Consider the following 72,089-nt stretch of genomic DNA (forward strand, 5'->3'; position numbering starts at 1 on the left):
TCTCACTTTTGTGAGGGGCTTCAGAATATAGCGTTCTGATATGAGAAAACCAGTTTTTGGATTTCTCTGGGTTTGTAAACTCAGAACAGGGTTTGGAGTCCGGAGGCTTCAAAGCGATTTGGGTGGGAGAAGCCTCTACCCCTGTCCCCATTCTTTCCCGACCGAGGCCCTAAGCTTCATGGTCCTGCCTGCTGCCTGGACCAATACTTTGGCTGTGCTGATCATATCCCTGCCTGCACTGACCCAGGACTTTTTATGGAACATGTGCCTGTTACCTGGACCAATAATTGGGCTGTACTGACCATATCTCTGCCTGCTGCCTGTACTAATTATGGACAGTATTCCTGCCTGCTGCATGGACAATCCTTTTTCTGCTGCTGACCTGCCTGCTACCTGGACCAATGCTTTGGCTGTGCTGACAATATCTGTGCCTGCTGCCTGTACTGACTATGGACACTATTCCTGCCTGCTGCCTGGACAATCCTTTCACTGTCGCTGTCTATGTTCCTGCCTGCTGCCTGAACCACTGCACTGCTAAAACCACAGGTAATTTTTTGTTTATCCTTTGCTCAGCAGAATGTATTTTGGTATGTATTATGCTATGTGTTAGGGGCCTTCAACAATGTGATAGGTTGTCAGGAAGTTATGTGTGTGATTTATGTCCCTAGCCACTTGCCAACCGGCCAATGTATATATACGTTCTCGGTTTAAACCTAAAAACCGGTGTTATGGCAGCAGATAGCTGCCATAACCCTGGTATTTTTTTAAACGGTGGACAGTTGGCTTTCCGATAAGGGTGGTCCCAGCAGCGGATTCGCCGCGGGATCACCCTTCCGGGATGGCGGAAGAGGTGAACCCCCCCCCCTCCCGCCGCGTCCCAGTCCTTTTCCCCGCTTACCAGACCCACCGGCAGCGGGGAAAACGATCCGGTCCCGGATCCTCATGGACAGGATGTTGAGTGAGGGCAAGCTTGCCCTCACTCGACTCTATGGTCTTGGAGGACCGGAGCTACGGCAAATGTTGTTGCCTAGCAACCAGTTTAAAGGTCCCTTTATGGGGATTTTTAAGTACCAAAGTTTGTCGCCATTCCGTGAGCGTGCGCAATTTTGAAGCATGACATGTTGGGTATCTATTTACTCGGCATAACATTATCTTTCACATTATGGAAAAAAATTGGGCTATTTTTACTGGTTTCTTATTTTTTAGTTAAAAAAAGTGAATTTTTTTAAAAAAAATTGCGTTTGGAAGACCGCTGCGCAAATACGGTGTGATAAAAAATATTGCAATAATCTCTATTTTATTCTCTAGGGTCTCTGCTAAAAAAAATATATAATATTTGGGGGTTCTAAGTAGTTTTCTAGTAAAAACAACTGATTTTAGCTTGTAAACACCAAATGTCAAAAATAGGCCTAGGCAAGTGGCTAGGATGCATGATAGTGCTCCTTGGATGCTGGGTCCCTCTATATGGCTAGGCTGTGAAAAAGTCTCACACATGTGGTATTGCCATACTCAGGAGGAGTGGCAGAATGTATTTTGGGTTGTCATTTTTGCTGTATACATGCTATGTGTTAGGAATATCCAATAAATCGACAACTTTGTGTAAAAAAAAAAAAAAAGGTTTTAATTTTTTTCCCACATTTTCCAAAAACTTGTGGAAAAAAATGACACATTCAAAAGACCCATAATGCCTCATAAAATATACGTTGGAGTGTTTGCTTTCCAAAATGGGGTCATTTTGTGGGTGTTTCCATTGTCTTGGTGCTCTAGGGCCTTTAGAAGTGTGATAGGTAGTCCGAAAATGTTGTGTGTAATTTATGCTCCTAGAACGCCTGAAGCTGCTTCTTGAATGTGGAGTCTCTTTATGTGGCCAGGCTGTGTAAAAGTCTCACACATGTGGTATCGCCATACTCAGGAGGAGTAGCAGAATGTATTTTGGGGTGTCATTTTTGCTATTTACATGCTATGTGTTAGAAATATCCTATAAATTGACAACTTTGTGTAAAAAAAAAAGGTTTTAATTTTTTTCCCACATTTTCCAAAAACTTGTGGAAAAAAATGACACGTTCAAAAGACCCATAATGCCTCATAGAATATACGTTGGAGTGTTTGCTTTCCAAAATGGGGTCATTTTGTGGGTGTTTCCATTGTCTTGGTGCTCTAGGGCCTTCAGAAGTGTGATAGGTAGTCCGAAAATGATATGTGTAATTTATGCTCCTAGAACGCCTGAAGGTGCTAGTTGAATGTGGAGTCTCTTTATGTGGCCAGGCTGTGTAAAAGTCTCACACATGTGGTATCGCCATACTCAGGAGGAGTAGCAGAATGTATTTTGGGGTGTAATTTTTGCTATTTACATGCTATGTGTTAGAAATATCCTATAAATTGACAACTTTGTGTAAAAAAAAAAGGTTTTAATTTTTTTCCCACATTTTCCAAAAACTTGTGGAAAAAAATGACGCGTTCAAAAGACCCATAATGCCTCATAGAATATACGTTGGAGTGTTTGCTTTCCAAAATGGGGTCATTTTGTGGATGTTTCCATTGTCTTGGTGCTCTAGGGCCTTCAGAAGTGTGATAGGTAGTCCGAAAATGATGTGTGTAATTTATGCTCCTAGAACCCCTGAAGGTGCTAGTTGAATGTGGAGTCTCTTTATGTGGCCAGGCTGTGTAAAAGTCTCACACATGCGGTATCGCCATACTCGGAAGGAGTAGCAGAATGTATTTTTGGGTGTAATTTTTGCTGCGTACATGCTATGTGTTAGAAATATCCTATAAATTGACAACTTTGTGTAAAAAAAAAAAGGTTTTAATTTTTTTCCCACATTTTCCAAAAACTTGTGGAAAAAAATGACGCGTTCAAAAGACCCATAATGCCTCATAGAATATACGTTGGAGTGTTTGCTTTCCAAAATGGGGTCATTTTGTGGGTGTTTCCATTGTCTTGGTGCTCTAGGGCCTTCAGAAGTGTGATAGGTAGTCCGAAAATGATGTGTGTAATTTATGCTCCTAGAACCCCTGAAGGTGCTAGTTGAATGTGGAGTCTCTTTATGTGGCCAGGCTGTGTAAAAGTCTCACACATGTGGTATCGCCATACTCGGAAGGAGTAGCAGAATGTATTTTTGGGTGTAATTTTTGCTGCGTACATGCTATGTGTTAGAAATAGCTTATAAACTGACAACTTTGTGGGAAAAAAAAGAAAAAAAAAATTTATTTTCATTTTCCCAAGAATTGTGGGAAAAAATTACAACTTCAAAAAACCCACCATGCCTCTTACTAAATACCTTGGACTGTCTACTTTACAAAAAGGGGTCATTTGGGTGGTATTTGTACTGTCCTGACATTTCAGGGCCTCAAGAAAGGAGATAGGCAGTCAGTACATCTGGTGTGATCAATTTTCAGTAATTGGTACCATAGCTTCTAGACTCAATAACTTTCACACAGACTAAATAATATACACTAATTTGGGTTAATTTTACCAGAGACATGTAGCAATATACATTTTGGCCCAAATGTATGAAGAAATTTTTATTTTTTGCAAAATTTGAAACTAAAAAAAAGTGTTTTTTTTTCAAAATTTTTGCTCTTTTTTTACATATATAACGAAAAAAAAAAAACCCCAGTTGTGATCAAATACCACCAAAAGAAAGCTCTATTTGTGTGAAAAAAATGATAAAAAAATGGATTTTTGTAAAATCTTACCGTAAAATCCTTTTCTCTTAGCTCATTCACAGACGTAGTCCTCTGTGATACAGCACCTTCGGGTTATGTTGCCTCCACAGGAGCAGGACTAGACAGGAAATTAAAAAGCTCTGGCCACACCCTAGGGGCAGTCCCAGAGGGTATATCCTCTCTCTCTGTGCCTCAGCAAATCAGTTATGTGAAAAAGCAGTCTTTAGAGATTTTAACCCAACCCAACTCAAAAAACAGAGGGGCGGGGACTACGTCTGTCAATGAGCTAAGAGAAAAGGATTTTACGGTAAGATTTTACAAAAATCCATTTTTCTCTAGCGCTCATTGACAGACGTAGTCCTCGGTGATACAGCACCTTCGGGACGTCCCAGAGCAGTATCACAAATGAGGGGTGGGAAAATGAAAATCAAATCCCAATCTAGAAGGCCCAACCGGTGCCAACTAGAAGTTTACAATGCTCATCCTTAATGATGAGACTCAACAAAGAAAGAGAAAAATTTTTTTTTTTTTTTTCAAACAGAAAAAACCCTCGAGGTAGACCACCGGTCTCCTCAAATTGCGGCCTGCAAAACCTTGCGGCCAAATGAGGCATCCGCCGATGCCGTCACATCAATTTTATAGAATTTTGTAAAGGTATGTACCGACGACCAGGTGGCCGCCTTACATACCTGGACCACTGACGCCTGATGGCGAAAGGCCCAGGAAGTACTGAGCGCTCGAGTGGAGTGCGCCCTAACAGGGAACGGAGGACTCTGACCCTTAATAGAATAAGCCTGTACCACCGTTTGTCTAATCCATTTGGCAATGGTCGCGGCAGATGCAGGCAAACCCTTTCTGGGGCCATCCGTGATCACAAAAAGTGAATCCGTCTTACGGAATGATTCCGTAGCTTTCAGGTATACCCTGATTGCCCGAACCACATCTAAGGAATGCAACGCATGTTCCCGATGATGCTTGGGCTGAGGACACAAGGAAGGTAGTACAATATCTTCATTCAGATGAAAATCTGAAACCACCTTAGGAAGAAAAGATGGCTTAGGATGAAGTACTACCTTATCCCTATGAATCACTAGGTATGGGGACTGGCATGATAATGCAGCCAGTTCTGACACCCTGCGAGCAGAAGTAATAGCCACCAAGAAGGCCACCTTCTGGGATAAAGTAAGCAAGGGAATCTCCCTGATGTTTTCAAAGGGAGGTTTCTGTAGAACCGACAAAACCAAATTAAGATCCCAGGGCGGTAAGGGCGCGCGGACTGGTGGAGCCAGGTGCCGCACCCCCTGGATGAAATTCCGCACCAAGGACTTGGTAGCTAAAGGCTTCTGAAAGAAGATTGCTAATGCTGAAACTTGACCCTTGATGGTGCTCAAGGCTAGCTTCTGCTCAACCCCTTGTTGCAAAAAGGCCAATATTCGAGTCACCGAATAGGTACGTGGAGGAAATCCTAAAGATTCGCACCACGCAATATAAGTCTTCCATGTGTGATAATAGACCTTGCTGGAAGTCGCTTTCCTTGCTTTAATAAGGGTAGGAATGACTGAAGTAGACAAACCTCTGTCCTTCAGTACTTGGGTCTCAATGGCCAGGCCATTAAAACCAGCGACTGTAAAGCATGATGGTAAATTGGTCCTTGAGACCACAGACACTCCCTGAGACGAAGTTCCCACGGAACATCTGCGACTAGCATGTCCAAGTCGGTCAGGCCGGCTTGAGGAGGCCAGCCTAGAATTTCTAGGACCACTGGCGCTGATAGAATCTGAACCAGGCGTCCCTAGAGGTATCTGGCCCCGACCATCTGAGAAAGTCTGGTCGTTTTCTGTTCCCACACATTTATCAGATACCTGATTGTTATCAGGAAGGGTGATCTTTTCTGGTTGAACCTCAGGGACCGAAGTCACCCGACTAGAGGCTACTTGGCCTATCTGGTCAACCAGATCTGATTCCTGTGAGGTATAGGGACTAATCTTAGGAAAAGGTAAAGGAAAAGATCTATTCAGGGAACGGTAACTACCGCTTCCTGTAGTACTTAAATGTTGGAAGGGAAGAATCGCACCGGTAGTAGTGGTTGATGCTCGATCTAATGTCCTGAATACCGGTGAAAACGTCCCCCCACCCTGAAACCGGGTGGGGGCGCACCTTCAGGCTGTGTACTCCTTTGCTTCGGGTTTGGCTGGGTTGGTCCTCTGCTTGTCCGACCAGCCCTTCTTGAACCCTCCTGGAGGAGTCTTGCCTTTCCCGCTTGTACCAGCCGGGCGCCCTTTATGGGCGGTAAAGAAAGGTCCTCGCTTGTTGCGAGGTCCCTTAGCTTTAGCAGCCTGTGGCAAAAAAGTGCTCTTGCCCCCAGTGGCATCCTTAATGATTTCATCTAGGTTGGCCCCAAATAGACGATTCCCCTGAAAAGGGAGATTTGTCAAGGTCTTTTTGGAACCTAGGTCAGCTGACCAGCATTTTAACCACAGCACACGTCTGAGGATGACCGCTGACATAGATGCATGCCCTAATAAGGGAGTAGTGTCCAAGGCTGCGTCACAGATAAACTGTAGCCCTTGTATAATCTGTTCCATCAAATCAGATGTCTCCTGGGGAATATCTTTTCCCCTAAGGTCTTGGCGTACCATTCTCGCCCATTCCGTAAGTGTCTGGGAAACTAGACCAATAACAATTACTGGTCTAAATGCTGACCCTATCAGAGAGAAGATGGTGCGGGACTCTGCTTCCATCTTTCGATCCACCGGATCCTTAAAGGACGAAGTGTCCTCCACTGGGATAACCTTGGCTTTATTCAGCCTGGAAATAGGTGGATCCACCACTGGTGGTACCGTCCATTTCTTAATGATGGATTCCTCAAACGGATAGCGTCTAGCAATACGCTTGGAAATAGTAAAGGTACGTTTAGAATGCTCCCATTCTCCTTTAATCTGATTACCGAAACACTTGGGTACAGGAAAAACCTTCACCGTTTTGATGGGCTTATTAGTACCAAAAGGAATCTCTGTTTCAGTTGCCTCTGCCGGTAAAGCCTCAAGTTTTAAGGTTTCCTGCACTGCCACAACTAGTGCGTCCACCAATGCTTCTTCCTGAATTATAGCGGGAGAAGAAACGTCCTCCTCACTGTCTGAGGGGGCTTTACCTGAGACAACAGCCCTTGCAGAGGAACCTGCAACTGCAGTGACCATCTCTGAATCTGAGTCAGAGGTGTCAGATAGTATAGGGGTAGGCGGGGGTCGCTTCCTTGACCCCCGTCCCTGACAGGCCGCCTCCACCCGAGCCACCATAGACTCCAAGATTGCTGTAAATGACTCTACACTCTGTGCACCGGCGGGTCCCGTGGCCCCCTCGAGGGAAACAGGTGGGGGAATATGTGTGGCAGGGTCCATGATAATTCCAGTCACTTCCTGGATAATATAATTCAAAAATAAAAAACTTTTTTTTTTTTTTTTTTTCAGACCCCCAGCGCCACAAAAAAACCCTTAGTGTTACCTGCTAGGGATCCCTATCGATCGAGAGAGAGAGAGAGATAGACCCCCAGGCTCACCACTTGATGCTCAGAGTTTAACTGCAACAGGTTACAGCGCTGTCTTGACAAACAGGAAGTCTTTTGGCTGGCTGCCCAGGAAGAAAGGAGGCGGCTCCGCCCCTCTGCACACCTTCCGGCGCCTCCCCTAGCTCCACGAGGTGTTTGGATCACCTCAAACATGGCCGCCCCCATGCTGGAGACACGAGGCTACGCCAAAATGGCGGCTCGTGCGATCCAGCAAAAAAAATGGCGGCGGCCTGTACTGAATAGCGGTGTGCTGCAGGGCACACAACACTCTCTCTGCATGGGGATTTGGCGTGGTTGGCGGTACCGGCCCTGGCGGACCGCATGGCCATTCGGGAGGCCTGCTAATAGCTGGAGATCTGATTAGGAAGGCAGTCTACATGTCCGTGGCTTCTGACTGGTAGGTAGCTTATTCTTATCACCGTAAGATTCCCAGAATGCCACTGATTACAATCTTTTTAACATGTATACAATTAGATTGTTAGCTCCCAAACCAAGCCTCCTGGCTTTTTGCACATAAAATCACACTCAAAGTAGGAGGATCTGTGTCATTTATAGGATAGAGAGGGACTCTATCTTACCATACAGAGAGGGGCCCGCGTTCACCACAAGACCCGTCAGGGGAAAAGGGGGAACATACTACTCACCATACCGGAACCAGGCGGGCACCAACTCCTGACAGTACCCCTCTCCACCGGGGCGGGAGGGCTGTCGACCGATATGGACACCGTGACTCATGGTCTTTGGCGTTTCAGCGAGACGTTTAACTCGCGGGGTCAGTCCTTTAATGGGACTTTGTCGCGGCCGACCCAGCGCGGAGCTATGGCCTGCACGCGCTCGTAGGCTGAACTGGGGTGACCACCGGATCTCAACATCCAGCCCGTCGCCCAGTTCAGCTTTCTTGCTTGAAGATCTCACAGGAACACTGGAGAAAAAAAGCTGTCTAAAAAAATCTTTTAAGAAAAAAATCTTGCCAGGACCTAAGATCCCAACAAGGTATCTAGGTCCTTACTCCTAACTAGACAGAAAATAACTGATTTGCTGAGGCAGAGAGAGAGAGGATATACCCTCTGGGACTGCCCCTAGGGTGTGGCCAGAGCTTTTTAATTTCCTGTCTAGTCCTGCTCCTGTGGAGGCAACATAACCCGAAGGTGCTGTATCACCGAGGACTACGTCTGTCAATGAGCGCTAGAGAAATTTTGTTTGGTTACAGTGTAGCATGACTGAGCAATTGTCATTCAAAGTGTGAGAGTGCTGAAAGCTGAAAATTGGTCTGGGCAGGAAGGGTGTTTAACTGCTCTGTATGGAAGTGGTTAAACCCGCAGCCAGAACTTAAAATCAGGCCAGTGAAACCATTCGGGCAGTGTGGGAACTGCTGATCTATGCACCATTTTTTCTAGGGGACATACAATTTCATAGAGATCGTGTTCTCTGACCTCCTGATTAATGCAGGATCCAGTGGAGATTGAAGCAGGGTATACATGTTCAATTATGAAAAACTGACAGCTAGTTGTTAGACCGGCTTTTGTTGAACAGTCAACGGTACATACGGACCGAAAGTCGGCCGGATCCTGCTGAACCTACCGATTTTCGGTCTGTGTATATCCAGCTTAAGGGGTATTCGTAGGCTTTCCTTGTGCGACAGGTCACATGATGCAGAGCAACATGGTAAGTACAGGAACACTTCTCATATTGATGCAGGTCACATGCAGGTGAAAGTAAGCATGTAGGCAGGAAAACATCTGACCACTGTCTGCTGGTGCCATAAGACAAAACAATGAGATCCAGATGCAATGGGTTGGGCACCATGGGTGTGATGCAGAAGCAGGCTCAAGTACACAGATCTCCATAACAATATTTACAAATCAGAACTAAGGCCTTCTTCACACAGGGAGTGTGCAACTGTGCCCCATGTGATGGCTGTGTTTACTCTCACAGTGATGCACAGGTGTTCAGTGGCGTCACTGGGGGGGGGGGGGGGCAGTGGGGGGCCATGCCACCTCCAACATTATACTGTGCCCCCCCCCAACAGGATCCCAGTGCCACCTCCTGCACTGGGATGGTGGGCAGGCCGGTAAGTCCAGAGTGCGGGTTCACGACCTGCCAACCACCAGGATCAGTGTGAAAAACAGAGCCTGTTATAGCGGAAGCAGAGCCAATGCTTGCTGTATAGCGTCGGCTCATGTCACAGACGGAGTGATACCAAATGTACTCCGCCTGTGATAAGAGCGATAAAGGAAGCATTGGCTATGCTCTCTACTGCAGTCGCATGCTTCCTCTAGCACCTTCTTCGTTCTTTACACTGATGCTCGGGGATGGTGGGCCGGGAACCAGCCAGCAGTACCCACCAGCAGAACCCACCAACAGTACCAATCAACAGTACCAATCAACAGTACCAATCAAGAGTACCAATCAAGAGTACCCTGTTACGCCAGCCGTACTCACCAGCACTACCAGCCACCAGTACCTGCCCGCAGTACCAGCCAGCAGTATCCACCAGCAGTACCCTCCAACAGTACCAGCCAGCAGAAACCACCAATGGTACCAGCCAGCAGAACCCACTAACAGTAACCACCAACAGTACCCGCGGGGTACTGCTGGCTCGTACTGCTGACTGGTACTGCTGGTGGGTACTGTTTGCAGGTTCTGCCCCACCAACAGTACCAACTATCAGTACCCGCCAGCAGTACCAGCCCTGCAGGACAGCCAATGGCAGCCACCAGCCATAGCTGCCTGGGGGACAACAGCAGTCAGCGATACCTGCAGGAATCCTAAAGAAAAAGTGAAGATTGAGGTCAGTTGAGGTGCAGGTAAACCGCAGTGCATCTGTGTGAAAGCAGCCCTAGGCCCCTTTCACACGATCGGTCTGATCGGGCCGGCTGTCTGTTTTTCAGGTGGACCCAATTGGACCCTCTATTCACCTCTATAGAGCAGCAGATGTAAATGGACTTGTGTGCATTTACACCTGCCTATCTCCAATCTGATCCACTTAAAAAAACAGAAGGGGATCTGTCCCCTTCTGTTTGGGCAGATCAGATTGGAGGGCCCATGGAGTAGAGCGGCTGTGTTTATGTCTGCTCTGCATATGCTGAGTGGACACAGACCTGTCGGCTCCGCTCATTGTGGCCCGCAACCAAGTCGCTAAAGTGGCCCTTGCTCCTCAAAAGGTTGGGCACCCCTGTACAGGCATGAGTCCCGGATGGAGAGGTGCGCTTTAGCAGCCTTCCCACTTAGTTTTGCCACGGTGTGTGGCGGAGAGAAGGAGTCCCTGATGGGGAGGTGCGCTGTACTGTAGCGCATCAGGAGACCTGCGGGAGAAATCATACAGATCTCCCATGAAGTTGATAAAAGTGTTAAGACCGGCACCACTGTCCCAGCTGGCTTTAACACTTTAATCACTGTGGTTGGCAGGTGTTGGAGGCGGCATGTGGTTTTACGTGTTCTAATATCAGATATTTCTGGATGGTTGAAACCTGATTACACGTGGCCTGGAATGGCAGCAGGGCAAGGTTACCCAGCAGGATATTCCTGACAAGGAGTCATAAATGGGAATTCATATCCTCACAGGATGTTCTCGCATGTGAGGTATGGGGGTAGAGGAGCCTCAGATAAGACCTCCTGAGGATGTTATACGAACATCAAGGGCCAGCTGTTACTGGAAGATGACCTGGGTCAAAAACAGTGATTTGTGGACGGATGGCGCCCCTAGTGGGAGAATATAACATGCTTCCTGGAAATATGAGATACTTCCTGTTGATTAGAAAGGGTGGAATCTTATGAATTGTCATTGGAAAAGCAGACAGTGGGTGTTTATGTGGGTGGTGTCTGAGTGCACTTTAAAAGCAATCGTCAGCTAGAATTCTTTCCCTTGTGCGCTTGACCCCAGCTTATCGATATCGAACCCCGAGGACGCCCATATGTAAAGTATTATCTGTGATTGTTTTGTGTTATATGCTCTGTAGTATCCTTTTAGTGTTATAGGTTAGCATTCCTACTTTCTTTATAATAAATTAGATCCTTGCTTATTTAAGCAGTGTGTTTATCTTTATAGCTAGCATTGTTATTATACCATCCAGTAACATTATCAGAGCCTTTGATAGAGTATTATAGGAATAGACAGGAGAATGCATGTTCATAATAAATAGGGGAGGTCCTAAACCACCCCACATTTATTTCAGCAGGTCTCACTATTCTTCCCTACATCCTCCGTGCTGAGACCATGGCATCAATACTATACTAGGCTTTATTACTGCATAACCTGGCACCAATTCTAGGGGTTATTACTGCGTAAACTGGCACCAATACTAGGGGCTATTACTGTGTAAACTGGCACCAATACTAGGGGCTAATACTGCATAAACTGGCACCAATACTAGAGGCTACTACTACATAAACTGGCACCAATACTAGGGGTTATTACTGCGTAAAATGTTTGCTAAAATTGCTTTAAACCATAAAGATAAAGCTTTTGAGAGTTTTCCTTTCTCAGGACTGAAGCAATACCTGAGGAAGATAGGTTAGTACAATAAAAAGGCATCATTGCATACTGCATTACTCTCGCATTTTGTAAACTTATTTATATATACTTTTTTAGTTTTTTAAGTGGTATGATTTAGTGGTAAAAATTGTGAGTGCCCCCCCAGTTTTGACTGTGGTATCGTATGTGCCCCCCCCCCCAATATACTGTTCCTAGAGTTGCCAATGCAGGTGTTCCTGTGCATGCCTGTACGGGTAGTTCCATTCAAGTCAATTGGGACTCCCAATGTGTATGTATGTATTAAATACAGGTGCATGTCCCTGAACACACCCTGGGTTACCTGCAGGTAAAAACAACCATCACAGGGGACACAGAAGCATGTGTCCTGTGTAAACGAGGCCCTGTAGCTAATAAGTACACAAGTGACATACATGACTCATTTATTGCATTGTGACATTCTTTTGCTTTAGTTCATTGTTTTCCAAATTGTAAAACATCCTATAAATAAATTATAATTTATGTACACTTTACATTTTAGAGTCATAATGTGGCAAAAATGACAGGTATTGTTATCTGTATAATTACATGGCTGTTTGGCATATTGTACATTTTATAAATCCTTTTGAACTGAGACAGAAAATGCATTTAGAAGCATTTGCGGTGAACAATGGATGGACCAGCTTCATCATATTCCTGTTTTGTGATCCACATTTGCTGAAAGGTGGACAGAGAAGCCAAAATAGAGCCCCCAATCCAAACAGAGTACTTTCGCTCAGGTGGAGCAATGATCTATGAGACAAAACAAAGATGTTTATCCATTTTGCTATTGAACAAACTATTACATTTTTCACCCACATGCTGAATGCATCTGAAGATAACACCCCATACATACTGTATATTTTCTAAAAGCAAAGAACCTGGATAAAAAAATTGTTGTTGCAGCATTTTATTATGTTATTTTCACAATATAAGAAAAAAAAAAAAGTACACAAAAACACACTATAATCCCTATTTTTTTAACCTATAAAAGTTAAGAATGTTTTGAGTAAACAGATATCAAATATTACAAGTCTGAAAACTGACTGCGCCTGCAAAAGGGCGGAAAAAAATATAAAATAACCTAGCTTATAACTGATCATAGGCAATATTTTAAAAGTCATTACAGTTTATCAGTTTGAACCTAATCTAACATTTTGTCCAGAATTATACTTACCTGTGACTTCGGCATGCACAGTGACTTAGTCCCCGTTCACACTAAGGCGACCTGTGACCTGCCGTAGGTCGCCTCCCATAGGGAAGCTGCGGACCCGTTCTAATAGGAGCGACACAAGTCGCTCCGACTTAGAAAAAGGGTCCGGAGCTTCTTTGGGGCGACCTGGAGGCGACCGCCATAGACTTCAATGTTATGAAGTCCGTGGCGGCCGCTCCGAGGTCGCGTCGCGCTGCTCGCACCGCGACCTCGGAGGTCGCGGTGCGAAGTAGCGTCGCTTGTATGTGAACGGGGCCTTAGTGTATATGTACTACAATTGGCATTTATGTACAAACACGCATCCTAGGTGTACATATGTTTGTGTGTGCATGTATGGGGGTGGGGCAATGTTGTCCTTTATTTTTTTCATTATATTTTATTATTTTGTAAACACATTTCTATATTCAAACGTAGATTTGTTACACGGGAGATGATAAGCCCTTTATGTGATAGTAAGTACACTGTGGCAAGTCCGTTTTATGGAAACATGTCCCTGTAGTGACGCCAAATAGATTTGCGACAAAAAGTCTCCAAGGGTTGGTGTTAACTGGTGTGGTAAAACATGATGTCACCCCCCTCCTCCAATAATCTTTTTCCCATATAACACAGTATATAATGGCAATAGTAGTCCTATTAACAAAAATCAAGGAGCTATCAACTTAGAATAAAAAATCATATGAAAATAATAAAATCCTGTACCTTCACACCTCAGATCAGCCCTAATTTCTGCAGCTTCACACCTCATATCAGACTCAATTCCTGCATCATTACGTCAGATCAGCCCAAATCCTGCACCTTCACACCACAGATTACCCAATTCCTACACCTTCATACCTTAACACTTTAGATCAGTCCCAATTCTGGCATCTGTAAAATTAGTACTTGCTAATAGCTGGTTAATTCTCAGTCCAAAATAAGGACAGGCAGCTCAAAGAGTCTAACTCAACACCAGGACCAAATCTAGCCTGTCTAATGTGTGTAAAAAATGTCAGCGGGTAGATGATAGGGACAGCAGTTTGTAGGGTATTGTTTAAAGGCCAGTAGGGCAGAGAATGGGAGGTAAGCATGTGAGTGTACAGGGGTCAGCAGGGTGGAGAACAGGGTTCAGTAGGGTGGTCAAGAGCAGCAAGCAGGGCACAGGTCAGTAGAGCAAAGGACAGTGTACAGGGGCTAGCAGGGCAAAGGATGGAGTCAGCAGGGCAGTGTACTGGGGTCAGCGGGCATAGGACAGCATCAGTAGGGCATAGGATGGGGTCAGTAGAGTAGAGGACAGGGGTCAGTTGGGCATAGGACGGTATCAGCAGGGCATAGGACAGGGGTCAGCGGACATTGGACTGCATCAGCAGGGAATAGGAAGGGGTCAGTAGGGAAGAGTACTGGGGGTCAGCGGGGCATAGGATGGCATCAGAGGGGCATAGGATGAGGTCAGCAGGGCATAGGATGGGGTCAGGGGGGCATAAGATGGGGTCAGGGGGGGCATAGGAAAGGGGTCAGCGAAGCACAGAATGGAGTTAGGATGGTCTAGGACAAGGTAGCAGGGCATGGAACAGGGGTCAGTAGGGCAGAGGATGGATTCTCAGCAGAGCTGCTGTTCCCTACACTGCACACAGCTTAGGTTGGATTCTTTTAGACACAGCCTTGATCTGCACAGTGTGTAGCTGCCTGTTGCAGCTCTGTTGCCTTTCCAGTTTGAGGATTTCATAGATCAGGACTGCAACAGCCAGCTACAGACTTTGCAGATTGTCTGTACAAGAATCCAACCTCAACGGTGTGCAGTGTGGGTAGGAGCAGCTCTGATGCATGTCCTGTGTAATTGCAGTCCGAGGATAGGGGGAGGAGCTTACCAACCCGGTCACAGCATGCATGGGGGGGAAGGTGCACCACCCCCTAGATCCAGCCATATTCAACACTTCAGCCGAGTGAGGTTAGTGGGACACTACTATGTTGCCAGCCGCAACCCCAGACCGGCTTTGTTGATGTCTGGCACGCTTGCCGGGGGTTAGAAACCCTTGTTGAGTAGAAGAAAATCCAAGTGACAGGAAGGCTGCACATGCTACCTGGAGAATAGGCAGGGTCACCATTGCGTCCCCTGACACTATGCCTATGGTGTCACCCAGGTGCGGTGCACACCCCCGACACCTCTAAAGCGATGCCACTGTTCCAATCTGCCTCTCCTTCTCCCACAGCTGGGCAGAAACTGACAGATGTGAACCAAGGAGTGCTCATAGAGGAGGACTTTTGGGTTCACTGCATAGATGGGAAATTGTGAGCATGGGAGCCTGAACTGTGGTTAGAAAGGGAGCATGTTAAAGGGGCAACAAATTGCTACTCTGTAAAGTGACCACCCTTATCATTCTACACTGTACCACAGTGTTCTACATAAAAATGCAATAATCAAGGTGATTTGAAATCAGTAAGCTTTTGCATTCATCTTATTTAAGGCTAAGTTCACCTTTGTTTGTTTACCTTTTTTTTTCCTCTAAATTTCAGCTCCCCTATGTACCAATATAGCATCAATGTACTTTTTACAGAAAAACTGCTTTCCATTAATTCTACACAGGCTTACCTCACTCTATTCATAGCTGTTTAAACACACTGCTCGATTACCTCTGCCTTACTTCCTGGTCAGACTTTAGGTCATGACACAGGAAGGAGTTGACCAGCTGAGGTTAGATGATGCAGGGTGTGTGCTAATGAGATGTAAAACTGTTTTATTTTTGCAAAATACGTACATTAATGCTATATTGTTACATAGGTAAGCTGGAATAAAAAAAAAAATAAAATAAAAAGGTGAACTTCGCCTTTAATGTATATTTTTTGCACTACATTAATAGAAGAAAAGGTTTTATGTAATGGGCCATAGTGGAGGAAAGATTGAAACATTTTAATGTTTTTGTGGCAAATACTTTTTAAGATCATTTACCTTGATCTTCATTGTGCTTGGAGCCAGTGCAGTAATTTCTTTCTGCATACGGTCAGCAATACCCGGGTACATGGTGGTTCCACCAGACATGACATTGTTAGCATACAAGTCCTTCCTAATATCAATGTCGCACTTCATGATGCTGTTGTAGGTTGTCTCATGAATGCCAGCAGACTCCATACCTAATAAATTTATACAAATATAGTGTTAGTTTTACTAAACTGTACCATTTTGGTTTTGAAATTGGTACCAGAAAACACACATTAATATTTACCAATAAAAGATGGCTGAAAGAGTGTCTCTGGGCAACGGAAACGCTCATTACCAATTGTGATAACTTGCCCATCAGGCAGCTCATAACTCTTCTCCAAGGAGGAAGAGGAGGCAGCAGTGGCCATCTCATTCTCAAAGTCTAGAGCCACATAGCACAGTTTTTCCTTTATATCACGGACAATTTCACGCTCAGCTGTAAAGTGATGAAAAAATCAAAGATTTCAATTACTTTTACAACTAAACATCACCAGATTGTAAGTTACACACCCTAAACATATCTGTCCTGGCATAAATGCAAGTGTTCAGGCTTTAGTTACTTTGAAAGCAGGTTGCTTATCGAGGGAACCCCAGAGCTCAGACTAGACAAGTCTAGCCCATGGACCCTGGGATCATGGACCAGAAGCCCCCACCCAAGACCTCCCTTTCCTTTTTTTGTGTATGCTTAATCATTTATGCCCTATGGATGTTTTGAAAGCATGCTACTTTGATTGTTTACTGTACTGATTAAGTTAGACTAAAGCAAAATTGTAGCTCCTGCATAGTCAAAAGCCCTTAGGTTTGGTGATGGAATGGACATACCCGACACACAATAAGTATGTTTTTAACCAATTTAGAGACTGCATTTAGTGGAAAAGGAGTAGTGTTTTTAGGATGACAATATGAAGTGATTCAAGGAGGTCTGAGACATGCTTTAAAGGTGACTGAAGCAACTCTTTTCTGCCATGCTTTGACTATCTGGGCTAAAGTACACAAATGGTTGAAATCAATCTTGATGCACAGGTAATGTTTTTGTAATGTCTTTGACCTGTGCTTGACATGTGTTTTCCAATGCATTTATAATGACTGTATATTAAAAAAAAACAAAAAAAAAACACCTTTTTAAAACATACTTTTAATTGGAACTTAACTGAACTGAAAAGAAAATGTATGCTAGCCCATGGCTATTCTCACTGTGGGATGTCTGATGTATAATTTTCCATTACAGATACAGCTAAACAGTTTTATTAGTTTATTATACTGGACTTGTAAGTTCGATATAAGACCATGTGATTTTAATATATTCTTCTTCTTCCGTCGTTTAGTCATGTCCGACTCTTTGAGACCTCATGAACCATAGCACGCCAGACTTTAGTGTCCTCCACTGCCTCCAGGAGCTTGCTTAACTTCATGTTCATTGTTAAGATGATGCTATTTATCCATCTTGTTTCCTGTCATCCTTTTCTCTATTTTCCTTCCATGTTTCCCAGCATCAGGGTCTTTTCAGAGTCCTCTCTTCGCATAAGGGGGCCAAGATGTTCGCGTTTCAGCTTTAGGGTCTGTCCTTACAGTGAATATTCAGGGTTGATTTCCCCCAGGATTTACTGGTTTGATCTTCTTGCAAGTCTCCAAGGGACTTTCAAGAGTCTTCAACACCATAGTTCAAAAGCATAATTCTTCGGTGTTTAGCCTTCCTTATGGTCCAACTTTCACAGCCATAGGTTACTACTGGGAATACCATAGCTTTGACTATACGGCACTTTGTCAGTAGGGTGATGTCTCTGCTTTTTATAATGTTGTGTAGGTTTACAATTGCTTTCCTCCCAAGAAGCAAGTGTCTCTTAATTTCATGGCTACAGTCACTGTCTGCCGTGATCTTGGAGCCTAGGAAGATATAATCTGTCACCGTTTCCATTTCTTCTCCTTCTATTTGCCAGAGCAGCGATGGGAACGGTTGCCATGATCTTAGTTTTCTTAATGTTCAATTTCAGGCCAGCTTTTGCGCTCTCTTCTTTCACCTTCATTAAGAGACTCTTTAGTTCTTCTTCACTTTTTGACATTAGTGTGGTATTGTCTGCATATCTCAGGTTGTTGATATTTCTCCCTGCAATTTAAATTCTGGCTTGTGATTCGTCGATTCTGGCATTTCGTATGATGTACTCTGCATAAAGTTTAAATAAGTAGGGTGACAATATACATCCTTGCTGCACTCCTTTCTCAATTTTGAACCAGCCTGTTGTTCCACGTCCCGTTCTAACTGTTGCTTCTTGACTTGCATACAGGTTTTTCAGAAGACAGGTGAGGTAGTCTGGTATTCCCATTTATTTCAGTATTTGCCACATCCTGTTGTGATCCAAACAAATAAAGGATTTACTGTAGTCAATAAAGCAGAATGTTGGCAATTTGATCTCTAGTTCCTCTGCCTCTTAGAAAATCCAGCTTGTACTTGTGGTAGCTCTCGGTTCACATGCTGCTGAAGCCTAGCTTGCAGAGTTTTCAACATAATCATGCTAGCGTGTGAGATTAGCGCGATCGCATGGCAGTTTGAGCTTTCTTTGACGCTACGCTACAGAATGTAAATAGACTTCTTCCAGTCCTGTGACCATTGTTGAGCTTTCCAAATTTGTTGGCATATTGAATGCAGCACTTTTAACAGCATTATCTTTTAGGCTTTTATATAACTCAGCTGAGATACCATCACTTCCACTAGCTTTGTTATTAGCAATGCTTTCTAAGGCCCACTCAACTTCACTCTCCAGGATATCCGGTTCAAGGTCATCATCGTGGTTATATGGGACATTCAGATCTTTCTTGTTTAGTTATTCTGTGTGTTCTTGCCATCACTTCTTTATCTCTTCTGCTTCTGTCAAGTCCTTGCCATTTTTGTCTATTATCGTGCCCATCGTTGCACAAAACATTCCCTTGATATCTCCAATTTTCTTGAAAAGCTCTCTAGTCTTTCTCATTCTGTTGTTTTCCTCTAATTCTTTGCATTGATTGTTTAATGTATTAGTATTGCAATTAAAGAGAATGTAAACCCAACATCTTATATTCCTGATTTGTTGTACTGCTGCACCATGTACTTGTATGAAAATGTTTTATGTTCCCTGTGTATTGCTTCTTTTGTGTAAAATATTTGCTGTTCCTGCCAGTCCCTCTGCTTTCCTATTAACAACTGACTACACTAGACATTAGAGCACAGCCTGGCCAGTTCCCTAGCTATGCTGGGAACTCAGCCTGCTCTCCTCCAATAATCAGGCTTGTCCTGACAGCCCCCCCCCCGCACAGCCATTCAATGGGATGATCAGTGTAGTGCTGTTTCTCCTCCCCCAGCTCTCTGTTCTCAGCTACAAAAGGAGCTTAGAGATGTGATCACATGTAAAATAGGGGAAAAAAGGTATTTATTTATAGAGTTTTTAAAATTTATACACAATTTAATTTTCAACTGAATGGATTATTTTACAAGGTGAGGCTTAGATACACTTTAAAGGAGTATATTGATGGTTCTAACAATATGAAGAAGAACCACTGTGCGATCCAATCCTGATGCGGCTGGAAAAAAGGGTCATGTGCGTGTTTGGTGCGGATACAGTGCGAATTCAGCCATACAAAGTGTATGGCTGAATTCGCATCCGCACCTCCGATCGCATGTAATGAAGGAGCAGTGCGCTCCGAATTACATGCGATCGGCGCACTCGCAGAAATGTGAACCGGCCCTAAATCTAATCCCATAGATAAAAATACAAGAGTATGCACTTGCCTTTTAAACTGACAACACCTAACCATGATGTAGCAGGGTCAAGATGTTGGCCTCTTAAACTATTGATATTGAAATTATTGAGTAGGTTATTTTCAGTAATGAGATATCCATAAGAAGATGTAAAACTAAAAAAAATATGTTTACCTTTTTACCTGCCAAACGATCTGAACTTTTTTTTGTTGCTTTGTTTGTACACGTCTGTCACACTGCATAGTAAGAAAGATCACTCTGATACTTCCTAGATGACACATATTTTAGACTCACAGATGTGACGATGCTGAGCAATGGCAATGTGTACGCTGAAATAGGATGATGTTCTATCTGCCTGGCCTGAAGCGGATTTATGTAAATCATGGTCTCTACAGAAATATAAATCTTTTGACACATAATCTAGCAAATGTGTTCTTTAACTGTATATTCACTATAGCTGTTTATCAGTAATTCTGCTTAAAGAATGTCCTTGGATTTTTTTAATTTAAAGATTAAAATGGCTAACACGGTTATTAGACATATTTATCCTAATACATTTAATTTGGTTATTTTATTAGTGGGCTAATACAATACAATTAAGTTATTTTTCTTATTGAATTCTTGACTTCATAGGCTGATATCTAACTGCATCAATATTATTTGCCTGCTATAGTATATAGATTAAGTAGTGGGGTTCTTTAGTGCTTGTTCCTTATAATACATCAGCTATTGATTTTGCACATTAGCAAAAATGCAAACAGCATACAATATTATACCTGTACCTCCTACCCCAAGCATTACCAGTGCTGCAAATATGGTTGACCATAAAAACTTGAAATTATATCCTAGTTTAAAGTGGTTGAAAACTCTTGTATTTAACCAGTGAACTGACTAGCATCAGGTGATACACAGAGATTAAACAAATCATCCTACATTCTGTAAGTTGTACCTCTCTATCTGCAGCACTTTCACCTCTACAGCCTTCCAAAGCCACATTTTACACATTGTCCCCCAGCTCTGAAAAGCAGGGGGTGGGGATCTGAAGTCTCACACTGCAGACATCAGTGAGGAGGTCTGTGAGCCCTGACTGGAGCGAAGGTACAGACCCCCCCCCCCACCCCTCATAGTACACGGAACATGAATAGCTATGGCTATCAATCACAGGCTGTGTGCTGGAGCTCTCCTCCCCATCACTAAATGTCTCTTGGAGTCAGAAAAATCTGTCAGAAATTGAAGATAACAGAGTAACAAGACAGCAGACAGAAATCACACTCAGTGCTTTGGATAGCGACAGGTACACAGTATAAAATGATTTGCTTTGTTCATATTTCATGCCTGAGGTTTACAATCACCAATTACATCTGGGTGGTAGTGCTTAAAACCTTTTTTTTTTATTTGTATAGAATATATTTATGTTTCTTGGGGTAAACATACTTGCTTATTACATACAAAGACTGCATCATTTTTTGTACTGCTACACATTGTTGTGCTTTGTTGCTACTTCTTCAAATGCAAATATCTGGGGTTAATTTACTAAAGAAGCAGCCAGGTAAATGTTCAGTTACCCTATTAGATAAGCCTGCATTCATACCTGAGTGTAAGCAGAGTGCATTCCTGGTGATTTTGAAGCTTTTTTACATCTGTACCAAGCTCCAGGCAATGGAAGCAGAGGGGTTCATTTAGGTGCAAAAACCTGCGAACCATGCATATTCACTTGACCGCCGGAAGATTTAACAATTTTTTGCTTTTCGGCAGTGTTTTTTTTTGTAACTGACAATCAAGAATGTTTGGAAATTTTTAGTTAATTGTTTTATCCATGATACAGCCTACACTTATTTTCCTGCACATCAAACTAAAGCCAAACTCTGGGAAAAATTATCCCTTGCAGTGGGGCTGCACAAAAGGTTACTTCTTGAGGTCTAGGGGTCGGGGACACATAAAAGAATATTTACTTACCCAATCCTCTGTGCTGCTAGACCGGTCCTTGCAGCGTCTTCTCCCCCATGCTCTAAAAATTGAAGGTCCTGATGTCATCAAGCCCAATGTAAGGTCCTCAGCCCTGCACTGGATGTGATGATGTCAAGGAATAGTCCACTGCTAGCGCACAGGGTAGCCCCATCTGCTGGGGGAGAGGAGGATTAGGTGTGTAAAAGCGCTTCTCTTTTCCCCTAGACAAAATGAGCAGTGGGGGTGCAACCCTACTGCAAGGGATAATTAAAAAAAAAAAAAAAAAAAATCAGATCAATGCATGTCATGGTCAAATCAGGCCTTGTATGGTTACCTTAAAATGTATCCATGGCCAAAATGTAAAGGTCATTAATTAATTTCCACAAATAAATTCAGTTATTTTTTCCTACTCTTAATAATCATAATGATCTTGAAAAAACATACCCGTTGTAACAAAATCTGGTGCAGCTGTGCACAGTAGCCAATCAGCTTATAACTTCCACTTGTTCAATTAACCACTTGACCTCCGGAAGATTTACCCCCCTTCCTCACCAGGCCATTTTTTTGCGATATGGCACTGTGTTAATTTACCTGACAATTGCACAGTTATGCAATGCTGTACCCAAATAAAATTGATGTCCCTTTTTCCAACAAATAGAGCTTTCTTTTGGTAGTATTTGATCACCACTAGGTTTTTTTTTTTTTTTTTGCGTTGGAAACAAAAAAGGCTGACAATTTTGAAAAAAAAAAAAAAAAAAAAAATATATATATATATATATATATATATTTTGCTTTCTGCTATAAAACATATTCCATAAAAAAAATTAAAATATCACATTTCTTCATAAATTTAGGCCAATGTATTCTGCTGAATATTTTTGGTAAAAAATCCCAATAAGCATATATTGATTGGCTTGCACGAACATTATAGCGTCTGTGAACTATGGTATATATAATGGAATTTTTATTTATTTTTTATACTAGTAATGGCGGCGATCAGTGACTTACAGCAGGACTGCGATATTGCGGTGGACAATCTGAAACTGACACTTTTGACACTTTTTGGGAGCCAGTGACACTAATACAGTAATGAGTGCCAAAAATATACACTGTCACTGTACTAATGACATTGGCTGGGAAGGGGTTAAACATCTAGGGCGATCAAAGGGTTAAATGTGTGCCTAACCAGTGTATCTGTGTTTACTATGTGGTGCTTTTACCAAGGGATGTGCTGGATTTTATTCCAGCACATCCCCGCTGACAGGACCGAACTCTGCCTTGTTTATATAGACAGAGCGCTGTTCTGTCATTCTGCTCGCCAATGGATGTCCGCCCACACCCACCGATTGTCTTGTGCTTTGACTTATCACAGCACAAGCGGCCAGGTACATGATCTGGCACAGGAGAGTCACTTTGCTGCCGCATTACGGCGTTAGTGGATATGCAAGTGCTTTCATTGAAGTCTAGGGGGCCTAAAAATGCTAAAATAATAGCTGACATAGTTTTCTGAGTGTAGGGTGACAGAGTAGAAGTGTGAACCGGGACAATTGGAAAGAATCTGATTATGCATGCGGAGCTTAGTTAGGCATAGGGAAACAAGCTGAAATAAGGGGAATAAGGCTCTTTTCCCCTCACGCATTGATTTTTAGCAATGAAAAATCCAATTTTTTTATAATTTCCCCTGGTTGGGTCATAAATTGAAGAAGCTAGGTGAAAAATTGTTGGCCAAACAGCAACTACATCCTATCAAATGCTGTCACTGTTCTGGGTATTCGCACAGGTGCTGTGGCTTTTTCAATCGAATAGCAGACATTCTTTTGTCCATGCTGTTTAGTGTGAACAGAGGAATCTATTTGATCTACCCTTGACAGAATGAGAGAAATTCAGGCATGTATGGCTAACATAAAAAAAACACTTTCCAAAGCAAACAGTTTCTATTCATAAAGTAAATCAACCACTACATAAGACAGTCTTATGTTTGGATGATCTCTCATCTCAGCAGTTAAGCGTTGCTGCATGTGCTATTTTACCCTTTCTCTAGTGGCAAATCCTATAAATATGTACATTCAATCATTTTATATTCTAGAAAAGAAAAACACAACAGAGCAAGCATCTAAACATGTATGCATATCCAAAATATTACATTTATATCTCAAAACATGTGCTCTCTTCAAACACACTTTACTTGACTGTTAACTTATAACTAAAGCAGATTTTTGTTGTACCATTATAGTTAAGTTAAAAAGCATACCAGTTGTAACAAAAGAATAACCACGCTCTGTAAGGATCTTCATCAGATAGTCAGTTAAGTCACGACCAGCCAAGTCAAGACGCATAATGGCATGTGGCAAAGCATAACCCTCATAAATGGGGACATTGTGGGTTACACCATCACCGGAGTCTAGCACAATACCTAGAGTAAAAAGTATTATAATTTTGCATTAAATAACAAAATGTTTACACAACTTTAAAATTATGCAAAGTATTTGACCATATGTATATACTTTGTACATATACATGTAGCTATCAGACAAAAAAGTAGATGGGGATTCAGCACAGAGAATTTTTTTAGAACTCATTCAAGCCTTGACAATACCATGTGTTTACTGTAAACTTCAGCCGACCCTGCTGACTGGCACCCTGAGCATCGAGGTGTCCGCCGGCAGGCTCTGTCTGCTTTGAAGTATATCACATTGGATGTATGCATAATACAACTTGTTCTGTACACAACTGTTCCCATACTATATGAAGGTCTAGTACCTCATGTAATATTATATCTCATACTGTCGACCGTTTTCCGGTCTTATGTTCAATGTAGATTTTTCTCATCTGCTTGTATCACTAGATGTTTTTAAAGTGTTTGTTTAATAAAAAGCAATTTTATGAAAATTTAGTGCCCGAAATCCTTGTCTCCCAACCTTTCCATATCCAAAGGGTAGGGGTGCCTGAAGCTTTTGCTTTGTTCAAAGGGATCACTTTTTTTAAGTTTGATAATTGAGAGTTTTACATGAACAGACAGACAATAAGGGTTACAACCGCAACCAAAACCAGACTATGCCTCCTAAGGGCTCATGCGCATTGCAGCTCAAAGAAGCTGCTCCTACAGGCTTTTGAGCTTCTAGAGCTCTTTTGAGCATAAGCATTTTTTTTTTCACAAACCCTTCCCTCGGCTCATTTTTCCAATTTTTTTCTGTGTGTTTTCAAGCTTCTTTGAGTATTTTAATGCGCTTTTGCCCTTGTTCACGCATTTTTGGGCTCTTAGGCGCCTTTTCTGCTCGAAAGCTTCTCTCAAAAAAGCGCGTTTGTGGGGGTTTTTTTCTGCCTGTAAGAGCAAATGCCTATAAACCCCTGAAAAAGCCATAGTGTGCATGGACACATTCTGGAGGGGAGTTTCCAGGTAGAAAAAATAAGAGCTCAAAACAGCTCAAAAGCCTGTAGGAGCAGCTTCTTTGAGCTGCAGTGTGCATAATCGGTTAGAGCGCGAAAATGCGTGGAAAGGAGCGAAAGAGCATGACAAAACTCAAAGAAGCTCGAAAACAAGCTAAAATGAGCTCAAATAAGCTTAATAAAAACGTGCAAAGAGCTCTAAGTCTCACAAGTAATATATACATATAAGGAAAATACAGCTTTAGCGTTTAAACACTACATACAGCAGGGAGATAACAACATACATTATTTCACTGAGACATGTGGGAAAGAAAATGTCAGCAGTATAGACTTATCTCATGAGCCTAAAGATGCCAGAGTTAGAGGGCTGGATATCCAGCTATTCCACAATTTATCAAAGAGGAGAGGTTGCTTTCGGAGCTTAAAAGTAAGCTTATACAGAGGTAAGCTATTATTAATCAGTTGAAGCCAGGTGGTTACAGTGGTTCGTGAGGTCCCCTTCCAGCTCAGGAGATTAGTATTTTTGGTGAAAAAATATAAGATGCGAAATAATCGTTTAGTGTGTGCAGAAACAGATACTTCACCAAAAATACCTACTGAAAAATTTTTAGGATGTAAAATATTAGGGACACCCAGGACAGTTGGATAAAAAGGAATCAACTTCCGATCAGAATGAAGAAACCGATGGACAGGACCAGAAGCAAGGAATGAAATCAGCCTCAGCTCCACAACCTGTAAAGCACTCCTGGGTGGAGCGCAGTCCCACCTTACACATTCGATAAGGGGTGAGAGGACTATGATGAAATATCTTTATCTGTATAACTCTATGCACAAATTCAGTCCAATCATCATTAGTGAACTGAATATTCAAAATCAGCCCAGCGGGCCTTTGCAGCTGCAAACCTTGGGTTAGAATCAGCCATTAATTACAAAGTAGTTTTGGGAGATCAATTTGGAATTATCTGAGTTTCTGAGTAGCTTCTCTATTGGGGTCATCTGCAGTGGAATCGAGAATGAGACAAATTGTGCTCCCAGAGCATTGCAAAGTTGAAAATAAAAAAAAAACTAAGAAAGGGGGGGAAGACTGAAGTCGTCTCTCAGTTGGGTAAAGAACTTAAGGCACCACTCAGTGTATAAATGACAGAGGTATTTAACACACTGACAATCCAGCACTGTGGGTGAGGGATCATGAGCAATTCATTCAATAGGGGGTTATTCCAAAGCGGATTGTTAGGAGACGGGGCCCATGTGTCTTTATAGAAATGGGTCACTATGGTAGTAAAGAGAGACAGTGTAGTTTGTAGCCTTGCTGTTCCCGGACTGGCTGGTACTTGTCTTTGGTATATGATATTGTGCAAAGTCTTGAGAGAGGAGACTATACCGGCTTCAGTGGTGCAAAGGGATCAGTTTGACGTAGGTGACAAGCTTGAACAAGTATTGTATAATTTGCTAAATAAGAATCCCTATTTGTTAGATAGAGTGCTGTGGGTAAGGTTTAGTAAGTGGTAACACCTCCTTAGTATGTCAAGTGTTGTATATATGAACCTATTTAGTAGCGAACTACTCATATCTCCATTTCTACTGCATGGTGCAAGTCAGTAACTAACAAAGGGCAGCAATGCTAGAGGTTGCTGTATTACCGGCTAAAAGGTTATGGTTACTGTGCTGTATATATGTATTACCTATATAGAGTATATATATATATATATATATATATATATATATATATATATATGTGTGTGTGTGTGTGTTATTATCATACAGGATTTATATAGTGCCAACAGTTTACGCAGCACTTTACAATGCAGAGGGGGTACAATTACAATACAGTTTAATACAGAAGGAATAGGAGGGCCCTGCTAATGGAGCTTACAATGTTATCAATGTTTACAATGGTATGTATTGAAACATATCCGTTTTAGCATCTATAAGAAAAAAGCATTATTCTTTGGCTAAAGCAGTTTATCTTTTTTACTCACCAGTGGTACGACCAGAAGCATAGAGAGAAAGCACTGCCTGGATTGCAACATACATAGCTGGGACGTTAAAGGTCTCAAACATGATTTGGGTCATCTTTTCCCGGTTGGCCTTGGGGTTCAGTGGAGCCTCAGTAAGTAAGGTAGGATGTTCTTCTGGGGCAACACGCAACTCATTGTAGAAGGTGTGATGCCATATCTTCTCCATATCATCCCAGTTTGTGATGATCCCATGCTCAATTGGATATTTCAGAGTCAGGATGCCCCTCTTGCTCTGGGCCTCATCACCTACATAGGAGTCTTTTTGACCCATACCAACCATGACACCCTGAAAAAGGACCAGGAAAAATAAGATCAGCACAGCTGAACAGATTTTATCCATGGCATACATGATGTCTAGATTGGCTACTATGCACTGTGTGGATATTTTACCTCCATAAGTCTGATTTTTATCATTTTAATATTTTCTGAATAATTACATAGCTAGTCTGGTTGGAATAAGATGGTTCAATCGTAACAAAAAAAAAAAAAAATCAGCTGAAGACATTGTCAGGGGGACTACTATGATTTTTTGCAGTGATATGTAAAAAAAAAAAAAACTGTGGTCAGCAGCATTTTACCTCATTAACTAAGCTAGGAAAGTGAACAGCCTATTTGCCTTAATCAACCCCAATTTGTCTGAACACATCCAATAATTTTAATGTGTAGCCACTGACCCTAGTGACTTGAAAGGGCAATAATCACCTCTTCTATTTTGATGCTTGATATGGTTCTTCCACTTAGAGTATACAGGTTGCCTGTTTGTAGTTCCTGCAGCTCTTGATTCTAGGCACACCCTCCTTATCCCCCTAGGTTCTTTCTAGGACATTCTATAATAATTGGCCTTCTTTGATTGGTCAATCAATTCCACTTCTGGAAGCTTCTATCCTCTCAATTATGAGCATTCTCAAGATTGAAAAGTTCTAGAAACTTTCAATGTCCCACCCCATGTATCTCAGATTAGGGCCATTTGTTTGAGAATGGGACCCAAGCAAATACTTTTGCTTTTGATCAACTAAATAACATTAACTTGAATTTAAGCCAGATTTAACTAGTTAAACCCAGACGTTTTGTTCTCTGGGTAGAAGTGTATGTTAATTTGTAAATAAAGTTAGTTTGAAGTCCACTGCTAGTTAAAATAGGCCCCATATATTTATGCACATAAAAATGTATTATATAATCTACTCTTTTTGTAAATCATATGAACATTATGAAAGTTTTACAATGATTGAAAGAAGAAAGGAAGCTATATACATTCCAGTTTTGTTTAACCACTTTACCACTGGTCACTGTGCTGGTACTGCGGCAAAGTGGCTCGTTAAGGTCTGGTGACGTAGACCTATGTCACCAGACTCTCCCCTCTCTCGGCGGCGCGCATGCGCCGCCGGAGGCTCGCTCCCGCTGTATTCAGACACAGCGAGATCGGGCCAGGGGAGGAGAGCCGGTGATCACCGCCTCTCTTCCCCGATCGTCGGGGATCGAGTGAGGAAATCCGCCCACTTGTGTAAACAAAGCGGCGGATGTCCTCTGTGACAGACAGTGACAGATTACAGGATTCAACATAGCTGAACCTGCGATCTGTGTCTCTGTCACACAACCCCTGCCCCCCACACACATCAGTAAGCGTGAGGCATACATTTAACCCCTTGATCACCAATAAAGTTAACCCCTTCCCTGCCAGTGTCATTTTTACAGTAACAGTGCATATTTATAGCACTGATTACTGTAGTAATGTCACTGGTACCCCCAAAAGGGTAAAAAAATGTCAGTTAGGGGTCCGATCTGTCCGCCGCAATCTCGCAGTCCCTCAAAAAAAATCGCAGATCGCCGCCATTACTAGTAAAAAAAAAATAATCAATAAAAATTACAAATCTTTCCCGTAGTTACTAAATGCAATAACTTTTGCGCAAACCAATCAAAATATGCTTATTGTGATTTTTTTTACTAAAAATATGTAGCAGAAAACAAAGTGGCCTAAAATGTTAAAAAATTTTGATTTATAAATTTTTTTGGGTAATGTTATATATCATAATGTAAAAAATATTGTTTTTTTTTTTTTCAAAATTGTCGCTCTTTTTTTCAAAAATTAAAAAATCGCACAGGTGATAAAATACCACCAAAAGAAAGCTCTATTTGTGGGGAAAAAGGGACATAAATTTAATTTGGGTACAGCGTTGCACGACCGCGCAATTGTCCATTAGAGTAACGCAGTGCCGAATCGCAAAATATAGCCTAGTCAGGAATAATGTAAATTCTTCCGGTCTTAAAGCGGTTAAAAATACGCTCATTGAGAATTTTATTGTCAAAGACATGTAGCTAAATACATTTGGCCTAAATAGATGACAAAAATTTAATATATTGGATATTTTTTAACTGTCAAATTAGAAAATGTCAATTTTTTCGCAAAATTTTCGCTCTTTTTTTATTAATATCGCAAAAAATGAAAAGCACAGAGGTGATGAAATACCACCAAAAGAAAGCTCTGTTTGTGGGAAAAAAAGGACGTAAATTTTGTTTGGGTACAGCGTCGCATGACAGCGCAATTGTCAGTTAAAGTTGCGCAGTGCCAAGTTGCAAAAAGTGGCCTGGACGTTAGGCAGGAAAATCCTCCGGGGCTAAAGTGGTTAACGAAAAAAAAATTGCAAGGACTTTAGCAAATGTATTTGGAGATTCGTGCTCTTTCTCAAACTGATTTCTAAATGGGAGGGTCTACCTTCTTAGTAACAAAAATTTCCAGGGGTCAAATCCCTTTTAGTAGGGAATGTGCATTAGCCAGAATCTTACCAAAAATGAAACTTGTAATAAGGAAGATGACTGAAATGTAATTCATATCTGAGTGTGGTCCTCTGAGAAAGACAATGAGACGATCAAAAAGCATAACATAAGATTTTTGTAGACATACCTTAGGTTTACCATATTGCAGGCAAGCAACAATCCAATTCTTTGTTTAAGAAAATGACAGGGCCTACAGATAGTTCATTTTAATAGCAATAAAATATGTAACAACTTTGTTTGGCAATTATATGTCATTTATTTTTTAAGCAAATGTAACGTTTTCTTTTAAGTATTCTATAAATTTCATAACACTACAATCTGATTGCACAATCCATCTTAAATGTGTTGCTACCTTATTGGAAATGAATTGAAAGCCCTTTCAATACTTCTCTACATACCTGGTGACGGGGGCGCCCAACAATAGATGGAAATACTGCTCTTGGGGCATCATCTCCAGCAAATCCAGCTTTTACAAGCCCGGAGCCATTGTCACAAACAAGTGCGGTAGTCTCTTCATCGTCACACATGATGGTAGCTTTCTTTAAGAGTAAAAGACAAACATTACCAACATTATAGATACATGCAATAGTGTATAACAAATAAGGGCTGTTAATCTAACGGTACCTCTGTTAGGTTACCAGTCCTTATTTGTTATACACTACTACAGACATTATACACTACATACACTAAGTATTTTGCCATCTTGGACTGATCTTGAAGCAATATCAATTGGCAGATTTGGATATTTTCAGTTGATTTTTATTGTTTTATCCAAGATACAGCCTACACTGAGGATATTTTCCTGCACATCAAACGAGAGCCCAACATCGGGAAAAAGTATCCCTTGCAGTGTTGCTGCGCAAAGGGTAATTACTTGTTGAGGTCTAGAGGACACATAAAAGAATATTTACTTACCCGATCCTCTGTGCTGCTAGACCGGTTCCTGCAGCATCTTCTCCCCCGTGCTCCAAAAGCCTAAGGTCCTGACACCATCAGGCCTAATGTAAGGTCCTCAGCCCTACACTGTATGGGATGATGTCAAGGAACAGTCCACTGGTGGAGCACAGGGTAGCGCCATCTGCTGGGGGAGAGGAGGATTGGTTTTCGCAAATGTTATAGCATCTACAAACTATGGGATATTTTTATTTATTTTTACTAGTAATGGCAGCGATCAGCGACTTATAGCGGGACTACGATATTACGGCAGGCAGGCAGTCAGACACTGACACTTTTTACCCACATAACGACCGCCCACCGCAGATATACTGTGGCAGGCAGCCACTGCTGGGCAAAGTGACGTAGGGGTACGTCACTCGCTCAGCCACCTGTGGGGAGCTAGCGCGAGTGACCGGTGGCTCCGATGGCCGCCGGACACTCACGATCTCCCGCTGCAGAGGGAGAAAGACAGACGGCTGATGTAAACACAGCTGTCTGTCCTTCTCCCTTAGATAATCCCAGAGGCTATGCGATCCAGCTATAAAGGATCGCATGTCTCTGTGATGATCTAACAAGCCACGCCCCCTGACAGTTAGAATCACACCCCTAGGGTAACACTTAACCCCTTGATCACCAATAAAGTTAACCCCTTCCCTGCCAGTGTCATTTTGACAGTAACAGTGCATATTTATAGCACTGATTACTGTAGTAATGTCACTGGTACTCCCAAAAGTATCAAAAATGTCAGTCAGGGGTCCGATCTGTCTGCCGCAATGTCGCAGTCCCGCAAAAAAAAATCGCAGATCGCTGCCATTACTAGTAAAAAAAAATAAACAATAAAAATGACAAATCTTTCCTGTAGTTAGTAAACGCAATAACTTTTGCGCAAACCAATCAAAATACGCTTATTGCAATTTTTTTACCAAAAATATGCAGCAGAAAACAAATTGGCCTACAATGTTAAAAAATTTTGATTTTTACATTTTTTTTTGAGAATTTCATCTAAAAAAAATGTGAAAAATATTGTTATTTTTTCAAAATTGACGCTCTTTTTTTGTTTATAGCGCAAAAAATAAAAAATCGCACAGGTGATCAAATACTACCAAAAGAAAGCTCTGATTGTGGGAAAAAAAGGACATCAATTTCGTTGGGTATGACCACGCAATTGCCCGTTAAAGTCACACAGTGCCGAATCGCAAAATAGTGCCTGGTCTTTGAGCAGCCAAATCTTCCGGGGCTAAAGTGGTTAAGGACCAGTGACACTAATAAAGTGATCATTGCTAAAAATATGCACTCGCACTGTACTAACGACACTGGATCAAAGGGTTAACAGTGTTCCTAGGCAGTGTTTTAGTGTCCTGTGGGTAGTGTAGTTTCAACTGTATATTTAACAAACCAAAGGGAACAAATAGGAGAGGTTAATTGTTCTTCTGGCCATACATTGTACAGTTTTTTTCTTTAGTTCAGCCAGGCAGCTGAACAAAAAAAAAAAAACTGTACCAATTTCCCATCCACACATTCGAGGTGGATGTGGGAATCGTCCCTGTTTTATTGTATTTTGATAGTGGGACTCCCGCACCATTTGAATACATTAGAATACACTGATCAGTGCCTCAGCCCATTTTCAAGCAAACATTTTTCAGCAGGACCATTCATGAGAAGTCTATCGATAGATTAATTACTCATGAAGTGAACGGACATGGAGCTAATACTGTAAAACAGTAGGCTGCTCTTAAGCCGGCCATACATTGTTTTAAATTTTGATGCATGAAGGCTTCCTGCTGGCAGAACACAATAGTGCGGGAGGACGGATTCTCCCCTCAACACTGACTGTGTTCATGGGGAGATTGAGCAATTTTCTTTCTCTCTAAAGAGAAGATTTTCAGGGATCGCCTAAAAGTGGATAGAGATAGCTGAACAGATTGGGGTAGGGAATTCTAAAGAATTGTAGAGGCTCGGGAGAAGTCCTAGAGGCAAGTATGAGAGGAGGCGATGAGGGAGCTAGAGAGAAGGAGGTCTTGGGAGGAATATCTTTGCAAGTTATTCTTAGAATTTAGAATTTTTCACATAGTGTGATACCTTTTAAACAACTTTTATCATTTTATTGATGCTGAATAAAGTTGTTTAAATGTTATTACGCTATGTGAGCTTTTTTTGGTATTTATATACTCATCCTGGGTTTACTGATTGGAAGGTGAAGGAGTACTACCCTAAACATGTGTGATTCCCATCTGTCTTTTCAGGATGTATATAGCACCAATGGTTTGTACAGCATTTTACAGCAACAATTCAATTCAAGAGGGTTAGGAGGGCCCAGCTCCTGAGAACCCACACATTAATAGGGAGGGGCAAATGCATCAAAAAGTAAGAACTGTGAGGGAAGAACTGATGGGAGACATAAAAGATTCAGTTGTTAGCCGAAGGCAGGATAGGTATCCCTGAAAAGATACTTTATCAAGGACCGGCTTAAAGTGGACAGAGTAAGAGATAGCTGGACAGATTGGGGTAGAGAGATTCAGAGGACAGAAGCGACTCTGGAGAAGTCCTGGAGCAGAGCATGGGAGGAGGAGTCAAGAGAGCTGAAGTGCAGGAGGTCTTGGGAAGAACGGAGAGGGCAATTTGGGTGATATACTGAGACAAAATTGGTGATGTAGCTGAGGGCAGATTTGTAAAAAGCTTTTTATGTTTATATTTTAAATTTTATTCTACATCTACGATAGGCATGCACTTCTGGTAAGATTCAAATAGTGGTGGAAACTTTAGAAACTACACCCCATTGGACTATAATATATATATTTTTTATGGAGTGTGTACATAAATTTGTAATTGTGATATTGCCACATTTTGTAGTACTGTCAGGTAACTTTTTGTTCACTTCTTTTTGGGAGTATTTTGATTCTTTATGCTTTCATTTATTTTAATATTCAGCTCTGTATAAATTTGTTTAAGGGTCTATTTAAAATAGCAGCTGTGACATCCACTTTATTCATTTATAATAGTTGAGTAAGAGCCGGTTCACACTGTCGGCTCTTACTCAAAAGGTGGTTCACAAAATACAAAAAAAATTGTATTTAGCCTGACTGAATTACAGTAATAATAAAGGAATCTCCGAGCTGGCCCACTCTTGCCAGCTCTGGCTGAGACTGAGTCAGCTCGTGCAATATTGAGCTGGCCCACTCTTTTCAGCTAAAACAGCTTCAACTCTGCTGGGAAGGCTGTCCGCAAGGTTTAGGAGTGTCTCTATGGGAATGTTTTACCGTCCTTCCAGGAGCGCATTTGTGAGGTCAGGCACTGATGTTGGACGAGAAGGCCTGGCTCGCTGTCTCTGCTTAAATTCAACCCTAAGGTGTTCTATCGGGTTAAAGTTAGAGTTGAGGTGCAGGCCAGTCAAGTTCCTCCACCCCAAACTCGCTCATCTATGTCTTTATTGACTTTGGTTTGTGCACTGGTCCAAATCAGTTGGTTGGGGGGGGGGGGGGAGATATGGTGTGGGGTTGTCTATCAGGGGTTGGGCTTGGCCCCTTAGTTCCACCGAAGGGAACTCTTTAGGCATCAGCATACCGAGACATTTTGGACAGTTTCATGCTCCCAACTTTGTGGGAACAGTTTGGGGTTGTCCCCTTCCTGTTCCAACATAATTGCGCACCAGTGCACAAAGCGAGGTCCATAAAGACATGGATGGGCATGTTTGGGGTGGAGAAACTTGACTTGCACAGAGTCCTGACCACAACTTGATAGATCATCTTTGGGATGAATTTGAGCAGAGACTGCGAGCCAGGCCTTCTCGTCCAACATCAGTGCCAGACCTCACAAATGTGCTACTGGAAGAATAGTAAAACATTCCCATACACACACTTCTAAACCTTGTGGACAGCCTTCCCAGAAAAGTTGAAGTTGTTATAGCTGCAAAGGGTGGGCCAACTCAATACTGAACCCTACGGACTAAGACTGGGATGCCTTGAGGTTCATGTGCGTGTAAAAGCAAATGTCCCAATACTTTTGACAATATAGTGTGTGTGTGTGTGTGTGTGTGTATGTATATATATATCCCCTTCCTAAGGTATTTGTTTGTTTTATTACATTAGGGATCTGAAAAAATTATGTCAGCTATCTTTTTAATTAATAATACAATTCTCACCTGATCTACCATTTAAAATATATATGTTACTATACTTCTTACAACCTAACATTTAACTCAATGTATGAATAAGAGTGAAAAAAAAGCAACATCAATTGATCCAACTGCTAGCAGCATGCTTTGGCTATCAGTACTGTTGACCAACATGTGGTCCTGCAGTGTCTATTAAGCCTCGTACACACACACCGATTGTTGGCCGACCAATCGGCCGTCTTTTGTCCAGTGTTGTTGTGTTGGTTGGAATGTGCCTAGACTGCACACGAATTTTCTCGGCCAACAAAAACCAACTTCAGAAGTGATGTCATGTTCTGGTTGACTTTCCGTGTGTTTTTACTTCTCTGAGCATGCCCAGTCTTGCTCATCTGATTTTTGTCTGCCGAAATCTGTACTGACTGAAGAACAATCGGCCGTTCTGGTGACGGCCAACAAAAATTTTATAGCATGCACACCAGATTTTGTTCGGCCGAAAAGTCCGAGTCGGTTGTCGGAAGCATCATACTAACAAGCAGACAATCGGCTGATCGGATGTTGGCCGAAAATTCACGGCCAACAATCGGTGCGTGTGTACGAGGCATTACTCTTGATTATGTTGAGTGCTTTACAAGCACAATCATATATTTTCCTGTAACCTGCAAATAAAGTATTGTCAGTGCTATGAAAGCACACAATTCCAAAACTGCAAAGAACGTCTATGGTTGGGATTCCTTTTTTATTTGTTGAGGAATTTTTTTTTTTTTTTAGGTTGCCTAATTATCCACAATCATTGCATATTGAACTATGGTATTCTGCCGTTGCTTTAGCATACACGATTATTATACAAAACAGTTATAACTTATCTATCTTAGCATTATTTTCTGCTAGTGACGTTCATTTAACTTTCCATTCTCATTCATCTTCAATCATAGCTTGTTTCATTGCTTCTTTTGTGCGAGTAAGGTAAATGAGAAATTCTGCTGTCCCTCAGTGTGTACCTCACTGGCATCCTTGTGGGGATCTCATTGCCATCCTTGTGTGCATCTCACTGCCACCCTTGTGTGCATCTCACTGCCACCCTTGTGTGCATCTCACTGCCACCCTTGTGTGCATCTCACTGCCATCCTTGTGTGGAGCTCACTACCATCCTTGTGTGGATCTCACTGCCATCCTTGTGTAGAGCTCACCACTGCCATCCTTGTGTGGAGCTCACCACTGCCATCCTTGTGTAAATCTCACTGCCATCCTTGTGTAAATCTCACTACCACCCTTGTGTGCATCTCACTGCCATCCTTGTGTGCATCTCACTGCCATCCTTGTGTGCATCTCACTGCCATCCTTGTGTGCATCTCACTGCCATCCTTGTGTGGAGCTCACTACCATCATTGTGTGAATCTCACTGCCATCCTTGTGTGGAGCTTACTACCATCCTTGTGTGGATCTCACTGCCATCCTTGTGTGGATCTCACTGCCATCCTTGTGTGGATCTCACTGCCATCCTTGTTTGGAGCTCACTACCATCCTTGTGTGCATCTCACTGCCATCCTTGTGTGGATCTCACTGCCATCCTTGTGTGCATCTCACTACCATCCTTGTGTGCATCTCACTACCATCCTTGTGTGGATCTCACTGCCATCCTTGTGTGGATCTCACTGCCATCCTTGTGTGCATCTCACTACCATCCTTGTGTGCATCGCACTACCATCCTTGTGTGGAGCTCACTGCCATCTTTGTGTGGAGCTCACTACCATCATTGTGTGAATCTCACTGCCATCCTTGTGTGGAGCTCACTACCATCATTGTGTGAATCTCACTGCCATCCTTGTGTGGAGCTTACTACCATCTTGTGTGGATCTCACTGCCATCCTTGTTTGGAGCTCACTACCATCCTTGTGTGGATCTCACTGCCATCCTTGTGTGCATCTCACTACCATCCTTGTGTGCATCGCACTACCATCCTTGTGTGGAGCTCACTGCCATCCTTGTGTGGAGCTCACTACCATCATTGTGTGAATCTCACTGCCATCCTTGTGTGGAGCTCACTACCATCATTGTGTGAATCTCACTGCCATCCTTGTGTGGAGCTCACTACCATCCTTGTGTGGATCTCACTGCCATCCTTGTGTGGATCTCACTGCCATCCTTGTTTGGAGCTCACTACCATCCTTGTGTGCATCTCACTGCCACCCTTGTGTGCATCTCACTGCCATCCTTGTGTGGAGCTCACTACCATCCTTGTGTGGATCTCACTGCCATCCTTGTTAGGAGCTCACTACCATCCTTGTTAGGAGCTCACTACCATCCTTGTGTGCATCTCACTGCCACCCTTGTGTGCATCTCACTACCATCCTTGTGTGCATCTCACTACCATCCTTGTGTGGAGCTCACTACCATCCTTGTGTGGAGCTCACGCCATCCTTGTGTGAATCTCACCGCCATCCTTGTTTGCATCTCACCGCCACCCTTGTGTGGAGCTCACTACCATCCTTGTGTGCATCTCCCTACCATCCTTGTGTGAATCTCACTACCATCCTTGTGTGAATCTCACTGCCATCCTTGTGTGGAGCTCACTACCATCCTTGTGTGGATCTCACTACCATCTTTGTGTGGATCTCACTACCATCCTTGTGTGGAGCTCACTACCATCCTTATGTGGATCTCACTGTCATCCTTTTGTGAATCTCACTGTCATCCTTGTGTGGATCTCACTGCCATCCTTGTGTGGATCTCACTGCCATCCTTGTGTGGATCTCACTGTCAACCTTGTGTGGATCTCACTGCCATCCTTTTGTGGATCTCACTGCCATCCTTGTGTGCATCTCACTTCCATCCTTGTGTGCATCTCACTACCATCCTTGTGTGCATCTCACTACCATCCTTGTGTGCATCTCACTACCATCCTTGTGTGGATCTCACTGCGAACAATGGCGGCCGGTTTGTTGGGGGCGCAGGGGCGCCACCCCCCATCCATGCGTCCGGCCCCCTTATCTGCATGCAGGGGCACCGGACGCATGGAGTTCAGCTGGGCGCTGCATTGAAGGAGGCATGCACGCTGGGCACTGTATTGAAGGGGGCATGTATGCTGGTCACTGCATTGAAGTGGGCATGTACGCTGGTCACTGCATTGAAGGGGGCATGTACGCTGGTCACTGCATTGAAGGGGGCATGTACGCTGGTCACTGCATTGAAGGGGGCATGTATGCTGGTCACTGCATTGAAGGGGGCATGTACGCTGGTCACTGCATTAAAGGGGACATGTACGCTAGGCGCTGCATTGAAGGGTCATGTACGCTGGTCACTGCATTGAAGGGGGCATGTACGCTGGTCTCTGCATTAAAGGGGGCATGTACGCTGGTCACTGCATTGAAGGGGGCACGCTGGTCACTGTGCATTGAAAGGGGGCACGCTGGTCTCTCTGCTTTGAAAGGGGGCACACTATACCTTAATTACTGAAGGCCCCGTTCACACTTTTGTGACCTCAAAGTCACGCAATTTTTTACAGCGTTTTTTTGCTGCAAAGCAATGCCTATTACATTTTTTTGTTTGCGCCAACCCCCACCCCCCCAAAAAAAAAATTTCGAGCAATAGCTGCCACTGCTGCCATCCTTGTGTGGATCTCACTGCCATCCTGGTGTGGATCTCACTGCCATCCTTGTATTTTTTCTTCCTACAAGTTTCCTTCTTGCTCTGTCACTCTGAAAGAATCTGCTTCGTTTTCTTACCTTGATCTCCGGTCTGTCTCAGGCAGTGCTGGCTGGGGGCTCTTAGCTATCTCTCCAGCTCGCTCGGGTTACGGTCCAGTATAAAGGGTATGCGTGTATATATATAACCCATGACCCTTCGCTGCCACCCTTCCTCCTCATGATCTCTTTCTGTCTACCCATATTAGGTTCTTGGGCACCGATCTTGCCCCCCTCGGTGTCCGCAGGGTGCCCATACAAGGTCAGTCTGGCCGGGCATCAGGTGAAAAGAGGCTGGAACCGTAAAAGGATTCACTTTGGGGCCAGTTCTCCCTGCCACAGTGCTACAGCTAAAAGAGCAAGGAAAGGGCACGTAAAGTATGTCCCGATAATCCCGGTGCCCAGCACGGTGCAGGAGATGGTAAGTGATAATCACACAAATATTAGTATCGGAGCCAGCACAAAATACGAGTAGGTGAAATATGTCATTTTACCTCATTGGATGTTCGCATGTGTGTTACAATCCCAATTACATGCTCGATAACAACCAAAAAAAAATAATAACAAAACACAAACAAAAACCCGACATTTCTATAAAATACCAGCCGAATTTTTAATATGGTTTGTCAGACTATGTTAATAATGGAAAAACAAAATCAATCACACAAAAGAAAGAGAGGAATATATTTTTCACATGGTGCGTTGCTTTGAATGAAGAATGTGATACCCAAACCCTATTAAAGATCATTTCACCCACAGAAATCCACCTCTGTTCTACAACTCCACAATATATGTTGTTTCCCAGCCCCAGCTTTTCAAACAACATTCAGTTCTCTTTTTACAAACTCCACAATGACAGGACTAAACTATATGTATAAAATTACCACTTTGGTAAATATATTGAGGGAATTAATAAAGTAATGTCCAAGCAAAGTTCTCAACTGGCGCTGTTGCCAATAGTAACCAATCAGCTATAAAAAAAAAACAACAACAACAGATTCCTTTATCCACACAAAAAAATATGGAGGAATCCCTCTCAGGACAATGGCATTCCTCAGCTGCTGATTGTTGGAAAATGCCACTTTGGTAGAAGTCGATTAAATAATTTACTTCTGTAGATCGGAGGGGCCCACAAACTGATCACATTTGATGAGTGTATGGCCTGCTTTGCTTTCACTCCCCTTTCTCCATAGCTCATTCCCTGCTACAGAACACAGCTTCCCCGAACTTCTGAGGGGACATACTAAAAGGAATGCCCATAAACTTTAACATGGAGATGGAATGCCCATAGAGAATAATGGAACAAAATGGAATGCCCATAGACAATAATGGTAAAAAATATTTTAATTAGTGACAGAATCTTTAGACTTATCAAATAAATCTTTAACAAACATACTTTTCAATATCGGTGGCGATGTATAATATTAGGATTAGGTGGCATTATCTTTTCCCACAGATGTTCCTCAGATGGAGTAGTAGATTGTAACATTGAGATCATTTGGGATTATAGCTGTTTTCTATGGAATGACAGATAAATGAGATGATAGAGTTTAATGGAAAGAATGATGTAACCTGGAGTCAAAACCATTAGACATATCAGATTAATCATTAGCAGAAATACACTCCACGTTCAATGGTGATGTTTAATATTGAGATTAAGTTAGATTAGCATTGTATTCTATGGAATGACAAAGGTGAATGACAAAACGGAATGCCCATAGACTGTAAATGGGAAACAAAATATGAACTCATTTGCAGGCAAATCTGAGAAGCTCAGCAATTTCACCTTTCCCACAGGTGTTCCCCAAGGAGAGTAGCAGATTGTAAGATTGAAATTATTTGGGATTCTAGCTGTTTCCTATAAAATGACAGATAGATGATAGTATGGAATGCCCATAAAGAATGGGTAGCAAGTTGTGACCTGGAGTCAAAACCATTAGATATCAAACCAATCTTTAGCAGACATTCACTCCATGTTCAGAGATTATGATTAATTTTGAGGAGAAGTGGGATTAGCCATGTTTTTTATGGAATGGCAAGGGTGACTGACAGAAGGGAATGCCCATAGAGTATAATGGGAAGCAAAATATAAACTCATTTGCAGGCAAATCTGAGAGACACGGCGATTTATTCTTTCCCTCAAAATAGGCTCGGTTCACATTAGTGCGATGACAGAAATCACATTTGATTCGGAGCGCACTGCTCTGAAAATCACATGTGATGTCTGTGCGATGCGAATTCAGCCATACAGATTTTGATTTTTTTTAAGCCCGTAGCGTGTGCAACACACTCAAAAGACTCCACCCGGTGCATAAAAAAGTGCACACACAAAGTGAGAACACAAAAAAGCACAGGGTGTGCGACAACGTATGGTCTTCCCTCCGAAGAGGTAGGACCCGAAACCTCGATCCCCCGGGGCGCAAGACTCCTGACAGGGATATAAGGTACTCATGGTCTGTCTGGCCATAACCAGACAGACCCCGTTCTTCAGGGGGACTGCCGAAACAGCCCCCACCGAGTACTAAGTGGAGCTCCCCCGAAGGGAGACCCCATGAGAGAGGGCGAACTAAGCCAAAAGGCCATATCCACCCCCTCCCAAGACTCAAGGCTGGGCCCGAGGACCCACACACTCCAGTCGTGCAAAAAAAGAAAACAAAGGTGACAGTGCAGGTGACGGACTCCAAAGAAAAAGACAGACAAACAAAAAGGTGGGGAAGGGGAGTGGGGAAAGTGCTTTGGTGCCATGTGAAGAACCAAGGCAGGCCTTCCAGCCGGAATAAAAAATTCCTCTGGTGCAAGCCAAAAGGCCTGTCCCAAGAGGCAGGTGTGAAAAAGGTGTGCATGGTGACCAAGGTGCCGAAAAAACTCACAGCGAGCTGCCCCTCACCAGTGAGAAATTAAGGCACCCCTGGGCTGCCACCCCAGGGGCACTTACACTACGGGCTTTTTCAATCTCAGCCCCCGGCCAGATCGAGTGTAGCCTATCCCCACCAGCAGACATCAGAACCTGGACAGCTTAGAGAGAGCTTACCTACAACTGGGGACAGGCCCGTCACCAAGCCAGATCAAAACCCAGGAGAGAAAGCCCTCCCCTCGCCATCCTGTTCCTCAGCCCATTACATCCAGGAGCAGTTCCACCGGCTTTCCTGCTCCCTTCAAACTGGTTAAGACAGTTCAACCCATTCAAATCAGAAGGCGGCGGGCCCCACATGCTTTCCCAGATGACCTACTCCCCATACCTCAGTACTCAGAGCGCTCCGGGTTTCGGTCATACTGGTACTAGCTAAGGCCCATACCAACTGATAAGAACAGATACTACACTTGATCTTAGCCAAAAGGCCGAGAAGATAGTATGGCTGAATTTGCATCTGATTCGGCACAAACAAGCACAGGACCCTTTTTTGGGTCCGCACCAGAATCTGATCGCATGGTGGTTCACACTTATGTGATCCATTTCATGTCCGAATGTCAGTTCGCACTGCGATATGTGAACTGATCTGGGGGTGTCATTAACTGTGAATTGACACCCCCAGCGATTCACATATGGTAGGGTGAACTGCCTGCGCTGGGAATGCGATGCGGGAACCCACAGTAGATTCGCAGGGTTCCCACATTGCATAATTGTGTGAACCGGGACTTAGAGTAGTAGATTGTAACATTGAGATCATTTTCGATTATAGCTGTTTTTTATGGAATGACAGATAAATGACAGGAATGCCCATAGAGTATAATGGGAAGCAAGATGGGCCCTGGAGTCAAAACCATTCAATGTACCAAATAAATCCTTAGCAGTCATACTCTCCACGTTCAGTGGCAATGTTTATTATTACAATGAAGTGGGATTACCATTGCTTTCTATAGAATGACAAAGGTGAACAACTGAAGGGAATGCCCATAGAGTATAATGGACAGCAAAATATGGACTCATTTGCAGGCAAATCTGAAAAGTTTAGCAATTTCACCTTTCCCACAGGTATTTCTCACATAGAGTAGCAGTTTTCAAGATTACAACTATTTGGTATTATAGCTGTTTTCTATGGAATGACAGATAAAAGGATAGAATGAAATGCCCATAGAGAATAATAGGTAGCAAGATGTGATTTGGAGTCAAAACCATTAGACATATCAAACCTGTCTTTAGCAGACATTCACTCCATGTTCAAAGATTATGATTAATTTTGAAGTGAAGTGGGATTAGCATTATAAAGAAGGTGCGTCTATAAACGAAGCCTATAAATGCACTAGCAGCGCTGAAAAACTCTTGTTGTCAAGAGAAAAGAATCTGTCCATAATCCAAATAAATGGATGTGATCAAGTGTTATCTTAATCAGTCACTCTGAATGTCCAGTAGACAAATAAGTGTCCAATATTACATGCACGTCTCTTATTGGCAGTGGTGAAAAGATAGCGTGAAAAGATCCAAACAAAAGGGGGAAATCCTCCTCTATTCGTCCATACACCACCAAGATCCTTCACCACAACGATGTGCTCCCCTAGGTATTAAAAACGTACCCTCATGACAAGAATCAAGCGCCTTTAGATCAAACCCAGTGATCCTCCACTATTAAATGGCGATCCACCTCCAGGTACTGATGTCGGCTTGCCAATATGGATCAACGATTCCTCATATCCTCACATTTAAGATCACATGAAATGAAAACAAGGGGGCCCATAGTGTAACACGTACCACACAGGGTATTTATTAGATTAAAAGAAATTCACTCACATGGGATGAGAAATATTCAAGCGATATCTGTATACCAAAAGGAATTCCCCTGTACATTCAACCCCACACGCTGACTCCACTTAGCCGCGAAAAGACCGGGTGCCTCCGTAGCCGACTTCCTGGTTCCGCAGCGGTATCAACAGCGTGACATGTGACGTTCAACGGGGTTGCCTAGGCAGCCGCGTGCTCACTCTGACGCGTTTCGTCATCACAGACTTCAACTGAGGGAGTGAGCACGCAGCCACATTACCTCATTTAAATACTGACAAAATGGGCGGATGCTGTCAATTACACCTCCAGCCGCAAGCCGGAAGTCACGCTATGGCACCTATCCATAACCTTCTCTGCGGACAGTGGAGTCAACGTGCTAATATGCTACCTAATGGTTCACAGTTTATTGTATTTTCACACAAAACTGCAAAAATACTTGCCGGCAGGGATGTTAGCACCACCCCACACATATACCAAGTATATTTGCAAGCATATAAAACATTGCCATTTTTTAGCTAACATACAGCAAAGACAACTATGAAATTTGCCCATTATCAAAAACAAACATACATTGTTATGTACAATATGCCATGCTTTACTCCGACACATCATACATCGTTATGCAACCATTACCGCACTCTGTCATCCACCGCACCCTTTACGACTTAAACGATCCTACTGGATGTATACTGCCACACATCCATAAGACTATTAAGACCTATAATAACCCCATGATAACATGGATGGGTAATAGCCCCAAACTGCTGATCATAGTCAACGAGAGTGCGGTGTGACACAGTACGGACATTTTTTAAAAGTACGGGCAAAGACACATACCCTGGAACACAATCATTTCACATGAACTCAGGACATATCTTAGATATTAAATGCTGAACCAAAAAAACTGTTAAATATTAAAATTTGATACCTTTTTTATAGGTTATATCATATATAGAAATAATACTAAAAACACCTCAACCTAAAAATTCCCTGGGTACACCTCAATAAAATTGAAAATAATAAATACATATAGGTGCCATACCCTAAAACCCAAACTAGATAATATTAAAATTATCCGATGGGAATTAAAATTAGGATAAAATAAAGTAGAATAAAATAGCAAATAGAGTATTTAAAATAGTATTCTAAAACCCCTGAACACCAATTATATCAAGGCCATGGATACACACAAAAATATTTTCAGGCAACTGCCTCATGACCATCAGTCTCCCTAATTCAGTAGTTGCTAATGAAGCAATTTATGTCGAGCTTGACATTCATACCATTAGGTGCCAAAGCGTTAGTCTGGTAGATCCAGAAGGTTTCTCTTTTAGACAGCTCTCTCACACGATTAGAGCCCCTCCATACTTGATCAACCTTTTCGATGCCCCAAAACAGCAACCCAGAGGGGTCCCTGTTATGGTGATGTCTGAAATGCAGGGACACACTATGATATTTATAGCCCTTGCAAATGTTTCCAATGTGTTCAGAGACCCTTTTTCCCAAAGTCCTCTTGGTCCGACCAATGTATATCAGGCCACAAGGGCACTGAAGACCGTACATAACATGTGTCGACATACATGTAATCAGGTCCTGGATCTCAAATCTCCGCCCATTGGCCGTTGATGTAAAGGACATGTGGCCCCTCAGATGGACCCTTACTTTTCTGCATGCTTTACAATGTCTGCATGCGTAAAATCCTACCCTGTTGTCCCAAAAAAACTTTGGTCTAACAGGAGGATCTAAAACCTTTTTCACCAGTTTATCTCCAAAACTAGGTCCTCTTCTATATATGAAGATCGGCTTTTCTGGTATGGTTTTTCCAATAAACCTATCCATCTGTAAGATGTTCCAACCAACCGTTCAACCTCTCTGTACTGTATATTATAGTCAGATATGAACCCCCATGGGATTAGCATTGTTTTCTATGGAATAGCAAGGGTGGATGACAGAAGGGAATTCCCATAGAGTATAATGGGAAGCAAAATATGAACTAATTTTCAGGCAAATCTGAGAAGCACAAGCAGTTTCACCTTTTCCACAGGTGTTCCTCAAGTAGAGTAGCAAATTATAAAATTGACATAATATCAGATTATTATTGTTTTCTATGGAATGACAAGGGGATGCCCATAGGGTATAATGGGAATAAAAATATGAACTCATTTGTAGGCAAATCTGGCAAGCTCAGCAATTTCCCCTTTCCCATAGGTGTTCCCTCATGTAGAGTAGCAGATTGTAAGATTGGGATTATAGCTGTTTTCTAAGGAATTACATACAAATGATAGGAAAAAATGCCCATAGAGTACAATGGGAAGTAAGGTGTGACCTGGAGTCAGAACCATTCAACATACCAAATAAATCCTTGGGAGACGTATTTTCCACTTTCAGTGGAGATGTTCAATAATGAGATGAAGGTGGGATCATTATTGTTTTCTATGGAATGGCAAGGATGAATGACAGAAGAGAATGCCCATAGAGTATAATGGGCAGCAACATTTAAATTAATTTTCAAACAAATCTGAAAAGCACAGCAATTTCACCTTTCCAACAGGTAGTGGTAGAGTAGTAGATTATAAAACTGAAATAATTTGGGGTTATTGTTTTCTATGAAATGACAAAGGCAAATGACAGAAGGGAATGCCCATAGAGTATAATGGGAAGAAAGATGTGACCTGGAGTCAAAACCATTAGACATATCAGATCTATCCTTGGCAGAAATATTCTCCACACTCAGTGGTGATGTTCAAAACTGAGTTTAAGAGGGATTATTATAGTTTTCTATGGAATAACAAGGGTGAATGACAGAAGAGAATGCCCATAGAGTAGAATGGGAAGCAAAATATAAACTCATTTGCAGGCAAATCTGAGAGACCCATCAATTTCCCCTTTCCCACAGATGTTCCTCAGATAGAGTAGTAGATTGTAAAATTGAGATCATTTGCGATTGATTATAGCTGTTTTCTATGGAATGACAAAGGAAAACTGCTACTCTTCTTGAGAAATACTTGTGGGAAAGGTGAAATTGCTGAGCTTCTGAGATTTGCCTGCAAAGGAGTTCATATTTTGCTTCCCATTATACTCTATGGGCATTCTCTTCCGTCATTCACCCTTTACATTCCATAGAAAACAATAATCCCTCTTAATCCCCCTAAACATCACCACTGAGTGTGGAGAATATGTCTGCTAAAGATTTATCTGATATGTCTAATGGTTCTGACTCCAGGTCACATCTTGATTCCCATTCTACTCTATGGGCATTCCTTTCTATTATTTACCTGTCATTCCATAGAAAACAGCTATAATCCCAAATCTCAATCTTACAATCTGCTACTCTACTTAAAGCGGAGTTCCAGCCTAACCACACACTCACCTGTCCCACGGTCCAGCGATGCGCCGTCTTCTCCCTCTCTGCTCTGCGGTGCCGGCATCACTGATGTGGGCACCCGGCTGTGACAGTTTGCGGCTTCACAGCCGGGTACGCACTGCGCATGCGCGAGTTGCGCTATGCGTCGTGATTGGCCGGCAATCTTCTGGGAGCTCTGACATGTCCCAGAAGTTTGCAGGGAGGGAGGGAGAGAGGAGAACTTCCGCTCATGGAGCCGCGGCACTCCCAGTGGAAGTGGAAGCGGGTACCTGTCAAAACTAGGTACCCGCTTCCCCCCCCCCCAAAAAAAAAAAATGACATGCCAAATGTGGCATGTCAGGGGGTTAGGACTATTTAAAGTGGAAGTTCCACTTTTGGGTGGAACTCCGCTTTAAAGAACACCTGTGGGAAAGAATAAATTGCTGTGCCTCTCAGATTTGCCTGCAAATGAGTTTATATTTTGCTTCCTATTATACTTTATTGGCATTCCCTTCTGTCATTCACCCTTGCCATTCCATAGAAAACAATGATAATCCCACTTCACTTCAAATCAATCATAATCTCTGAACGTGGAGTGAATTTCTGCTAAAGATTGGTTTGATATGTCTAACAGTTTTGACTCCAAGTCACATCTTGCTTTCCATTATACTCAATGGGCATTCCATTCTATTATTTATCGGTCATTCCATAGAAAACAGCTATAATCCCAAATAATTTTAATCTTACAAACTGCTACTCTACTTGAGAAATTGCTGAGCTTCTCAGATTTGCCTGCAAATGAGTTCATATTTTGCTTCCCATTCTACTCTATGGGCATTCTCTTCTGTCATTCACCCATGCCATTCCATAGAAAAAAATAATAATCCCTCTTAAACTTAATTTTGAACATCACCACTGAGTGTGGAGAGTATGTCTGCTAAGATTGTTCTGATATGTCTAATGGTTCTGACTCCAGGTCACACCTTGCCTCCCATTTTTACGACATTCTTTGGAAAACAGCTATAATCCCAAATAATGTCAATTTTACAATCTGCTACTCTACTTGATGAACACCTGTGGGAAAGGTGAAATTTCTGTGTCTCTCATATTTGCCTGCAAATTTGTTTATATTTTTCTTCCTATTATACTCTATGGGCATTCTCTTCTGTCATTCCATAGAAAGCAATGATAATCCCACTTCATCTCAATAAAAAATATCACCAATGAATGTGGAGCGTATGTCGACTAAGAATTTATTTGGTACATTGAATGGTTCTGACTCACATCATGGTTCACATTATACTCTATGGGCATTCCCTTTTGTCATTCACCTTTGTCTTTCCAAAGAAAACAATGATAATACCTTGTAATCTCCCTTTTGAACATGACCACTCATTGTGGAGAATATGTCTGCTAAAGATTGAATTTGATATGTGTAATGGTACCGACTCCAGGTCACACCTTGTTTCCCATTATACTCTATGGGCTTTTCTTTCTATCATTTGTATGTCATTTATCTGTCATTCCATAGAAAACAGCTATAATCCCAAATGATCTCAATGTTACAATCTACTCCTCTATCTGAGGAACATCTGTGAGAAAAGATAAATTGCTATGTTTTCAGATTTTTCTGCAAATGAGTTCCTATTTTGCTTCCCATTATACTCTATTGGCATTCTCTTCTGTCATTCACCCTTGTCATTCCATAAAAAACAATAATAATCCCACCTGATCTAAATATTATACATCTCCACTGATATTGAAAAGTATGTTTGTTAAAGATTTATTTGATAAGTCTAAATATCCTGTCACTAACTGAAATATTTTTTACCATTATTGTCTATGGGCATCCCTTTTTGTTCCATTATTGTCTATAAGCATTCTATCTCCATGGTAAAGTCTATGGGCATTCCTTTTAGTATGTCCCCTTCTGAGTAGTAGAGATGATTGCGCTGATTACCAATGAAGGCGGAGGAGCATACAGCAGAAAGAAAAAACAAAACGATTTAGAAATAGTTCAAATTGGCACATTTATCAAAACAAAAGACAATATCCACTTAATACATTACATTATACAATTGTCATGTACAATTTCCTATAGATTTACCAAAACCATATACAAGGTCAGACCTAAAAACTTTTATTGCATTACATAGTTTAAGGATAATCTAAAGAAAATTGAAAAAGAAAATGGTATATTGTATGGCCAGACTTAGGGACATGGCCCTTTCTCAAGGAGGCTTGTAAAACATTTGCTAATCTGTGTAGGGTGCCGCTGTCCTCTACCGTCAGCTAGTATCACACTGTAATGTAAACTGATGCATGTCACTTAGGGTTGCCATCTCGTCCTGACAGCTCCATGTGTGCCTACCAATAGGCTTTGCCTATACCCCCACCTGCAGGATCTAACTCAAAAATGTTACTCCCTCCCTCAGGGCGGCGTTCCTTTGTTTTCCTTCTCAGCTTGTAGGACTAAGCAGCACCCCTTACCTGGCTGCAATAAGCTTCTGGTCATCGAGCTTTTGCCCAGGTGCAGGGGGTTATGACTGTCATTGGGATTGATGCCCTGCTAAATGCATGGCTGTTTCCAAGGTGACACCATGGCTGTGCAGCTATCTGGTATGTAATTCTGCCTGATTTTATTTCTGTGATGCATGCTGCATCTTACTTCATTCAGTGATGTTTCTTTAGATTGCATGGATCCCCATAGGGCAGCTGGGGTGATTTTGAGCTCCACAGCAGCTTGAGGTTGTATAAAGGCACCTGCTTGTGGACTATTAAAGTGTACTTCACTTTTGTTAAAATGTGCAATGATGATATTTACACTCCCCTTGGGTGATCTGTGTACATTGCAGAATATTATTATAAAATGTTAGAGTTCTACCTTTTCCATTGTCCTGCTTCTGGCATGACTGGGTTTGATGAATTCTCACCTGGTGAATGTCTGAGCTGGTCAGGGAGGCTGCAGTATTTAGCCTTTCTTAGCAGTAGTTAACCTCTTAGAGGGTTATTTCCAAGTAAACATTCCTATAGCATTGAATTTGTTTTGCACTGCTTTTTTTTGTCTGCAGGGCTGCAATTTAATGTTTTAAAGATGGATAACTTTTAAACATCTTTGTTATCTAAGCCTCGGTTCACATTACTGCGGCTGCATGTTCGCATGTAATGTCGGAGCGCACTGCTCCTTCATTACATGCGATCGGCTGTGCGGTGCGAGTTTAGCCATACACTTTGTATGGCTAAATTCGCACCGCACCCGCAGCAAACACGCACAGGACCCTTTTTGGCAGCCGCATCAGGATCGGATCGCACAGCGGTTCACACTTGTGCGATCCGATCCTGTGCGAACTGCAAGATCGCACTGCGATATGCGATCAAACTGGGGGTGTCGTTAAGATTACGTTGACACCCCCAGCGTATCGTATATGGCAGTGAGAACTGCCGGGGGTGCGTTTGCAATGCGGGAACAGGCTGCGGATTCGCAGCCTTCCCGCATCGCATAAGTGTGAACCGGGGCTAAAAGGGATTCTAAAGGAAGAAGGTGTTTTTTTTTTTTTTTTTAATGCATTCTATGCATCAGGATGAAAAAAAAACATCCTGTGTACAGCAGCCCCCCTAAAACCTGAGCCCCTCTTTATCCAAGGATGTTTCAGGAGTGTATCAGCTGCCTGGGACTCCCCTCCTCATTGGCTGAGATGACAGTGCAGCGTGATTGGCTCCCACTGCTGTCAATCAAGGTCAATGATTATGGGGGAAGGGAGTTTGGGACTTTAAATGAGACTCCTGACCACCGGAGTCTCCATCCCTGTTTGCATGAAAGCAAAAAAGACAAAAGCGAAGTTGGGACTTTACATGAGGTGGGACCAGACCCAAATAAACATATATATATATATAATGAAAGGGACCAAAGGATAATGTAAAATCGTATATATTTATTGGCGGTCTATAGACCAGATACTGGTAAAACCAAATGTTCACTGGAAACGTGTAGCCCATGGTAATGGGGTACACCTAAATGAAACAAAGGTGAGTATACATGGTCCAAGACAAAAGTACATGGTAATACATTATTATCCTGGTACATACAAATAAGTACATAGAGCATAAATAAGGTCATAAATACAAAGTATGATAACAACAACTTTTAAAAGCTGACATAGCCTGTGTTGAACTCAACGCGTTTTGTGAAAATATCACTTCATCAGGAGTAGGCATGTTGCAAGGTCTAAAGAAAATATACATAAATAAGTAAAGTAAAATATAATAAGCAAGTATAACCCCACAGCCCCATGGGGGTATAGCTTACACTGAGGTGGCTAATCTGGTCCTATAATTTGGTCTTATTATACATATGTTTTGCCAAGTTTATCTTTTTCTTTATGATTTTACCAATATTACTGTGATTATGCTTTGTACAAGTCCTCTGGGTTTGCGTTTTGTTCCGGGGCTGTGTCCTTCCTGGGAACTGCGATGAGCTCCGTCCGCTTCCTGTCCCTCCTCTTTGCCCCCCTCCCCCGCCAACTCTGTTGGGCGGGGTCTAGGTTGGGGGGCTGGGTGGCGGCCGCAGAGCATCGGCGCCACACATTCCCGTGCGGGATATGACGTCACTTTGTGGCGCCCATGTCCTGTCATGTGGAAGTCCCAACTTCGCTTTTGTCGTCAATCAAGGTCAGTCAGCCAATCAGGAGAGGGGCAGGGCTGGGTTGCGGCTCCAAGTCTGAATGGATACATGGAGCTGTGACTCTGCCCGGGTGCCCCCAAAGCAAGCTGCTTGCTGTGGGGGAACTTTTCAGGAGGGAGGGGCCAGGAGGAGTGACAAGGGACCCGAGAAGAGGAGGATCCAGGCTGCTCTGTGCAAAACCAATTGCATTAGACTTTACAATCACTTTAAGTTACCAAATGACTTGCAACCTCACATAAGCACACTAACGCGCTTTGGGGGCACACCCCCTTCTTCAGAGCTGTGCTAACCAGCACCACCAAATGCCTCGAGTTCAAATACAGCGATGCACACCTAAAACCGCCCCAACCAGCAGGAAGGGCAGAGCTGTGCAGAGAAAAAAAAACACTCTGATGCATTATGTATATATGCAGACCAAAGCTAAGACAATCAGCAGAAAGCTGCTACCTGCTCCAGACTGTTAATGAATGGGCCCTGCAGGAATCATCAAGACCCGGCGAGCCGTCAGTTGGCCATGGACCACGAGCCACCAGGACCCTGAATTTGAGCCGCACTTCCGGTTTCGTGTATGTTACTGCGCTCTCCCGTGTTCTCCACGGGCAGTGGGAGAGCAGTGACCGGGGGGCATAGGGGCTACAAACGCTGCCGCAAAATGAGCCATGGTTTCCCTGGTATGTTGCCCCTATATCCTCCATCACTGCTCTTCCACTGCCCCTGGGGAACACAGGGGAGAACGCAGCAACACTTCCAGTGTCAGGGTCCCGGTGGCATGCGGTCCACAGCCAGCTGACAGCTCGCCAGGTTCTTCCACTAGCAACAGGGAGACTGACCACAGAGGGGGGACCCCAGTGCTGATGATTCCTGCAGGGCCCTGTGTGTGGGTTATACACTCTAAAGGAGTGTTTCCACTCATCCAGTGAAAGGGTTACCTATTCTGGCAATGAGCATCTCGAAGCCTTCCCAGGCAAAAAACCCTCTTCAAACTCTTCCAAAGAGAAGACACAGATGAGCATGACTGCAAGAATGCTGCTTTGTTCAAGCAACAAAGGATAAATACGACGACACTTAACAGATTGTCACATTCATTAAGCCTGTGGTCAATACACTCTAAAGGAGTGTTTCCACTCATCCTGTGAAGGGGTTACCTATTCTGGCAATGAACAGTCTCCAAGCCTTTCCAGGCAAGCAATCCTCTTCAGACTCTTCCAAAGAGAAGAAACAAATGAAAATGACCGTATAAATCTTGTCTGGTTCAAGCAGCCAAGGATCTGGGCTCTGGCTGAGCTGATTTATCTCCAGTTGGAACCTGCTGCAGTGATTGGGCGGAAGTTATCCACTGTTCTGACATCCAGTGTGACCCATTTAAGTGCTTTTGAGGCTTTCTAGCTGCTGTAATAGAAGCCTGGACATCTGGTGAGTGTTCAATCCTTCTGTTGGTGGCGGTCATGCACGATTAAATATCATTTATCTGCACTTTGAAGCAGTTGCCATATCCCTGATGATTGCCGTTAAGGACACCAGGATGCATTGTCTTCCATTTTTGATTTTTATACATTTTACATATGTTTGATTATATCAAGTGCAATACACTTTCTTTCTCTTATAAAGATGACACCACCTAACAGGCTGTCACATTCATTAAACACTTGCTCAATACACTCTAAAGGAGTCATTTTCACTTATCCTGTGACAGGACAGGATCCAAGAAATTGGCACATGTCTCCTACCTAGCTCGTATAAATTTCAGACTATCCATCCTGCCCTGCTGGGATGTTGGTCTTGTGTTCACATGCTAAACGCATGGTCTATGAGGGAGCCCCCTCTGCTGGTCTCTGGGGCAGCATGAGGTGTAAATCACTCTTAATGGGGAAATGTTGAAATATTATGGCTGCAGTGGACACTTGCCTTAATATTACCGAGATACTGAGCTTTCTTCCACTGCACTGCTGCTTAATAGTCATTGAACAATCTCAATGTTTTTTGCCTGCCTTTTGCGTCTGCAGAAAAACAAATGCTAACCCCAAATAAAGACCAGCCCTACCACAGAAGGTAGGGGACAGTGCCCATCTGTTAGAAGAATGTAGTAAAATGCATGTTTTCATAGCAGATGTCAAAACTATGCCCTTGTGAAGAGGAAGGTGTCCAGCATTTTGAGTCACCTCTTTTGGTCAGTGTGTCCCTGATGGGATTAGTCAGGTACATTATGTCACCATTAGAAGATAATGTGGACTTCAAGGAAGTACTTATTCACTAAATTTGTTCAGAAGATAAAGCTTAAATTGAAAGCAAGGTTCTGTGAATGTGGACAGTCTGGCTTCCTGCCTCAAGATAAATGTCTGAGTTGGCAGTTTGCAAATAAAGAACAGGGTCATCTGACCAGTCTTTGATCTGACCACAGTCTTTCTGTAATTAGAAGCCCAACTAATCATGGTTCAAAGTATGCCTTTCTCTGCTGCTAGAGAACATTTTGGTGGAAAGTTACTGAAATGTCCTGGCGTTCCTCTTCACCTGCCAGAGTCTGCATGCCTGGTAACTATTGGGACCATGGTCTCCCCTGTCCTCAGTGGAGAAGATAACTTTTCCAGTGGCTTCTTTTTAACAGTGAGCATGAAGGACATGTAGGCCCTTTACAAAATAATCAGGGGTGGGTGACTGGGGACAAAGAGAAGGCAAATTTATTAAATACTTTCTTCAGCTCTGTACATATAAAGGAGCATGGGGGAGCTCATGACCATAATGAGGACGGTATTGACACAGCCCCAAATGATCCACAATGGCTCAAAAGTGATATGGTCCAGAAATATTTAGACAGAATAAGAGTGGATAAAGCGCCTGGACCAGATGGCATCCACCCACGCATCCTAAAAGAATTGAGCGCTGTCATTTCTAAGCTTTTGTTTCTAATTTTTAGGGACTCGTTAAGGACTGGAATAGTACCACTGGATTGGCGTAGGGCCAATGCGGTACCTATATTTGAAAAGGGATCAAAGTCTTTGCCAAGTAACTATAGACCTGTTAGTTTAACTTCTATAGTTGGGAAGATATTGGAGAGTTTAATAAAAGACCACATAGATGAGTTCTTGCTGGAAAACATTTTTTTAAGCAACAGACAGCATGGATTCATAAGAGACAGAAGTTGTCAAACAAACCTGATTTCTTTTTATGAGAAGGTAAGTAAAACCTTTGACAGAGGGGTGGCTGTGGATGTAGTATATTTTGATTTTGCAAAAGAGTTTGACACAGTTCCCCACACACGGCTAATGTGTAAGGTAAAGTCTACAGGCTTGGAAAATTGGCTAAAAGATAGAATTCAGAGAGTAGTGGTTAATGATTCTTACTCTGAATGGTCTAAATTTATCAGTGGTGTACCCCAAGGTTCAGTGTTGGGTCCCTTACTTTTTAATATCTTTATAAATGATATAGGGTCTGGGATTAAAAGCACCATTTCAGTCTTTGCAGATGACACCAAGCTTTGCAGTGGAATAATATCTTTACAGGATGTCTCCAACTTACAATCTGACCTCAATGCACTGTTTCATTGGGCAACTATGTGGCAAATGAGGTTTAATGTTGATAAATGTAAAGTTATGCACTTGGGGGCTAAGAATATGCATGCATCATACATACTAGGTGGAGTAGAACTGGGGGAATCCATAGCAGAGAAGGATCTGGGTGTTCTGGTAGATCATAAGCTTAATGATAGCATGCAATGCCAAGCTGCTGTTTCCAAAGCAAGCAAAGTCCTTTCTTGTATTAACAGAGGCATGTACTCCAGAGAGCGATATAATTTTGCCCCTGTACAAATCATTAGTAAGACCTCATCTGGAATATGCTGTTCAGTTTTGGGCACCAGTTCTTAAAAAGGATATTGGGGAACTGGAGAAAGTGCAGAGAAGGGCAACCAAACTGGTAAGAGGCATGGAGGACCTCAGCTATGAGAAAAGATTAGAATTTATTCTCTCTTGAGAAGAGGAGATTAAGTGGGGATATGATCAACATGTATAAATACATAAGGGGTCCATATAGTGAACTTGGGTTTGAGTTGTTCACATTAAGGTCAACACAGAGGACAAGGGGGCACTCTTTACGTCTAGAGGAAAACAGATTTAGTCTTCAAATACGGAAAGGTTTCTTCACCATAAGAGCTGTGAAAATGTGGAATAGACTCCCTCCAGAGGTGGTTCTGGCTAGCTCACTAGATTGCTTTAAAAAAGGCCTGGGTTCTTTCCTAGGTGTACATAATATAAATGGGTACTAAATTTTTTTTTTAGGTAAAGTTGATCCAGGGAATATCAAATTGCCTCTCGGGGATCAGGAAGGAATTTTTTCCCCTGCTGTAGCAAATTGGATCATGTTTTGCTGGGGTTTATTTTCGCTTCCTCTTGATCAACAGCAGGTATAGGATTGTGTGTATGGGATTGTATAGTAGGGTTTTTAATACTGTTTTTTTTTTGGTTGAACCGGATGGACTTGTGTCTTTTTTCAACCTGACTAACTATGTAACTATGCACCAAACTAGTTATATCTCACAGACACCTAGTACAAGTCTTCTCAGTTGCCAGACAGTGGCAAATGGTCAAGTTCTCCATCCAGCTCCGGAGAAGCTCTATTTAGCTGCCTGGATTTTGAGAGGCGAAGGTTCGTGGATTTAGGTTGCTCTCTAAAAATGGTAGATGCCCTCATGAGGGCACGGAAGAGCAGCATGAATAAAATCTGGCAAAATTCCAAGAATATGCTACTTTAGAAATTTTTTTCCAGGGAAGCAAGAGTTTGTCATGTCCTTGGTTTTCTTCAAAGAGGTCAAGCACACTCAAAAGACACACCTCTCTTCCATGTCAGCCCTTAGCGGGATGCAGTGGACCTCTGATTCTTCAATTCTTAACGCGGTAAGAAAGATGAGGCCTCCCAGAGCTCCCACGTTTGTACATGGGACTTCACAATACTCAACTACCTGTCTGCTCCAAAAATCCATGATGGAGTTGTTGCTATGGGAATTACCAGCTTTCCAGGTGGCAGTAGCCTAAGCTAGGAGGGTTTCTGAGTGGGCAGGTCACGGGTATAAAGAACCCTATAAGTTCTTCCTGGCGGACAGAGTTATTCTGTTCCCGACCCTGGATTCTATTTCAAGTGGCCTCAAGATTCTAAGTCAATAAATAGTTGTCTACTTTTCACCTGGACAAAAAATGAGTCATTTGGATGTCGAGGAGACACTAAAGACTTTGATCCATGCTACCCCAAAATTTCAGGGCATCAGTTTGCCTGTTTTGTGGTTCCAGAGGTTCACGCAAGGGGGCAAGAGCTTCAAGCAGAGTGATTTCTTCTTGGATTGTGAAAGTGATCTCCCTCTCATATAAGGACAGGGTGTTGGCCCTTTTGAAGAAATATCAGCGTGCTCCACAAGAAATGTCTCAACTCCCTGGGCAGCCGCCTGTAGCGACTCAATGAAGACCATATGCAAGGCAGCAATCCATACAAACCTTTATTTCTCACTATCGCGCATAGATCCATAATTTTTGACAACTGTTAATTTTGGCAAAACGGTTGTCTCGTTAGCCGGAGGCCATAATTAACCCTATTTAGTTTCTGCATTATCCCACCCTGGTTAGCTAGCTAGTTCCCAGTGGTAGGCTGACATAGAGCTGTCAGGAAACCATAAAATTTAATATCAAATACTTACCGCAATTTTCCTTTCCTGACTAGCTCCATGTCAGCACAGATCCCCACCCAGGTGCGGAAATTGAGTTATGGAACACTGGCCTGAAGGAGGGAATCAAATATGGGGAAAATTTAGCAGCAGACCACAATTTTTTTTTTTTTTGGAGTATACACTATAGGCTTTTAAAAGACTTGGGACAGCTCTAGGTGCCCCAAGAATAGTACAAGTAGGTGCTAGGTAAATGCATGGTGGGCCTTGTCTGCCTAACAGCAGGGCCATGATTGCTTTTTGGTTAGGGTGTCATGGCTTCCAGGTGTGTCTGCTGAGAGGAGAGTCTCCCCACTGGCTCTGTTAGAGGCTTCTCATAGGGCAGTGGAGGAAACTGAGCCAAATTTCCATACCGAAGAAGAGCCAGGATCGTACCAGTCAGGCGCAGGCAGGGGCCTGCACAGAAGTGGGCAGAGTATTGGAGGTGCAGGCATCAGAGCAGAGTAGAGGGGTGACAGGAGGGGTCGAAGGGGACAAGGCAAGGAGGCTGGTACCGGGCTGGAGCACCCCAATAGATACGCCCCGTTGCGTGATGTTGGGGAAACCAGTCAGGGACCAGCATTGCTGGAGCAGAGCGACGCCCCTAGCTGCCAGAGGAAGAACTCCTCTAGTGAGGCCGGGAGAAAGGGAAAGGAAAACAGGTGCTGGTGGTAGGGGACTCAATTATTAGAAGGACAGACAGTGGTATCTGCCACAAAGACTGTGTGCGCTGAACAGTCTGTTGTTTACCGGGCGCTCGGGTTCGGCACATTGCGGATCGGGTGGACAGATTACTGGGTGGGGCTGGGGAAGACCCAGCTGTCATGGTACACGTGGGTACCAATGACATAGGCAGAGGAAGATGGAGAGTTCTAAATGATTTCAGGGACTTGGGAGCTAAGTTGAGGACTGGGACCTCCAAGGTAGTATTTTCAGAAATACTACCTGTACCTCGAGCCACACCAGAGATGCAGCGGGAGATTAGGGAAGTTAACAAGTGGCTGAGGATTGAATCATACCATCTTCGCAGGACCTGCTCGGATACTGGTCCCATGTGCTGTATCCGCATCTCTAGCAACCTCCTTCCAAATTCCTCTTCCATGACGGCTGATATCTGTACCTCTCCTCTCCTCTCCTGCTATCCTGTCCTTGGATCCTGGTGGAGGTTAGGATGTCCCAGACTGCAGGAAGCATCCTACTGCTTGCCACCAATGTAACGGAACCTTGACCCACACTGTGTTTGTGGGCTTCCGTCAGTATACAGCTTCCTTCCGTCTTGGACATAGATATCAAATATCCTAGCCGCCCCCATACAAAGCTAGCCAACAACTTAGCTTGTACAAGTTTTGGAACTTTCTCCTTTATTGAACAACTCATATACAGCATGGACATCCCCCTCCTGAGCAGATAACCCCATCAGGTCAGGGGTTGCCTGAACACATTTTCATATGCAGATGAAATTGTATACAGAAATAGAATGAACCTGGACTAATTATCTAGCCATCTGGACAGAAACAATATGTGAGCTCATTAACAATGGGACAGACAGGCTTAACAGAATACACATCACATCTTAATACACAGACAATAGGAAGGGGCCACCAGTGACAGACTGTCCGTCTCTGACACTTGAAGTACAATACACATCAGAAGTGTAAACACAGAACCCCCAGTAGATAACAGGTGAGTATATCAGCATATTCAACGATGTGTGGAAGACAGGTGGTTGAGCTGAGGATATTAGTATCTGTTATAAGTCTGACTGTGTGAGGCAGTCTTCATAGGTTTCTTGAAATAAATATTACTGTCCCGTTTCAAGTAATCCAAACCATATTCTCAGTGTCCATTAAGTACCTGTTTTTTAGTCCCAGTGACGGTGAGTACCGTCACAACAGTCATCTTCCAGCGGCCCTTACTGGGGTTGCATTACATTTGGGGGCTTGTCTGGGATACCCCTTGTGGTTGGCCCTAGCAAGCAGAGTGATAAGCCAAGAGATGAAGAGCGGATGGCCTCAGCCACGGCAGCTCTATGGGGCCAAAATCTATTGAAAAATTGTGCCAGCAGTACAGTCTCCAGCTCAGTCACAATACAACATACAGATTTAAAAGCATAAAAGTATTACATCTATAGAAACATAGTAAATCATAACCATTAACAGATACACGATTTGCATGAATATGCCCATAACCCCACACCCCATTACCCAAGGGTAACCTCTAAAACAAATTCGTAATTACCCTCTACCACTGGGAGAAATAAACCTCTGTATGAATCAACCTCGTACATGTAATTGAATATCGGAGTGGGCCATTGTACCCACATATCAGGCCCACCTTGTGTTTTTACCGCATGGGATAGCTGCATGTAAAAGAAGAACATTGAGGCAGGGAGCTTATACCTCTCTTGTAATTCTGGAAAGGAGTACAGCCTACCATAAGTGAAAATATGGTGTATGTGAGTGATCCCATAGGGGGACCATCTCGTACCACCATCCATCTTATCCAACTCTGGGTAGTACTCATTGTTCCAGATGAGATTAAAACCCATTATCTGTTGCAACTGCCTAACCTTATTCCAAGTTTTTTGCATTAAGGCATAAGTGGGGTATAGTTTGTTGGATTTGCAAAACTTAAGTCCCTCCAGACCACATGCCACATTTTTCACCCCTACTGTGTGGGTAATTACTTTAACAGAGGGGTCGGTCCCTCTTTCATTAGTGGAGGAGTGTATGGAGCATGCAATATAATGCATTTGGGAGGCCAGGTAATAAAGCCAAGGGTTGGGAAGAGCCAAACCTACTGCATCCTTAAGTCTCTGAAATTGTTCCAACTTCATCCTTGGGTTTTTGGATAACCACAGGAGAGATCTAAATATAGTGTTAATGATATGAAACATTTTTAGTGGCATAACCACCGGGGAGTTGTAGAGTATGTATGTATAACAGTTGTGGCATGAGGATCATCTTAATAAGGTTAGTCTGACCAACCAGAGACATAAAGTTTCACCCATATTTTAACTCTATCCCTAAATTTGACAAGCAGGGGGGTCAGATTTAGGGTTATATAGTCCAAAGGTTGAGGTCTGACCTGAATACCAAGATATTTAATTTGATAGGAAATGGGTATGTTAGCTGTAACCTGTGATGTAACCTCCAGGAACCCATCCAGGGGCATCAGGGAGGACTTTGACCAGTTTATGTGCAAACCCGGGTATGTGCCAAACTCCAAGATTACTGACATTGTTTCTTCAAGAGAGGTGGTAGAATCAACCAACATGAGCATGGAATCATTTGCGTATAACATTATTTTTTCTTGTACCTATCCATATTTAAACCCGCAAATCTTCGCATTGGATCTAATGAGTGCAGCCATAGGCTCAATAGCCAGCGCAAACAAGAGCGTTGACAGAGGGCAGCCCTGTCTTGTACCCCTGTGGAGATCGAAGCTGGCCAACATCCTGCGCGCTTCCCTAATGCTCACCTTTGGGGTGTAATAAAGTAACTGAATCCATGAGATAAACCCTTCGCCAAAGCCAAATTTATGCATTACTGATCACAATTATTTCCATTCAATTCTGTAGTAGGCCTTATGAGCATCAAGCGACAGCAACGCTCTGTCACCCACATTATCCCCTAGAGATTTTAAGTTTAGGAATAGTCTGCATAGGTTACTTGATGTAGACTTTTGTGGCATAAAGCCCGCCTAATCATCATGTATGATAGACGCAATAACCTTGTTTAGTCGCAGGGCCAATGCCTTTGCGAGAATCTTAATGTCACTCTGTAAAAGCGAAGTGGGCCTGTAGGACCCTGGATCCAGCGGATCCTTTCCAGGTTTCGGCAGCAGGATAATATTAGCCCTGGTCATAATCTAAGGAAGGCAACCACTGGCCCTGGCTTTATCAAACACCTGTAGCAATTTAGGTAAGATCTCATGTCTTGTACACCTCTATTGGCAACCCATCCTCTCGAGGTGCCTTCGAGTTAGGGAACGGACTAGTCACCCCCCTCAACTCCTCCAATGTCAGTGGTGCATTCAACATGTCTCGGTCCACCGAAGAAAGTGATGGGAAAGGGAGAGCATCCACATATCGTACCAGTTGGTCCTCTGAGTGGGATTGTTTAGAGCGGTAAAGTGTGGAATAATAATTGACCAATTCAGTCATGAACAGCTCTTGAGTGTTAACTGTCTTGCCATCACAATCTCTCAAAGCACTAATACCCATGGAGGACCGGTGGGGGCAAGGAAGCTTAGCTAGTAGGCGACCCGTCTGGTCCAGATCCTGGTAGAATGCCAACCTGTTGAAGCACTTTCCCTCTGCAGCTGAAGTGGTTATGTGGGATAATGCCTCCTGACCCTCCAACCACCCCTCCCTATTCAATTCTGTCAGATCATCAATGAATTTGGTTTCAAGGTCACGCACCAGTCTTTCCACACCTTCCCCCTGAGCCACTGTTGCCCTTTTAATGGCCTGGATTTCAGATATGAAACGGCCCCGCAATAAGGCCTTGAAAGTATCCCAAAGAGCCCCCATACACAGGGTGATCAGCATGAACTCAGATATTGCCTTCCTGCTGCCAGAGCGCACGGGTATAAGGTTTAACCAAAAGGCATTAAGCTTCCAAGGGGCCTTTAGCAGCCCAGATGGTGATCGAACCTCCACACACACCAGCAATGGTCAGTGAGTCTAGGATGGAAAGGGACCTGGGGGTACTGGTAGACAACAGGCTTGGCAGTGGCATGCAATGCCAAGCCGCCGCAAGCAAAGCCAACAGAATACTGGGTTGTATAAAAAAGGGGATTCACTCCAGAAATAAAGAGATTATTCTTCCACTCTACAAGACTCTGGTCCGGCCACATCTGGAGTATGCTGTCCAGTTCTGGGCACCGGTCCTCAGGAAGGATGTGCTGGAACTGGAGAAAGTCCAGAGAAGGGCAACAAAAATAATTAGGGGAATGGAGGACATCAGCTATGAGGAAAGACTACAAGCACTGAACCTATTCTCTCTGGAGAAGAGACGATTGAGGGGGGATATGATATCAATGTACAAATACTGTACTGGCGACCCTAGCATAAGGAACAAACTATTTAGAGAAAGGAGATACAATAAGACACGTGGCCACTCGCTAAAACTTGAGGAAAGGCGGTTTAACCTTAAAGTGCGTAAGGGGTTCTTCACTGTAAGAGCAGTAAGGATGTGGAATTCTCTTCCACAAGCAGTCGTATCAGCGGGGAGCATTGATAGTTTCAAAAAACTATTGGATGGACACCTTAAAGACCACAACATACAGGGGTATACAATGTACGGTTAAAAGCAAACACACACACACACATCATAGGTTGAACTGGATGGACTTGTGTCTTTTTTCAGCCTCACTAACTATGTAACTATGTAACTATAAGTGATCAGAAATTCCCCGGGTGGTATATGCAATGTCATTCACATGTCTGACTGCCTGGGAGTTACATAGACATAAGTCTATTCTAGACAAGGATGTATGTGTCTTTGAGAAGCAGGAAAAAACGTGCTCCCTTGGATGCATGCCCCTCCAAGATTCAACCCACCCCAGCTCCTTAGAAAGCTGCAAGAGGGCCGTATGGCGAACACCGCGGTCTACAGGAACAAGGAAATGTCTATCCAAAGTTGGATCTAGCCAGCAGTTAAAATCTTCCATAATAAACAGTGGTAACTCTGGGCAGCATAATTGATACGCTAGTAAGGTTTTGAGGATCTCATTGTATGGGGGTGGTATATAGATAAATGCTAGAATGTCAAAAACACTTCGGTATCGACAGAACTATCCAGCTCTTGGTAGTCTAAGGAGTTGTTTATCAAAACGCTAACACCCCTCGAATATACAGTGTGAGTGGAATGGTACGCTTTCCTAACCCAGGCAAAATTAAGACATGACAGTCTCTGGTGAGGTGCATCTCTTGTAATGCACAAATCGCAGGTAGATGCCTCCGAAGTAAAGTGTGTATCATAGTGCGTTTTAGGGCATCATAGAGACCCCTAATGTTCCACAAAACTATAGTTACTGTAGACATGACAAAAAAAGAGGTTAGGCGTGTTGCAGGGTATAAAACGAGCACGTAGCCCCTCTTACATAGTTCAGTTGGACTCCGTAGGACCCCAAACAGTCATAAAAAGGCAACTCCATTGTGTATGCTTGGTATATAGCAGAGACCTCACCTGTCGCCGCCGACGAACAAGAGGGTTGACCCGATTGCACTGCTATTAGTAAGTCGGGCAGCCAGTAACCTCCGTGTTCTTAGGCCACAGGAAGATGATCCGCTGTGATGTCTGCTGGCTTCTCATACTGTCGTAGGCACAGGAGTGAAAACAAGTAAGTATCATGTACCTTGTGGAGGTCAAGCTGTAGAGAGGGCTTCTCTTGCACCTCCTGTCCAACACCCCTGGTAGAGATGACATGCGGTGTAGGACACAGAGTGGCACGAGGGCCGGTATAGCAGGTGATGCCTTGACAGCAGACTGATGGCTGTGGATCACCGGATGAGCACCTGGAACTGGAACTTGGTGATGCTGGATGAGAAGGCAGGAGTGAAGCCGGAACACAAGCCAAGGAGCCTTCAACAGCAGGGCAGCGCGGGTACAGGAACGTGAGACAGAAGAGGAGTCAGGATACAAGCCGAAGTCGGCACACAGTCTGGCAGGGAGGTACAAAGGCATAAAGACAGGAGCAGGGTCAAACACAGGCCGGGGTCACAGGTAGGCAGGCAGGAATCCAGAGGAGAGTCAGATGCAAGCCGGGTCGGTATGGGTAATCCAGAAGCAGGTCAGGGCACAGGTAAACAGGAACAAGCTGAAAGACCACTCAGCAATATGCTCCTGTCACTGCTCAGTTTAAATAGGCCGTTTGGCGCCAAATACATGCGCACGTCACGTTCGCGCATATGCACATTTCTTCCTGAGTGCCTGGGCATGCACACAAACGCCTGTTTGGGTCCAGCTGAGCGTCTCTTACAGTAAGGCAAAAACCATGTAAATGTCAGTGAGGAACAACTGGTCCCTCCTGCCGCCAACCGGACGGCATAAAAACTAGGTAGCAAAAAAGATAAACCTGAGGTAAAGTACCAGTAAGGCCACCTCTTAGTGAATATATATCTGATTCCTATCACTCTTTGTAAAGCATAGTGAAATTCTTCCCGATGACTAGCCTTAATGCTGTGTAGGTATACTTATATTGCTCTCACCAGGGTATATAAAAGTAGCAGTGTGAAGGTGATGGCCGTTCATTTATCTTCCTCCATGGGTCTGTGTGATGGACGGAACATATGTTAATTCGAATCAAGCCAGGCAGAAGTGACCGCGGCATTTTCAAAAAAGTGTGCACGCCCCTGAGCCTTTATGCGGAGTTTGGCCGAGTATAGCATTGCATAAGAGGCCTGCAACTTCTGGAGACGCTGCTTGACGATGTAAACTTAGCTCTGCTTTTCTGGACCTCCGACCGAGTAATCTGGATAAAATGATATACAACACCCATTAAATAATGAGCAAAGAATTGTTTCCTTATCTCTGTAATTTAAAAGTCGCGCCAGCTAGGTGCGCTGTGATCTCCCTGGCTGTAACGTCCGCATGGGGACTCTGAGTTCTCTCCACTGTGTACAGAGCCAAGAAGGCCTCCTTGCCAAAAACATCCAATAGACTGCTGTGACGTGAGTCACTTTGGTTGGGGGGCTTGTGGAACCCAGATTGCTTCAGAGAGCTTGGGAGACTCCTTGTCCAGCTTCCCCAGCCCCTCTTATGTGTAAGTCACCCTGAGTCTATTAGGGGCACAGGGTGACCAAGAACCCCAGTAGGGTCTGCACTAATCAGACTCGCTGTACAACCACACTGGACTCAGCATTTGGTGTTACCCCGGTTATCCTGGGTTCTATATGTGTGTTTTTTGTTGAAAGAGTGAAGGGACTTGTCACAGACTTAAGGCCCGTACACACGTACCGATTGTCGGCCGTAAATATTCGGCCAACGTCCGATCGGCCGATTGTCGGCTTGTTAGTATGATGCTTCCGACAACCGACTGTGACTTTTCGGCCAAACATAATCTGGTGTGCAGGCTTTAAAATTTTTGTTGGCCAACACCAGAACGGCCGATTGTTCCTCAGTCAGTACAGAATTTGGCCAACAAACAGCAGATGAGCAAGACTGGGCATGCTCAGAGAAGAAAAAACACACGGAAAGTTAACCATCACATGACATCACTTCTGCAGTCGGCTGTTGTTGGCCGTCAAAATTCGTGTGCAGTCTTCAGCACTTTTCAACCTACAGGACAGCACCGGACAAAAGACGGCCGATCATTCGGCCGACAATCGGTGCGTGTGTACGGGGCTTTAGGAGGCTTTTGGGAGAGGACTGCAGGCTAGACTCCTGGCCACTGTCTTTGTGGAGCAATCCTTATTGGTAATCTCATCAACTCAAGCCACCTGTCTTTCACACAACAACCTATTATCTACTGTGGGGATGTGTTTACACTTTAATAATGTCTATTGTTCTTTGGGAGCTCGATGCTGGTGGGTCTAACCTAGAATGAGATCCCTGATTGTTCAGGTGGTTAATTGTTTCATCTATTGTTTACCTGCTAGCATTCTGTGCATTCTGCCTAGCCTGATTTAAGTGCTCAGTTAATTGGCATGGTAATGATCTCATTGTCAGCCCTACCTCGTTATCCAAACCATTGTGTGATGTTTTGGGTACATATTTGACTGGTCACTGACCTACTTCTCAAGTGTATAAAAGTCTGTAAGTTGGTTCAATAAACAGTTCATTCTGGTTTGACTCCAAAACTTGTTCTGTCGAGTTCTTGGGGTAACTATAGCCAGATTCACGGATCTCGTGTTCCAGAGCTTAGGAAGCAGATTCTTGGCAGAGATACCCAGTCGGGTGTCCGGATTCCGTCACATTGGTGGCAAGTGGTGGGATGCTTCCTGCAGTCTGGAACATCCAAACTTCCACCAGGATGCAAGATAAGCATAGCAGACAAAAACATCCAATAGACATCGTTCCACAAAGTCAGCGGGGTCCCTGCCTTTCACCTTCTCTGGCAGGCTCACTATCCGTACATTATTCCGCCTGAGGCAGGTGTTCTCAGCTCTCATATCTATTTATATGCTTAAAGAATTTCTTGGGGTTTTTTTTTTACTCTCTTCCGTTATGTGTCTCTCGTGTTCTATTTTTGCTGCCTTGATTTTGCCTTTACATTTCTTATTGCACTCTTGGTAATGTTGGAATGCTGCAAATGACCCCTCAGCCTTGTATTTTTTGAAGGCCTTTTCTTTTAGTATTAATATGCCTTTTTATGTTGGAGTTTAGCCACCCAGGGTTTCTTTTTTGCGCTTTTAAATTTATTCCTCTTTGGAATGCACTGGCCAATTCCTTTTTTATATGTTCTTGAAGCACTCCAATTTTTCCTCTGTGTTCTTTTGTTCCCAGGGTTCTATCCCATTTGATATTGTCTAGCAAAGAGCGCAGTTTAGGGAAGTTGGCTCTTTTGAAATTCAGTGTCCTTATATTACTCTTGTGTTTCCCATTACTATGATTTATACTAAAACTAATTGACCTATGTTAACTGTTTTCCAAGTTGCCCCGTATTTCTATATCCGTGATCAGGTCCGCATTGTTGGTAATCAGTAGGTCTTGTACCGCATTGTTTCTTGTCAGAGCATTCACCATCTGATCCATGAAATTGTCCTGCAAAACATTTAGGAACTGTTGCGGCTTCTGCAGCTGAAGTCGCTGTTACCAGAGGGATGACTGGTTCAGCTCCCCTCCCGCAGCGCTTTGGGGGTGAACCGAGTCAGTGTCGTGGCTTCCTATTGACATGGTTCCTCAGGCTTTTCCCTCTGACATGTCCAAGGTGGGCTTCTTAATCTCGTTGCTCTCAGGCAAGGCCTTTGCCTGGGCGAATCCCTTTTGGGAGAATGATAACTCCGTGATTCTTGATTACCTGAGTTTTGTTGCCTCCTTTCGTAGGGTATTCAATGTGCCTGCTCACTCTGCTTCTGCTGCTAAGCTGCTCCTGTCCATTCAACAGGGTATTCGAACCGTTGCCAAGTATGCCATCGCATTTCGTACCCTGGCAGCAGAGGTGGGCTGGAATAATGAGGCTCTGGTGGCGGTCTTCTCTTATGGTCTCTCCGATGCATTGAAGGATGAGATCGTGGCCAAGAATGAGCTCAAGGCTCTAATTTCCTTCCCGATTTTGATACCAGGCTCAAGGAGAGACCATCGTTTAAGGAGCGCCTGTGGAGGCCTCCTACCAGACTGGCGCCTACGTTTTCTTTCCCACCCATTCCTCCCTTACCTCCCATGCCTGCTGGGGATGGTGCATCTGGCTGTGAACCCATGCAGCTAGGGTTCACTCGCCTTTCTGAGGCTGAGCGGGCCTTTTGGAGGAGGGAGGCCAGTGTCTGTATTGTGGCCTTGGTGGACATTTCCTGAAATTTTGTCCTACCCGTCCGGGAAATGCTCGCACCTGAGTTCCTGTCGAGGGCAGATCTTAGGTTGAATTTCCTTTAAAGATAAACCGCAAATCACAGTTGTCCTCTCCTGGGCAACAGACTCGGTGGTTACCAAGGCGTTGGAAGACTCCGGTGCTGGCGGTTACTTTATTGACAGTACGTTTGCTGCTGCGAATTCCATACCCTTGCAGCCCCGTGTTGCTCCACTGGTCATCGAGATGATTGATGGCAGACCCCTGCAACCGGCACAGGTTACCCACGAGATTGTTCCAGTTGACATGGCTATAGGGGCTGTTCACAGGGAGTCAACCTGTTTCCAGGTTATATCATCCCCACACTACTCTGTTGTTTTAGAAAAATAATCCGACCTTGGATTGGCAGTCTGTTGAGATCCTCTATTGGTCTCCACAGTGAGGCACTGTTTGTATTCATGGGCCTGTTAATGTACTTTGTACCTCCCCAGATTCAGTATTGCCTACTGAATATGAGTATCAAGATGTATTTGACAAGGTGCGCGCTGGTACTCTTCTTCCTCATCGTCCGTATGATTGTGCCATAGACTTGCAACCTGGTGCCATTCCCCCTCGTGGCAGGGTTTATCCTCTCTCGGTTGCGGAGAATAAGGCCATGGTGGAGTACGTGGTCGATACGCTTGCCGAGGGCACATTTGCAAGTCCACTTCTCCAGCGGGTGCCAGATTTTTCTTCGTAAAGAAGATGGGGATGAGTTTCTTTGCTTTACTAGCTGTTTATTTTGTCAGCTTTAGTTTAGTCGGATCTTTGGACGAAGATGGATTTTGCGGAGCTGGGAATCGGACTGACCGCCCTGGCTCTCCAGGGCAGAGGGTCAGATGGATCCCCAGCCCACCATCGAGCGTTCAGCTATGGTTTGCCCTGGCACTAAGAACAACCCATCCCTGTTCGCAGCAGGGATGCAGCCTGTGAGGTGGCTACCTCACTGGACACATCTGCGGTTCAGTGCTGCAGTGTCCTGCGCTTTGGCTGACGGCATTCCCTGTCATCTGAGGACAGAGGCTTTCCGTTTAATAGAGGCACCCCAAGCCTCTATTAAACGGCTACCCTCAGTGTCCAGTGGCTACCTCACTGGACACATCTGCGGTTCAGTGCTGCAGTGTCCTGCGCTTTGGCTGACGGCATTCCCTGTCATCTGAGGACAGAGGCTTTCCGTTTAATAGAGGCACCCCAAGCATTCCGATACAAGTAAGTACTTTCTGTGTGGGGCCTCTGTCTGGGGTGGCAGTCCTGTGTGCTGTGTGTCCCCTCATGTCTGTGCGTTTGTGGGGCTCCCTGATGCGATCCCTGTGGGGGTCTATTTTATTGCACTGCTGGCGCTGTGTGGGTTTGGGGGTCCCTCTCCTGTGTCACTTCGGTGTTTGGAGGTGCAGACTGTGTGCGGCGGCCGCTGCGGGTAAAAACCGCGCGGTCCGCCATTTTAGGTGTGGTCAGCATGTCTGGCTTCACTGTGGGCTTTTGCAACAGCTTGCTATGTAGTGGTTTTGGCGCCATCTTGTGTGTGGCAGAACGATCGTTCCGGCCATCTTGCTGAAGCCTCCTATTACTTCCTATGGGCAGCCATTTTCCCTTAGCCTGCAGCACATAGTTCAGCCCCTGGCAACCTCACTTCCTTTTCCTCTGGAGCAGCGATCAGTGTGGTAACACTCTGTGGGGCTCTGCAGACTGTCCTTTCCATATTTACTCTGTTTTATCCTTTCGGGCTCAGTTTTGTCCCTGTAGGGGGTCTGTGTACACTGTATATATAACGGTGGGCTGCGGGGTCCGCAGCGCTCTTAAAGGGCCGGTACCTTTTACATTGTGTTTTCTGCAATGTAATCTCAGGACAGCAAATTCCCCCCAGCCTTGGTGGGGGAACTCAGTTCTGCTGAACCCCCCGTTCTACCTAATTTGGCCGCTGTGGTGGCGACTTTAGTGTCCAAAATGGAGGTGCTGATGGCTGAACGAGCTGCTAGAAAAAGGCCTAGGATATCTGTCTCTTCTGATTCAGATGGGGATATGGCTGCTGTGGGTGGCATGCCCTTTTCAGGGTCTCGCTCTTCTCAGGACCCGCTGGGGTCTGAGGGGGAGGCAGGGGTGGAGGGGGTAGATGATTCTCCCCCGGGGTCGCCTGAAGAACGCGCAGCTATGGATGCGTTGATTTCTTCTGTTAAAGAAACACTACATTTGGAGGATGAGCCCAATCCTCCGGGCATTGTGTCCTCCTTTAGTACACATAGGTCCCGCAAGTTTGCGCAGGTGTTTCCCTGCCCTGCTGTTTCATCACACAGTGAATGAACAATGGCGCAGTTTGAAACGTCCCTTCATGATGCCTAAACAGTTTCAACTGCTCTACCCCTTCTACGGATTTGCACTGGTGTGTGGCTCCCCAGGTGGATCACACTGTGGCCGTACTAAACAAGGCTACTTTGGTTCCCACTGAGGATTCCCCGGTGTTCCGGGATCCTACGGACAGGAGGTTGGAGTCTCTGGCCCGCCATGCCTACATGGTGGCGGGTTCCATGCTCAAACCTATTTTCGCTTCTGTCTTGGTGGCTCAGGCAGTGGCGGATTGGACTAAGATGCTTAGACGCACTCTCGCGTCTGATTCTGCCCCACCTGCCACGCTGGACATGGTGGACCAAATTCATCAAGGGGTCATGTTTGTATTTGTGCGATGCGGCCTTGAATGAGGCCCCTTTGGCTGCGTGCCTGTCTAGTGTCGCGGTGCTTAGCCGTCGATTGATCTGGTTGAAGAGCTGGTCGGCTGACCAGACGTCACAGAAAACGGTGGCCGATTTTCCTTATGCAGGGTCTCGCTTTTTTGGCAAGGCCTTAGATACTTTGGTGAAAGGAGTCACTGGGGGCAAAAGCACTCTGCTGCCCCAGATTCCGAAGAACAAGCCTTTTCGCGGTAAACGGGGTCCCGCCTTTAGACCCAATCAGTGGTCCTTTCGTGCCTTCAAGACACAAAACAAGGGCAAACCCTTCAAGGGCCAAGGTGGCCAGAAAAAGCCCTGGACGGGCAAGCAAAAGACCGGCCACGCCGGTGCGGCGGCTCATTCCGCCTCTGCCTGAAGGGATGCCCTCACCCAGTTCAGGGATGGGGGGACGTTTGTGCGGTTTCCTCCAACCTTGGCTGCTCTGAATTCCGGACAGGTGGGTTCAGGAAATCATTAGATCAGGATACAAGATCGAATTCCTTTTGCGGCCGGCGGACAGATTCTTTCCCTCAAATCTTCATTTGACCCCAGGGCGGTTACAGGACCTGCATCGAGCAGTGCAGGATCTCCTTGCCCAGGGGGTGATTGTCCCGGTGCCTCATCGGGACAGGTTTTGGGGGTTTTTACTCAAATCTGTTCACTGTGTCCTGTCCAGAAAGGAGGGCAAGGTACGTCCTATCCTGGACTTGAAAGCTCTGAACCGCTTTGTGCGGGTTCGAAAGTTCCGTATGGAATCCCTCCGCTCGGTGGTCCCGCAAGTTTGCGCAGGTGTTTCCAGGGGAATTCCTGGCCTCTATCGACCTAAAGGATGCGTACCTGCACATCCCAATTTTCGAGGGTCATCAGCGGTACCTCCGGTTCGCCATAGCGGAGGACCACTATCAGTTCGTAGCGTTGCCTTTCGGTCTCGCCTCGGCTCCAAAGCGTCTTTACCAAAGTGCTGGCGCCTGTTTTGGGCCTGTTGAGGGCACAGGGCATTGCGGTCTTGGGATATCTGGACGATCTCCTGTTAGGATCGCGTGCCAGTCAGAGCCTGTTGCGCTATCTGTCGACTACGGTACAGGCGCTCCAGGAGTTTGGTTGGACCATCAACGTTCAGAAGTCGACTTTTTTCTCCTTCGGTTCATCTTCCCTATTTGGGAATGGTTCTGGACTCTGCTCAAGCGAACGTATTTCTGCCGGAGGACAAGCTCCGGACCCTTCAGAACGAGATCAGGTCTCTCAGGGACAAGGAATCCTCGTCACTCAGGACCTGTAGGCGGTGCCTGGGGTTGATGGTATCAGCCTTCGAGGAGATACCATTTGCTCAGTCTCACACGTGGTCTCTCCAAGCGGAGATACTGGCCAGGTGGGACAGGCTACCTCAGTCCTTGGATCTGAGTGTCTTGTTGAGTCGCCAGACCAGAATGGATCTTCTGTGGTGGCTTCAGTCCCCGGCTGTGTCGGAAGGAAAATCCTTCCGTCCGTTACTGTGGACAGTGATTACCACGGATGCCAGCCTGTCGGGCTGGGGTGGAGTCCTGGGCAACCTGTCTGCCCAGGGCACTTGGTTGGAGGAGGAATCCTCCCTTCCAATCAACATCTTGGAATTGAGAGCGATCAAACTGTGTCTCTTCCAGTGGTCGGGTCGACTTCGGGGCCGTCCTGTACGGGTACAGACGGACAATGCTACCGCGGTGGCTTACATCAACCACCAAAGGGGCACCAGGAAATGGCGTTTCCGGGTGTGTGAGGCTGCTGCCTGTGGTTTGCCCATCCTAGCAGAGAGCACTAGATTCTGTTCTTTATTTCCACACCGATGCTGCATACATTTGGAGAAAGGAGCAGGAGGCGGTGATTGGAAGACCATGCTATTGGAATTGTCTAAAGGCTTGCTTTGACTCTTAGGAGTCTATCCTTGAGGTGAGCTGCTAGTTTGTCACCAGTCACTTGGAGCACTTTGAGTGGAGCATGCAGCACCCTT

At 44.0% G+C, this 72,089-nt stretch overlaps 1 protein-coding gene across 1 annotated transcript; it reads right to left on the reverse strand.

The window, feature by feature from the left end:
• Positions 1-12,128: 12,128 nt before the first annotated feature.
• On the reverse strand, positions 12,129-38,696 carry LOC309549094 (actin, alpha cardiac muscle 2). The gene is made up of 7 exons (XM_082249112.1): positions 38,531-38,696; positions 30,160-30,300; positions 26,951-27,275; positions 23,836-23,997; positions 16,152-16,343; positions 15,878-16,059; positions 12,129-12,494 (listed from the first exon to the last, which is right to left on the reverse strand). The coding sequence occupies exons 2-7, from the start codon at positions 30,286-30,288 to the stop codon at positions 12,351-12,353; spliced, it is 1,134 nt and encodes a 377-aa protein (XP_082105238.1). The 5' UTR covers positions 30,289-30,300; positions 38,531-38,696; the 3' UTR covers positions 12,129-12,350.
• Between the last annotated feature and the right edge of the window lie 33,393 nt (positions 38,697-72,089).

The sequence above is a fragment of the Pelophylax lessonae genome (assembly GCF_965119305.1).
Source record: "Pelophylax lessonae genome assembly, chromosome: 3".
Lineage (NCBI taxonomy): Eukaryota > Metazoa > Chordata > Amphibia > Anura > Ranidae > Pelophylax > Pelophylax lessonae.

Bases quoted from the DNA above. Each gene is read 5' to 3' on its own strand.
- LOC309549094 (XM_082249112.1), bottom strand. From the start codon at position 30,288: ATGTGTGACGATGAAGAGACTACCGCACTTGTTTGTGACAATGGCTCC. The intron at 27,276-30,159 runs GTATGTAGAGAA...GTCCTTTTTCAG, and splicing joins TTGGGCGCCCCCGTCACCAG to GGTGTCATGGTTGGTATGGG. The intron at 16,060-16,151 runs GTAAATATTAAT...TAAATTTATTAG, and splicing joins CTTTCAGCCATCTTTTATTG to GTATGGAGTCTGCTGGCATT.